Genomic DNA, 70,830 nt, shown 5'->3' with positions numbered 1-70,830 from the left:
TGGACGTTGTAGGTGGGTTCCAGCTGCCTCCTGCCTAGACAAAAGACTTCAGCCCACCTGTTGGTGTCCACCTACTTCCTCCAGAAGGCCGTTCCCGCCCAGCTCGGGGACAGTGCTGTCCCTTCAGGCCCCCCGGGCGCCCTCACCTCCACCAGCGGGTAGGCGATCTCGTTGTAGATCTGTTCGGTGAAGTGGTCCATGTAGTAGGCGCCGTCGAAGGTGAACTGCTTGGGCGGCTCGCTGGCGGCGCCCGGGTTCTGGATGAAGCACTGGCCGCGCGCGGAGTCCACCGTCACCACAGGCTGGCAGTTCAGCTCCCGCTCCCGCTGGTTCATGGGGCGGCAGCGCACCACCACCTTCACCGACTCCGAGGCCATGGCGCCGCGGCGGGGGTCCCCAGGGCGCGGCCCGACGTGGGCGACGCGGCCGGGACACGGGACGGCCGGGCTTAGGGGGCGGGGCCAGCGCCGGGCGCGGGGGGCGGGGCCTCGCGGCGGGGGCGGGGCCGCGGTCGCGGCGGGCGGCCGGGACTCCACGGGGGGCGCCCCGAGAGGAGGAGGGGCGCGGCGGGGTGGGGGGCCGCAGGACCGGAGCCGGGGCCGCCGCCTCCTCCCGCGCCCGGGCTTGCCCGTCCCTGAGGCCCGGCCCGGGGAGGAGGCAGTGGGGGGGATCCGCGCTGCAGGCGCCGCCGCAGGACCCGAGCCCCGGAGCCTCCCCAGCCGCCCGCGGGCACGCGCGCCGCCGCGACGTTCGCGGTTGCCGGGCAACGCCCGTGGCGTCACAGCCGGCGGCTCCCGGGGTGGGGGGGCAGGGGGGTCGGCGCGTTCTCTGCACCCCGCGGCTGGGAGAGTCGCGCAGGAGCGTCCCCTAGCTGTTGGCTGGCCGGGGCGGCCCGCTTCGCGGGCGCGTCAGCTCTCTCCTCTAATCCCCACTGCCCAGTTCAGAGAGGTTAAGCAATTTGCCCGAGGTTGCCCAGCTAGGACGGGGGGAGGTACAGAAGTCAGGGCCTTACCCGGTAGTTAGAGACCTACTGAGGCGACAGGGACGTTGCTGCCTTTTATCCACATCCCTCTACTGACTCAGGGGAGGGCTGCCTCCGACAGAGCACAGCGTCCTTCTAATGCCGCCGTCCTTTTTTCTAAGACGCAGGTTAAAAAACAAAACCAAACTATTTGTGAGAGCCAAAGTCTTTTGGCCGGAGATGTTGCCAGGCCAATATCCCCCCCCCCCCCCCCCCGGGCAGCCCAAGTCCCTCCAGCCAGAATAGCGGCTGTCATTTTCCTGCAGGAAATACCCACTGAAGGTTTTAACAGAAGAGATATGATTTGAATAAATCTACCTTCCCTGTTCCTTCAGGTCATCCTGAGCCCCTGAGAACAGGATCCCTCTGGTTCACCATTCAGCACCCGCTGAAGTTATGGTTGGCAGACCAAGATAGGCAAACTGGACAAAGACCTTGCCTTTCAAAGGAAAAGTCTGTACTAGACAATCCGAAGAAATGCATTTTATTTGTTTCAAGTCCACACAGTAAGGAGAGCTGGTTACCCAGGTGGAACAAAGAGAAAACTGATCTATGATTAAGACATTGAAGCATCTGCACACGTGGGTCAAAAACCTTGCCCTATGCATACCACATGATGAATACTGTGTGACAGAATGTTAAAGTGCTTTGAGAACATTCCTGATACCTCGTCCACATGGAGGATGTGCTCAACAAAACCCATCTCTCACAGAGGTAGGCTTTGGCCTCAGCCCAGGGCCAGTCACCAGGTCTTAAAGCTTCCAAAGTCACCCAGCAAGTGAATGTAATTCTGGACACAGGATCGGCAAACCCCTCTCCTTGCGAGGGAAATGCGAGACCAGGCCTCCCACGAGGGACCATGCGTCCTGGTGGAAATGGCTGTAAACTGAGTCCCAGTCCCCCCTCCAATTCAGTGTAAACTCAGCACTGTGGTTCTGGTGAGAACCCCCAAAGGACAGCCGCCTCCCACCCCTGCTATCCCGTGATGAGTGACATGGTCCCCAGCCCAGACCACTTCCTGGGCAGGCGGTTGTAAGCTGGGAAGCCCAGGCCTGACCTCCTGAGGAGCCTCCCTTCTTTCTCTTCCATCAGGGCTGCCCTCTCCCTCCCAGGAGTCAGAAATCCGTCATGCTCAAGGCACAGAACAGTCACATCCCACTCCCAGATGCGGGAGAGGGCAGCCCCCACATTCGTGACTCGCCTCTGCCTCAGGAATAGAAGTTCCTCCAAAGTGAACTTGTGCCCTAAATAATTCGGTATTCATGTCCATCTTTCGAGCTTACTTATTATAAAGGGGCGGGGTACCTGGACCTGTCAGACACTGCAGGGCCAGTGCCTTAGGCCAGAGTCATTTCCCTGTACCCCCCCTGCCCACTGAGGCCAAGGCCCCTCTGGCAGGGCCCACATCGGATCCACCTTTGGATGGTTCTGCTCTGACCCCATCCCCAGTGGGGCAGGCCTGGTGAAGCAGCCCCTGACAACCATGGCCAGCGCCACGTTATGGGAAGTGGACCAGAATCAGGTGGCTTCCCAGGCAGCCCCTAAACCCAGACGGGCCTGCAGGATGAATTGAATAGGACCCTGGCCACCCCTGTTCACCTGTGGCTCACTGCTGGCCCCTCCTAGTCAAATGGACAAAGGAAATGAACCTGCGTTGTGTGTGTATGTGTGTGTGTGTGCGTGCGCCTTGGTGGTCCTTGGGAGCATGGGGGCAGGAATCACAACCCTGTGGATTTGACTGCAGACAAACCAGCCTTTCTAAGCAGCACAGAGATTCTTTGCCCCGTGGGCTCACGTCCCTTCTATTCACAGATGTCCATCTGGGTGCGGACTTGGTGGGGGGCATGGCTCTTTGTCCATCCTGCCCTTCTGTGCCCTCCTAAGCCTCATTCCTATGAACAGAATTCATAGAATTCAATGGAAGACTCCCTTAACGTCAGATGCTTTGAGACACAGGCTGTGCTCTGTCAGCCTGGGTGCAGCTCAGCCCAGCCATTGTGCCCGTCAGCATCTCCAAGTTCTCTCTGTTTCTCTCCTGGACAGAGTGGCTCGCCCCCAGGTCCTCGCCCACGGTGAGAACTCACTCCTGCCTTTCCAGACACCTCCCCCTCATGTGCCTGGCTACCTCTGGGTACTCTTGGGAGACTCCTGGTCAGGGCCCCAAGGCCTGGCCTCCTTAGGAGAGGGCCACATCCCTCATGAACAAACCTTCCTGCCCCCCTCAGAAAGCTCCCTGCCTAGGAGTAAAGTGAAGCCCAGAGACAAGCTTCCAAAGTCACCCAGCAAGTGAATGGAAGCCTGGAGCTCCGCCTGCCCCTCCTCCAATCTCGGCAGGCCCCATGTCTCGTGAGAAGCCCCCAGTGATCCCCAATGTCAGGGCTCCCCCCTACCACAGTCAGTGAAGTGATGGAAGACTGGTCCAAGGGTCAGAGTGACTGGATGGAACTGGTGACCAGCAGGGTGGCAGAAGGGCAGGGCGGCCTGTTGAGGCCCAGGACCCAGGGTGAGGTAGGTCCAGGGGGTGAGCCTCCTAGCCCAGGCCCTGCAGCTCTGCCTCTGACTTGGCATGGCCAAGAGGCCGCAGTGTCCGGGGGGGTCTGCCCTCGGACCCGCAGTCCTGATCTTCGTAGCTGGGGTTCAGATGGCCCATGTCCAGGGAGCAGAAGAGGCTGCGCTCGGTCCCAGCGTGATGCTCCACCAGGGCCTCCAGGCTGGCAAACTCGGCAGGCAGGTGCTAGGGCGGAAAGAGCTGAAGCTCCAGCTTCCCCTCCCCCATGGCTCCACTCTGGGCACCCGCCACCCCCTCACAAGGGATCTTGCCCCACTTCAGAAGGGAGAAAATTCGAGCTCAGAGAGGTCACCGTCCTGCTCACGGCAGAGCCAGACACTGTCTCCTCTCTTTCTCTCTTGCCAGCCTGGACAGGACTGAGCCATTCAGCCTGTAATAAGGGCGCACATCCAGTCCCTGGAAACCTGTGGTCAGGCCAAGACTCCAGACCTGGAAGCCGGGAGGCTGGGTGAGCTTAGGCCCGCGCCTGCCCTCTCTCAGTTTCCAGCTCTGCTAGAAGATGGGCTAGGGTGTGGGAAAGCCACTTTTAAAAGCTGGGATTCCTATAGAAATGGGAGGCATGACCCGGGCCCAAGACTCTCGGGGTGTCTGGGTGGCTCCCATGGCTAAGTGGCTGCCTTCGGCTCGGGTCATAATCTCAGGGTCCTGGGATCGAGTCCCCGCCCGACTCCCTGCTCAGTGGGGAGTCTGCTTCTCCCTCTCCCTCTGCTGCTACCCCCCCCCACTTGTGCTCGCTCACTCTCTATCAAATAATTAAATAAAATCTTTAAAAAAAAAAGCCCCCTCTGGAGGCCTGAGGGCGGGGCCAGCAGGGCCAGTGACAAACTAGATGAAGAGTTAGTTAAATAAGGGGTGTGGCCAGAGAGAGCCAGTGGGGTTCCGTGATGAGGCGAGGGGGCTCCGGACCGCCGGCCAGAAAGGGCGGGGCTTGCGGGCCAGGGGCGGGGCCGGGGCGGGGCCGGGGCGGGGCCGGCTGCCCGCTGGCTCACCTCCACGCAGTAGCGGCCCAGGTGGTTCCGGAAGACCTGGTGGGGTACCACACCGCACTGTGTCCGCACCGACAGGCACCACTGGCCACTGGCGCCGGGCTCGGGCCACAGCAGGAAGGCCCCAAGCACGTCTCTCCGCAGCAGGGCGAGGGCGCTGGGCCTGGGAGGGCAGCGGGGAGAGGCTGAGGGCGGGACCCCGGCCTCACGTCGCTCCCCTGGGCGATGGCATAACCAGAAACGGTGCCTGACCCAGAGTAGGCCGTCCGCCAAGGGAAGCTTTGAGACTTCCTTCCTAAGGCGCGTCTGAGGGGTCCTTGGCAGCTGCTTTAAGACCCACCCCGGAGAGTTTTGAAGAGCTGGCGGTCAGGAAGCGGCTGCCCTGTGACAGGCGAGGTGCTGAGAGCTTTGCCTGAATGACCCCATCTGATCCTCTCCACAGGCCTGTGATTATCCCCATTTCACATTTGAGAAAACAGGCCCAGTGGGGGAAGCCCCTGGCCCGGGGCCACCAAGGTCCGGATGGCTCTGCCCTTGCACAGGAAGGTACACACGTCAGGACCCTGGGGGAGCCCAGAGTCCATTCCTCTGCCCACCCGAGGGGCTGCGCACCAGCCAGGCCAGGCCCCTCCTACCTGGAGATGCCAGCAAAGGCCCAGATGTTCTCCGTCAGGCTGCCCTCGCTCTCCACCAGGCACGAGGGGCCACCAGGCCCCCGGGGCCACGCCTCCCACGCGGCAGGAACTGTGCAGACCACCCAGGGGTCAGAGGGAGAGAGGCCGTCCCCTCCGGAGCCCAGGCCGCCCCACCGCTCCAGACCCCATCCCGGCCACGCTTGTCTCCTCACCAAGTCTCCCCGCCGCACAGATACGTCCGCGCACGGCACAGCCCACTCACACCTGCTCACCAGCTGGAGCTCATCCCCAGCTCTCCAATCACCTAGGCAAGCCCCCGGGCGTGCAGACCTTGGATGCACACTCATGTGGACACGGGCATATCCACACACAGGCCCAGCCCTCTGACTCACAAGGGCGCACCCAGGCCTGCACCCCTGCAACCACGCGGCGGGCGAGCCCCTGCGACTCACAGGCCTCCCGAGCGGACAGCTGCAGCTGAGTCTCGTAGGTGCAGCCTCGGTAAGCCCCAGAGCGGATCACCTTGCTGCGAATGGCCTTCTTGCGCACCAGCGTGGGCGAGCAGTAAGGATTCCCCAGGCAGGCATGGCGGGTGCCCCGTCGGCCTTCTGACTCTGGCAGCTCCTTCTAAGGCACCAAAAGGGGCCCCCAGGGGCAGGCAGACTCAGGTCCATGTCAGGTCAGGCAAAGCCCCTTCCCGCTGATGTGCCGCCTTCCCCTCCCACGACCCCCAAACCCTCGCCCAGTTCCCTTGTCCACTGCCCACTCCCTGGCTGGGGTGCAGCGTACCCCACCGCCTGCAGGCCCCTCTGCTGGCAGCCGCCGGAAGGAGACCAGTGCGTGCACATTCTGTGAGAGCTGATCACGGCTGAAGGGTTCTCGTACTAGGCCAGGGGGGCCCCCAGGGCTGGACAGTGGCTTCACGGGCATGTCCCCTGCAGACCCCAGGCAGGGCTCAGGCTGTGCCCGCTGCTCAGGGTGCTGCAAGAGGTAAGCGAGCTGGAAGGATCGGCAGAGCAGCAGGTGCAGGGTCTGGACCTAGCGGGGAGGAAGGGGCTGGCTCAGGTAGGACAGGTTTCCTGGGGGACTCCGTAGACATCAACCCACTCACCATTAGGGCACGCACCCCTTGGCTTGGGATCCTCTTCCCCATTCTTCCTGGGAAAACTCCCACTCATCCCTCAGAACACCACCACGCAGTCCTCCCTACCAGCTTCCTTTGTTCATTTAACAAATCCTGAGCATCTGCTTTGTTCCAGACAGCATGCTTAGAGCTGGGAATACATAGGCTACATGCACTCCTGCCCCTGGGTTGACTACCCAACCCTATGTCCACGCCCTTTTAGAGCAGTGGCTATGAGCCCAGACCCTCCAGTCCCGCAACCTGGGATCCAGTCCCAGCTCTGTCATTTAGGGGCTGCTGTGTGACTCTGGGCAGAGCACGGCACCTCCGGACCTCAGTTTCCCCATCCCCACTTCCCTGTGCTCTTTAGCGAAGTGGAGCACAGAGAGCCCCCAGCAAAGGCCCACTGCTCCGGGGCCAGTATGTTCTACCCCAAACACACATTATCCAGCCCCAACATGTTGGAACCGTGAGCTTTGGAAGATCAAGGGCAATGTCTCAGCCACCTGTCCTTCCACGAGCCCGCACAGAGCTTGAGATACAGGGTAACGGCAAATGTTGCTAGATGGCACCGAGCCCAGCCTCTGCCGGCCACACAGTTGGCTGCCAAGGCTCTGCTGTTCATGGTGGTCGTACTGGCTTTGACTTCTGGGATCTACCCACTCACCCACTAGCCCCATGGGGCCACACACCAGAGCAGTTCAAGACCTGGCCCCAGTTTCTGCTGTCAAAGAATTCCACTGTCTGTGATTAGGGACAGACCAATGATAGAGTGTGTTTCATGTCCCGGGACCTCAGAAGGAAGAGTGGTCCAGAGGACTCCAGGTACGTTTCAGAGACACATGCGCTGGCCTTGAAGGGCAAGCTGGAACTTGCCAGAAGCGGAAGGGAATTCCAGGCTAAGAGACAGCATGAGCAAAGGCCTGGCAGTGTGACCACCCAATTTCTAAGCACATGGCCTGATCCCCATTTCCAGGCCCCGGAGAATGCTGAGGCCACTAACCTGCTTTTGTGGAGTCCTCAGTGGGCAGAGCCACAGAAGGAGCCGGTGGGGCAAGGAGTGCCTGTCTGGAGGGGACTCCGGCCAGCTTAGCTGAGCCCTCCAAAGTCTTGGTCCCCGGAGCCCATGCTGACGCACGGCACACCCCCAACCCCAGCCCTGTGCCCCAGATACCTCTCCAGGCTGGCTGCCCACAAAGAGGTGGCAGAAGAGCTTGCTGGCCGGGCTCTGGGGGTTTCGGGCCATGAAGGCAAACTGGCAGTCAGCTGGGCACCAGGTAGAGTAGAGGATGCGCCTCAGAGCATGAGCCATCAGGAGCACCTGGGGCGGAGTGGGCAGGACGGCCTCCATCAGACCCGCCGCGTGGCCTGCAGCTGCTGGCCCAGTGGGTGCTAGCCCTGTGGGCCCCACACACCTGCTGGCTGGCCTCCGGGGCCTGCTCTCCAGCCTGGGTGCCCAGCTTAGGGCCCCCCCTCGCCCCATGGCTTCTGGGGGAAGGACTCTTCCCTCCTTCCATGCCTGCCTAAGCCCTACTTCAAATGGGAACCCTCATCCTTCACATGGCCTCCCAGCTCGGTCTCTTGCTCCCCACTGCTAACCTGCTGGCTGGGATTGCCGCCCCCCTCCCCCCATGCTATGGAACTGAGCAGCAAAGTGCTCACGGCCTGCAGGGTCACAGGGAAAGGCAGTGGCAGCGGGCCCTGGGGTGCATGCCTGGTCTCTGGAGGCAGATGACCAGGGTTTGAATCTGGCTCTCTGGGTGACTTGGGCAGATAAGCACAGTCCTCAGAGCCCTTGTGACACTTACTGAGTGGGGATGGTGCCCCGTCTGATGGGGTTGTGGGTGGGGGTCAGTGAGACCTTGTGCAAATGGCCCAGGACCGGACCCCGGGGCCCCCGCAATGCATACCTCTGGGACACAATTCGCACCAGTCTTAGGAGACTGGCCCCAGGGTTGTGGGGTACACAGTCTGGCACAAGGTTAGTGTTCAGCACACAGCCCCCCGGCCAACCCTGGGCAGGCCTACCCAGAGGCCCGGGGCCTGCAGAAACCTGGGGCTGATGGTCCTGACACTCAGGCCAGGAGGTAGCGCCTGGAGATTTTGGAGGGCCGGGGCTGGGGGTGAGAAACCGTTGCCAAGCTGAGGGTCGGGCCCTTGGAGAGAGGACATCCAAAGGCCCAGAGCAGGCTGGGGAGGCAGGGACTCTCGAGGGGTAGCGCAGGGTCGGGTGCATTCTGAGGGAGGAGGACACCGGTCCTCTCCAGTCCTCACCTGCACCCACACAGGCTCCTACCTCGCCTTCCCCGCTGTAGATCTTGAGGCCCTGAAGGCTGAATTTCAGGATGACGGCCCGGCGTCGGGGACAATCCTAGGTGGGAGAGAGTTGGTTGGGGGCAGGCATTACCTTCCAGGCCCTGCCCTGCCCTGCCATAGGACCGGTCACCACAGGCTGGTCAGCGAACTCCACCCTGGCTGCCAAGGGACTGGGCCCTGCAGAGTGGACTCCCCAGGAGCTGGGGAGGTGTGGATGGGGCCTGGCAGACCACCCCTCAGCCAGGGCCTTAGCTGGCCATATTATGACCATCCCCCACATCTCCCATCTGTGGCTTCCACCCATGGGGCAGGTCATGACTGCCCAAGGGAAGGGGTCCCAGGGCATAAGGGACATGGCTTCAGGTGCCTGGGTGTGGCCCTCGCTGGGCCCACTTCTCAGAATGGCTTTGGTTCCGCCCCTCCCTGGGCCTCACCCGCTCCATCTCTATGATGGCCTGACCTTCCCAGGCTGTGATCCCTGCCAGGGACAGGCACGTGCCACCCCGCTCCCCCAGCTCCCTACCTTCAGTGCCCACAGCTGTTGTTGCACGAGCCACACACTCTCCTGGGTGTCCAGGTCGTCCACCGGGAAGGAGCCCACATACTGCTTGGGGGTGTGGTGAGGGTGGGAGAGAGGCAGGGCAGTCAGGACCATGGCTCCTGATCCAGTCCTCCAGATTCCGCCCCCGCCCCCCTGACACACTCTGCTCTGTTGGGTAAGCTGTGGACAGTGACAGAGCACTGGACTTGGGGTATAGCAGGCTCTGCTGCCTTCCCAGCAGGTGGCCTTGGTCAAGCCTCTTTGCCCCTCCGAAGCCCCATCTCCTCATCTGTGCACACACACACATTCTCGAGTCTGGGGCCGGGAGGGAAGACAGGAAGAGCTCCTCTCCACCCCCCAGGACCTGCACTCAGTCCCGGCCCACCAGAGCACCCCCCACGGGGGCGGCCCCACCCACCTGGGCGAACTTGGTGATGCACCTGGGCCGGTGAGGGGCAGGGCCGCAGTCCGAGGCCCTCCGGCCCCCTGCCCCAGCCCTCTGCATGGCCCCCAGGGTGCCCGGCTTCGAGCTCCGCGGGAGAGGAGGCTGCAAAGGGCAGGGGAGAAAGGATGGCTCCCGGGCGCTCGAGCCGCACTGCTCCCCCTCAGAGGCCAGTGAGCTCCTTCATCCCGCAAATCCTTCCTGAGCCCTTGCTGTGTGCCAGGCAATGTCCAGGGCACTGCGGACACAGGGAATACGCAGCCCAGAACAAAACGACAGACTCCCTCTTGCCCTCGGGAAGCCAACAGGCTTGTGTGGAAGGACACTGAACGAATCAGTCAGTAAGACAGGGCATATGCTAGATGGTGACAAAGGAGAGAGGAGGCGGGGAGATGCAGGCTAGGGGTTGCTACAGCGAGGAAGGCCTCACTGAGGAGTGAGCTTTGGGGAAAGAGCTGAAGGGAGGGGTGTGGCAGGCCACCTCCGTGCTCTGGCCTGGGCCTGCCCTGGGGTGGAAGTAGGGGCGAGAGCCATGTAACCAGCCTGCACAAAGTGCCAGGGGAAGCAGGCAGCTGGGAAGGTACCACCTGAGAGGAGGGGTATGACACTGCCAGAACAGTCTGCAGAGGCACAGGGAGGAAAGCAGCGGAGCCCCTGGGTAGACCTTACCAGAAGAGCGGGCCAGAGCCAGGTTGGGACCAGCCTTAAATGTCACACCAAGGGAATTTAGGCTGTGCCCTGTGGGCAGTGGGGAGCCATAGCAGGTTCCAGGGCATGAGCTCTGTGCTCTATGGGAGTGGCCCATGAGCTGGATGCCCTGAGCTGCTGAGGCTAGGGACATGCTTCACAGGCCCTGGCCCATTCGGCCAGCCTGACTGAAGCCCCCAGGGGGGCTGAGGAGCCCTGCCCCCCAACCCAGCCCAGGTTTTGGTCTTTTGTGGGGCCCCTTTCCCAGATCCACTAGGGGAGGAGAGAAGGAAACCTCTCTTACTAGACTGTCCTCAAGGACAGGGACAGTGCTCACTCCCCATTAGAGCTCATGACCACAGCTGGTGCACAGCGAACGTGGAAGCAAGGCATCTTGAGAAAGAATGGCTGATTGCCTCTGCCTGGGTCCCCCATGACTCAGCTCCCTCAGTCCCTCCTGGGGCCAACTTAGACCCCACCTCCATCCCCCATCCTGCCTGGCTACTCACCAGACTACTGACAATCACTGCACTTTGGATCAGAGAGATCTGGGTCCAAATGCTGTGTGACTTTGGGCAAACAGCCCCACCTCTCTGAGCCTCCATGTCCTCATCCCCAAACCTGGGATCATGTGAGGGCTCTAGAATAGAATGGAGGAGCAGGAGGGACGCTTCACAGGCACACACGGAGGATGGGGGGACCCCAAAGCCTGCTGTTCAGGAGGGAGCTTGGGAGGACAGCGCGGTCAGACGACTTTCAGGGCCCTCCTTACACAGAAAGACAGGAAGACCTCCCAGTCAAGGAGAGCGAGGCAGAAGGAGAGGCCTGCCTGGGAGCCAGGATTCCTCCAGGAGAAAATAGTTATCAGGGCGCTGGGTAGGAAATGGGTGTGTCCTGGGGGTGCTCGCCCCACCTTCCTGCAGGTGCTCAGGACCTGACACTCCCAGCCCCAAGAGTCCAGGAACGGCCCCAAGAGCCCAGGAACGGCCCCTACCTCTGCCCGCCCAGAACTTCAGCCCCAGGTTCGGCCAGGGTGGGGGCGACAGACACCCACTACATTCTGGGAGCAACCCCCTATGTTCAGTGAGTGGCCAGAGCCAGAAGAGCCAGAAATAAGGGCTGCATGGTCCCCTGGATGCCCTCCTGGCTCCCCCCTCCTGTACCCTCTTCCCTCCTGCTTTTCTGGCCTCGCACCCTCCACTTTTTGATCCTGATCATTTCTCACATCATGTCCATTGCCTATTAAAAACCATAGTTTTTTGGGGTCCATTTTATGTTTAAATACAACAAGGTTAGACATGTAACTGGCACAAAAGCTATGTGGTCGCTGTTCCAGGCATGGAGATGGGGCTTCCAGGGAACTCACCTTTTGACTTCGTTATCACATTATGGGCTGGGATGCCCTGGACGGCGGAGGAAAAAAGACCAAACCACAAACGGGGCAAAAGGGAGCGAGGGAAAGAGGAGAGGCTGAAAAGCAGCCAGCAGACGTGGGAACAGAGAAGCGAAGACAAAATAATAGATAAAGGAGGGGTGGGAGGAGGGAGAGATGAGGAGCACATTTCCCATCCTGCCTGTGCTGCCACAGCCCCTCAGACACCTCGCGTATAAGACAGCAAAGAGCCGCGCGGGACCTCAGGCACACTCACGTTCTCTCTCACACATGCCGAGACAGCTGTGTCTCGCGCTGCGAACCGCCTCCTCCCTCCAGATCCAGAGTGGCAGCTTTCTTGGGGACACTCCACTGTCCAGAGAGTGGGGGTGGGGAGCACCCCCCCACCATCACCTGATCCTTCCCCCATCCCCCAAGAAGCTGGAAGTTTCTCTCTTCCTCTCCCTCCCTCCCAGTGCATGTCAGCCCCAGGCCGGGATCTGAGGGCTGCCCAAGGGACGAGTGATGGTACCAGGCTCACCCTAACCCCAGAAACAGACCTGGGAACTCGTTCTGGACACAAACACCCACTTATCTCTTTAGAGCACACTTGTTTTTCCAAGGTTTTACACGGGAACCTGGCTGGGCCAGCACCTTTCTAGGGGGACACCTTTGGAATGAGGCTGGGGCTCTTCTTTTGCTCCTCTGAGAATTTCCAGGTAGTCCTGCTTAGAGACAGGGTATTGGATGGGTTGACTTGCCTTCAGGGTCAAGGGTAAAAGCCCTCTACTGCCCTGCACCATAGCTGAATTGAATCATGGCGGCGGGGGGGCACCTTTATAGCATCCTGGGAGACCCCTCAGCCTGGACTCTGGGCTTAGCAAAGTGTAGCTCAGAGGGGTGAAGCCACTTGCCCAAAGTCACACAGCATAAGGGAGAGTTGGGAAGCAAACCTGGGTCTCTGGGGGCTCTTCCCCTAGGCCATGGCAGTGTCCTCCTGCCCAGACTCCTCTCCCAAGGAAGCAGGGTGTCCACCATGGGAGCCTGGCGAATCCCAGTCTATCCAGCTGCCGGGAACACCTCAGGTGCTGGGGGCTGATCTTATCAGCGAAACAGCTGCTTTCTCAGTCTGATGGCCTCCCTGCCCAGATTGTCTGGGGCTGCCAGAGCCGCTCTGGTTACCTGCCCCACCTCCACTACCTTCGGCTCAGCCACACAGAAGAGCCTGCTCCCCTGTCCGGACACACTCCTTCTGCCCTAGGCCACCAGGTGGGAGGGGATTGGACCAAGCAGCCAGAGGTCAAGATCAACATCATGGATTGTGAGGTCCACAAAACCTGTCAGCCTCCATTTCCTCACCTGTAAAATGGGGATAGTAATAGCAGCTGCCTCCTGGGGCTGCTCATTTATCCGCTCCTCTGACAATATTCCACGCGCCAACCATGTGCGCGGTGAACAAAACCAAGTCCCAGCCCTCGGGGAGCTCCCAAGCAGGGCTGGGGGAACGGTACTGGAAATCGACATTTCAGGGGGGCTTAAGTGATTTGGAGAAAGATATAGTAGAATGAGGAGGATCCGTGATGTGTGTGTGTGTGTGGGGGGGTGCTATTTAATACAGGCTGGTCGAGGATGGCCTCTCCGAGCAGACGACAGGGAGCGGAAAGTGCTGTTTTCAGAAGGCACGGCCAGGGCCAGCGCCCGGGCGGCACGGAGCGCTCCCCCGCGTGGGTCACTAGTCCTGCTATTATTGTCACTCCTGTGGAGCGCGGCCAGGGCTTTGGGCTGACGGTCCCCGGTCCGGGGCAGAGAAACTCCCCGGACCGATCGAGGGGATGAGCGAGGCAGGACGCTGGCGGAGGGACGGTGGAGGTGACGGCGGAGGTGATGGACGGCCACGGTGGCGGTGGCCCAGTTCGGCGTGAACGTTGGTCCCTGCACAGGGGCCGTGACCCTATCCTTCGGGTTTGCAGGGAAATCCACTTAGATGGAGGGAAGCGGCCGAGATGCTCCTCCCCAAGCGAGACCTCCTCCCACCTCCGCGCCCGGGGACCGAGCCCCGCTCCCGGCGATCCGCCGGCCCCGGCCCCTGCCCCTGCCCGGCTCCCCCGCGCGCACTCACCTTGGCCGCCGCTTCTCGAGTCCCGTCGCCGCAGCTCCGCGCTGCACCCCCGGCGCGCCCTGCGCGTCTCCACCGCCCGCCCCCCGGCGCCCCCCACGTGGCAGCGGGAACCAGCACCCTGTATCACCTGGCGGCAGCGCCCGGCCCTTGCCCGCCAATCGGCGCCCGCGGAGCCGCTCCGATCGGGTGCACCGCCCAATCAGCGGCCGCGAGGGGCCCTGGCACCGCCCCCGCCTGCTCGCGCCGCGGCGCTCCGCCTTAAAGGGTCTGAAGGGTCGTTCCTGCCCACCGCGGGCCTCTCTTCTCGGGCTCAGTGCCCAGGGCCTTGCTGACGGTTCCCTCTTTGAGGAGACCTTCCCCTCCTGCCCCCTAGTTAGCTCCTCCTCCTCCAATCGACAGCTCCAGCACCTCCTCCTCCGGGAAGCCTTCCTAGACCACCAGTGACTCCACCCCCTGCAGAGCCCTCGCGACTCTCGCCGGTCACCCCACTCCTCTTACTAGAGTGCGAGCGGCACTGATCAGGAGGGGCCTCCATCCCCAGTGCGCAGGACTGAGCCTACTTCGTTTACTGATTGTCGTCTCGACGAGTGAGTGAATGCGCTCAGGACCCGGCCTGCAGGGCAACCGGACCAGTCTCACCTTTCCTTCCCGCAGCCTCGGATGGTGGTGGGGGTCGCCCATCCTCTTCCTCAACCTCTTCCCTCCGGGCCGGTTTCCTAGGAGGATCCGAGTCTGCCCAGCTCGGCGTGAACGTTGGTCCCTTCACAGGGGCCGTGACCCTATCCTTCGGGTTTACAGGGAAATCCACTTAGATAGGGGAAAACTGGTGTGCAGATCCAGCCTGAGTGTCAGCTACAGCTGTGTGGAAAGCATTTTTGTTCCCATCAGGCCAGGCACCTTGTAGGTGCCAAAAAATACATTGCAAACCGGATTCAGCTCAGCCTTTGGTATGTATGGGGAAGCGTGAGTTGCGCAGAGAGGAAACACCAGAAACTGCGCACGCACCACTCCAGAGAAAAAGACATGGGGGCTCAGGTCCAGTGGAGAGGGGGGGCACGCTGATAGAGGTGGACAAGGCAGAGAAACAAGGTCTGGGGCTGAGGGCCTCAGGTGAGTTCCAGGAGGAGGCTGGTTTGAGCCACACCTGTGTCTCCCAGAGCATCTGCATGCCCTTCCGGAGGCAACACTGGGGTGTAATGGTTAGAGAGGCTTGGTCCCAAATTTGGGCATGTTGTCTTACTAGATGTGGGACCTTTGGGCAAACACCTTAATCACTTTGATCCTGAGTGCCTCATCTGTAAGTGTTACTAACAACTGACTCATGGCACCATCAGGATTCCAATGAGTTATGTAGGCAAAGTGCTTGGCACAGTGCCTGACCCACAGGAAGTGAGACAGTCAATAATTATTACTAGTTGGTGTTAGACTTTGCTTCTATCCTTGAGTCTCTTTTATATGTGACTGAATGGCAGGTGTTTAATGAGTTCCACATATCAAGTGCTCTAGGAAGCCCTTCACTGAAGCCATAGGATGGCCTTGAGTCCAGTGATGAGAAAGATCTAGATGGTTTACAAGTTGCTCCTGTTTTTTGAAAATCCCGATTTATGAAACTCAGGGTACACAAAAGATAAAGGGTTCTTACTAGCTTTCTTTAAAAAAAAAAAAAAAAAAAGCATGTGAATTTTGTTTTTTAAAGATTATTTATTTGAGGGGCACCTGGGTGGCTCAGTTGGTTAAGCGCCTGCCTTCAGCTCAGGCGTCCTGGGATCGAGTCCACATCCGGCTCCCTGCTCAGCGGAGAGCCTGCGTCTCCCTCTGAATGCAGCTCCCCCCTGCTGGTGTTCCCTCTCTGACAAATAAATAAAATCTTTTAAAAATAAATAAATAAAATAGGGACCGGAATTTGTTTCAGGTCCAAATGAAAAAAGACCAAGGAATTAAAATCAGATGGTGAAATAGGCAAATCAGAAAGAGAATTCTACTTTCTAAACCTTTCTCAGGATAAGGGGACAGGTCAAGGTCTCAGTGGCAGGCACTGGGCTAGGTCTCAGAGATACTGAGATTTACAACAAAACACCACAGATCTGGAAAGATAACATGCAATATATATTACATTGGCTCCTGACCACTAAAGATCTTTTAATTGGTCTTCATCCCTACCCAGGGATACAATATTTCAAAACCAAATGCATTTATACATTTGAAGTTCATGCCTTCATTTTTATTTATGTATCAAAGTGATGTAACTGCTCATCTGAGCAATTCCCCCAGGTTACCAAATTCAGTTGATCTAATTCCACTAAAAGCACAGAAACTCCCAAGCTTCTACTGTGCACTCAGCCTTACTAAAGTTACGTTAGATGTAAAAGCTGATGTTTGCATCAAAGGAAACCGACGTCGGCGGGTGTCAGCCACCTCCAGGGCAAGCCAACCTAGTTCCGCGCAGGATGGCAGCATAAGCTGGTCATTGCTGCATCCTTATCTGTCCTGTGTCTCTGATCCTACATTCATGACAACACAGCTCCCAGAGCCATCAGGGTGGACTTCAACCACTGGATTATGACTCACTTTTGCAGGAAGCCCAAAGGAATGATCTGTATTCAGCAGAGGAAGACATTACGATAAAGGCAAGCTAGGGTTCATGAGCCCCAAACATGTTGGGGCCTATGGCTGGGTCGTGGTTATTTCCTGATGAGTCAATGACATCGACTGAACTACAGGTGTGAGCTTGCTCTCGAAATCTCCCCTCTTCTCTAAAGCCCCAGAATCTCGTACTGGAGCTGCCAGCTGATGAATGTGAGTGGGGAGCAACATCACCTCATTTCAAATCTGATGGCCGAGGTGGTGAGCCTGCCACAGGCCTAGGCCCAGCAGCTCCTCCACGTCTGGGTTTCACAGCCCAAGCTTCTCTCTGTTTGCTCAGTAACACCTCCCCAAGCTGACAGTTACTTTCAACCTTGAGCACCATTATTCTGTTCTCCAAGGTGGGTCCTAATGACTGTCCCTGCAACTTACCCCCAATATTGCACCCTCCCAAAGCAAGTGACCTACAACACAAATTAAACAACAACAGAAAACAAAAACAAAAACCTAGAGACGTGTTACAGGTTGAACTCTATCCCCTCCCTTAACCCCCTATCATTTGAGTCCTAACCCCTAGTGCCTCAGAATGTGACTGTGACTCAATGAAGGGGTCCGTAAAGAGGTAAATTAAGATGAGGCCATTAGGGTGGGCACTCATCCAGTACCACGGGGGTGGGTCCCTTTAAGAGGAGGAAATTCAGACACAGACACATACAGAGGGCCAGGGGAGGACACAGGAAAACAGCCATCCACAGGCCAAAGAGAGAGGACAGGAACAATCTTCCCGTAGCTCTCAAAGAACTAGCCCTGTGGACACCTTCATCTTGGGACTTCTAGACGACAGAGCTGTGGGATGAGCTGCCATGGTTTAAGCAACCTGGACTGTGCTACTTTGTGACAGCCGTCCAAACCGACTTAATACCGTGATTAAAATAAGATTCCTTTTCACACGTTCAAAACGGGGAGGGGGGTGGGGACCACAACAAAACGTGGCCGGATTCCTCTTCCCACGTATTCTGGTTTGGCGAAGTGCGGAGGTTACAGGATCAGGGAAATGTGATCACTTTTCCAGTCGGGATCCAGAAGGTTAAGTGCCTTGCGTGAGGCTGCACCGTTAGTTCCAAAAGGGACCCAGACAGTAGGAACCCGTCAGGGGGTGCTTCTGCTTCTGCAGGAGAGAGAATGGGCACTCCCCCTGAGGGCCACCTGTGAGAGCCCAAAGTGCTGCTGCCTTATTTCTCGGAATCTTCTTTTCTCTTACTGTTGCGGATTTTGCACTTCCTTGTTTCACTATTACCGTTAACACAATGGCATCCCTCCCAGTACTGTGGAATAAAATGGGTGCCCTAGAAATAGGATCTTGCTACCGGTACCCTATTTAAGCAGGGGAACAAGGAATGGTTCCTAGTACTTTCCCAACTGAGAAGTATGGTCCGAAGAGGACCTTTCTCCAGAAACACTTGTTAGAGGCTTTGTTGCCAGAGACAGATAAAATAGAGGAGTCCAGGATACGTTTTGGAAAGTAAAGAAAGGCAGGTAGTATCAACTACTACCTAAAGTAATGACTATGTTGAAAAACGTAAGCTGGTAATAGTATTCAATGGAGCTTAAAAAAAATTGGGGCCCCGGAAGGCTCAGTTGGAGGAGCATGTGACTCCTGACTTCTGGTCGTCAGTTCGAGCCCTGTGTTGGGTGTAGAGATTACTTAAATAAAACAAAAAAAATTGCGCATGGAGCAAGCCTGTTTTCTTTGAGCCTCTCTTCACCCACAGCCAGCTAAGGTCCCAGGTTTGACCCAGATGGCAGCTGATGGCTGCCTAGGCCTCTGGTGACCGCAGCTTAGAGGGGACTCCTAGCTCTCGACCACCTGGCTGCTCTTCTCTTCTGCTCCCTGGCATTTGAAACTCAGTTATAACCGTTTCCTCTTTTCTTACTCATCTTTTAACAAGCTCCTAGCAGTTTAAAAACCTAATTTCAAAATCTGCTAACCACTGCCCATTAATCTTATAGCATGATCCTGTTGTAACTTGTGGCCAGAATTTTTGCTCCCGCATCTTATCAGGGTCTAAAACCGCTAGGGAGGGTGTGGGGAAATAATTGGGCATCAGGTCTACCAAGCCTGGGTTCATGTCTAACTCCATCACTTACTACACGTTTAATCTGGGGAAAATTAAATTTGTTTGCTTCTGCAAATTGGGGTTCATTTCACACATCTTTGAGAATATATTTGTGAGGACTTGAGATAGTGTGATTACAGTGCCTAGCAATAGGAAACTACAGTGAATGGTAATTTAAACAAGGCTGAACTCTTGTGAAATTAGATATTCTAGCTTATTAAAAAAAAAGTCTTTCCTAAAATTCTAAAATGCCTTAGTAACCTTAGTGTAGTGAACATGGTTCAGTTCTTTGACATGTGATTATCTCACATTGCTTTTGGGTGGTTATTCTAAAATAAACAAGAACTGTGGATTCGAACACCTATTTTTTATTTTTTAAAGATTTTATTTATTTGAGAAAGAGAGTGCGTGCACAGAGGGAGAGTGAGAGGGAGAAGCAGACTCTCTGCTGACCAGAGTCTGACCTTAGGCAAAGGTAGATGCTTAACCAACTGAGCCACCTAGGCGCCCCAAACACCTTTCTTTCACACACGGGGAAACGAAAGCTCAGGGAGATGAGGCATCTTGGCCAAGGCCCCACAGCTGGTAAGTGACACAGCCTGCAAGGACCACAGCTACGGATGTTAGGATACTGGCCTGAGTGATGCACTCTAGTCAGGAGTCTATTTCAGCTGGGAATTGATGAAAAATTTCTTATTTTATATATTGCACCAGCGAAGTTCAGTTACACAAACAAGCAGCATAAGGAATTTAGGTCTGACATGAGAGGAGTTTCATCAGAGCAAAAGTTCTTTTTTTTTTTTTTTTTTAGATTTTATTTATTTATTTGACAAAGAGAGACACAGCGAGAGAGGGAACACCAGCAGGAGGAGGGGGAGAGGGAGAAGCAGGCTCCCCGCAGAGCAGGGAGCCTGATGTGGGACTTGATCCCAGGACCCTGGGATCATGACCTGAGCCGAAGGCAGTCGCTTAACCAACTGAGCCACCCAGGCGCCCTCAGAGCAAAAGTTCTTAAACAGTAAAATGGATGAGCAAGGATGCTGTGTAACTCTCTGGGGTTTAGGAAAGAGTATCTGTTGTTACTGGGGGCAAACAAAGCAGAGAGAGCAGGGGAAACCAGGTGACTAAGGTTTCTCTCAGAATCATGAGTATTAAAAGCAAGGATTACTAATATCCCAGCAGATAACCTGTCCACAAGATTCAGTTGTCAGACAGTCTCCCTTCTGGCATTGCTCTTGGTAGGCCTCCTGAAGTACAAGTTTACAGTTTATAAAGAGGGGAAGAGCTGCTTACCGAGCAAAGTCAAAGTTCTGATAGAAGCTGCGGTTCCTGGAGGAAAAGCTCTCACAAGCATCAGGATCCTGTGAACTGAAAGAACTTGCCTGTAGAAAGTCAACTGGGAAACCAGAACATGTCCCAAGGCTAGGATTTGAGAATGTCCAAGTACTTATACAGTGTCCAAAACACAACTTAGGAAGGCCTAGACAACATTCCCCAGAAGTCCAAGACCTTATTATAATAGTTCTTAACAGACTTAAGCAAACTTCTAGAAGCAAACTTAATAGGTTTCATCTCATTTCCAAATCCTCTCTATTCTTAAGTCCTTTGTTTGCCACGAACAGAACACAGAGTCCCCTGGGCTGCAGGGCAGGAGGAGAATTCAGAAGCCTGAAGACAGGAGACACCAGAGCAGAGCAGCTAGACATGGCTCTGCAGAGAGCCTGGGTTTAATTCTGGCTTTGCCATTTACTATGACCTGGGGCAAGTTTCTGAACCACACTCTGTGCCTTAGTTTCCCCTTCTGTAAAGTGAGGTTAATATACAATCACCATCTCATAGGGTTGCAAGGATTAAATGAGATAATATATGTACAGAGCCTGACTTGTAGAAGAAATTCAACTAGTGTTCACTATTATTGTCACTATTCTTATGTTAACAAGTCATATTTATAAATACACTTCATCATTCAAGGCACCATAAGCAAAGATTTAATATCAAATAGTGTTAATTACACACTTATATACAGTATCAAGAGAAAGAGAATTGCAATTTTTGAGGAAAATGACTTGGGAAAGTACCTTTCGAAGCTTCGACATACCAGTCGTTGACAACACTGATTAGGAACAGTTCAGACTAAGTGAATAAATGTAAATCATCAAAGGTAGAAAATTTCTCCAGCGGAAAAACCAGTGAAGAATCTCTTGGAAAATGATAGAAGGAAATAATATAGAAAAAAGAATGTTAGAGATTAGTTTTGTAAGGAAGGCAAATTCAGTGCAGAGAAGGGATACCGGCTAGTGATCTCTCATGGCTTCTAGCCATATTTTTGTTATGCATTTCCTAAGCCAAGAGCTTCAACAGTTCTGGTTCTTTAGCTTCAGCTCTGCAGAACCGAGTGGCCATCTGTTCTACCACAAAAATGCAAAACAAACTCTGCATGCTGGGAAGTCATGTCAATCAGAACCTCTGGGGGAATAGCTTAATAATGATCTTTTTTCCAATTAAGAACAGAATTTCTTGTCATGGAAAAATTAGAATTTTTGCTTAACCCAAAGGGAAATAAATTAATTTTGTAGGTTTCAAAGATGAGAAATCTCAACAATAATCCTAAAATTTTAAAGTTTTTCTTAGTTGGCTCAATACAGCAGTTGATGAATATGGCTGGCTTCACCTCTTTCTCCTGATCCATCAGGATGGCAAGAGTTATCACAGCCTGAGCAAGAATTTCATAGGTTCTTTACAGTAGGTAAAAAATCGGTTAGCAAACCTAGACTAGGGCTGACAAATTTTTGTAAGATAGGAATGATGGAAAAAATGTTAAAGGTATTGGCATATTACCTACCTCTTGTTTTCATGTAATTTCCTGGTTAATTATACCCAAAAGACGTGATTAAAACATACATCCATTTACTAAGATTTACATTGGACCAGGCTTCCTTTAATTAAGTCCATGTGAATGTAGAATCTATATTGAATGCTTTTATCATATTACTAAGAAAAAGTCTCCACATTTTTTTTTTTTGCAATGGTAGCTCTTCCTTCTCATTCTGTAGGTTAAGAAGTTGACAGTCTCTCTCCCAGTACCTTCTGAGATTTACCAAAGCTAGTTTGTAGGTGGGCCTGGGTGGCTCAGTCGGTTAAACGACTGCCTTCGGCTCGGGTCATGGTCCCAGGGTCCTGGGATCGAGCCCCGCATCAGGATCCCTTCTCGGCGGGAAGCCTGCTTCTCCTTCTCCCACTCCCCCTGCTTGTGTTCCCTCTCTCGCTGTGTCTCTCTCTGTCAAATAAAGAAATAAAATCTTTAAAAAAAAAAAAAAAAAAGAATACATGAAACACTGTAAATGAACTCAGTAAGTCACTAACAGAACTGAAGCCACTGGTCCATGCCAGAAGTTGCTGGGATTACCTCTTGAGTTTCCTGTTTTCCTTTCTGTAACATGGAAGTAAAATTTAGGTGTTCTGCTCCTTCAGAATGCCTGGAAGGGAGAAAAACCCAAACATTCCTTTATATCAACATAAGTAAGGTACATGTCTTTGATGATGGGGATTTTCACTGAAGAGTTCAGTGACCCTTTTGTCTTTTCCTTTACATGATTCTGAAGCAAGGACAGTTTTGTCCTTACCTGAACTTTGTGAAGTTAACACAATGTCAGAGTTGGAAAGGATCTCAGATGATTTGGTCGAAACTTCTTACCTTATGCTGGAGCACCTGATGTACAATATAGCCACCAGGTGACTGTTCGGGTTATCTTTTTAAAAGTGGTATCGTAAAACAGAGAAACCAACCAAAATTCTCCAACTTTTGACCCCAGAAGAGTACGGAATTCTTAGCCCAGGTACCCAACACCCAAAATAAGAAATTATTACCTGCCAAATAGCTTAATAGAAAATAGAATTAGGTCTGTGGGGTTTATCAATCCTTTGGCAGTGCTGTATTTTTTTTCCTAACCCAAGGATATATGTGGACATTAAACATAAAAAACTGGAATCCATGATCTTAAAAACAAGGACCTTAGTAAAATGCAAAATGATTTTTTTTAAACCTCTTACTCATTAAATAACCAGGTTCAATAGGTCTAGAAACATCATTTGCCATCCATATAAAGAATTCAAAAGCAAATAAACTGGAGCTTGTGTTTAAAAGGAAGATGGGGGCATGCTGCTGGCTCAGTGAGCAGAGCATGCAACTCTTGATCTTGGGATTGTGAGATCAAGCCCCACACTGGGTGTAGAGATTACTCAAAATCTTAAAAAAAAAAAAATTTTTTTTTTTAAGATTTTATTTATTTATTTGACAGAGAGAGACACAGCGAGAGAGGGAACACAAGCAAGGGGGAGTGGGAGAGGGAGAAGCAGGCTTCCCGTGGAGCAGAGAGCCCGATATGGGACTCGATCCCAGGACCCTGGGACCATGACTTGAGCTGAAGGCAGTTGCTTAACAACTGAGCCACCCAGGCGCCCCCAAAATTTTTAAATTAAAGAAATAAAATAAAAAGGAAAATGGATGGCAGCATTGAAAGGAGTAGAAAAGACTCAAGTGAATGCAACTTCGCTACTTCTAAGGATATACTAGAAATTTTTAAATAGAAGCTACAGTTCAGCAGCTTTAAAATTTCATGTTTATTCATATTTTTCAAAATATATGTACATAAAAAAAGGAAGATTTACAACAGGAAAGATTGCCTTACATGCAACACAGATTCCAATGAGCTCATGACGGGATCACACATGATTATGGATCTACTTCAAGCCAATCTTCTCCAGTCCAGTTCGCAGCCACACACCGCGAGGCTGCAGATAAGATCCCAGGAGACAATCCAAGTGGAATGAATCAAACAAATGTCTTTTGCCTCTGGCAGCACTCAAAGGGGCCAGAAGGTGTACACCAAAAAGTTTAAGACAATTAAAATGTCAAGTGCCACAGGGAGGGTAAATGATAACCGGAAATCAGTTAATTCCCAAGTAGAAAGCTAGTACTATTGAACACAACTGCACGATACTAAAACAAATACAAATGAGGGTTGGGTAGTCGGGCTTCATTTGCTTTTTTTTTCTTTGCTTTTTTTTTTTTTTTTAAATATCCCAAAAAGGAAGCCACTTGTTTGATATCAAAAGTGCTGTGGAAAGAAAGGAGGGGGAAAAAAACCCACAGATGAATCTGGAATTTAGTTTATTTTAGCAAATTGTATGTTTTTCCACCTTAACATTTCTACATTAAGCAATGATGTAACTCTCCAACATTTCCTTATAAAAAAGGCAAACTGGAAATGACAACTCATGCTCCAAATATTAAAAAATATATTTAAACATTTGATCAAGAAGATTTTATGTTTTGGTTTTTGGTAACATGGGTGACACCAGAAATCACAAATTCAATATATTCCTGTATTTCCCCTTCAGTCAAAAATCAAGTATGTGGAGGGAATTTGTGCTTGCGGTTGAAGGAACACAATGCCCTGGGCCAGTGAAAAATACCTGGAAATTGACCAATGTGAAAGTAGCCCAAAGGAGTCACAGGTTTTCAGAACTTCATGAAATCATAATGTTTTTTGGCTTATTCCCAAAGCTGTCTCTGTATTTATATAATTGGAGAGAGAAGGTTAGTGGAGTAGTTTCATAAATAAGATTAATTATTATAGCTTTAACTGGAGTCTCCAGGCAGAAAGCTTTACAATTCAGTCAGTGCTATATACTGCCTCTTTTTTATTTCCAGCACCTGACCAGCATCCTATTCTTGATGCTTTCTACAAATATAAAAATCTTTGCAACTGTTTAGATAAAGCTGGAAGGGAAAAAAAAAAAAAAAGCCAAAGCTGACCATAAAAGAGGGTTGGGGTGGAGGGAGAAAAAATGACAAGTGTAGATTATACAGTTCAGGAAAATCCAGAGTTATAGCAGAAATTAAAATGACTGAGGGAAGGGGCAGGCACCAAGAACAGCACCTAAAGCTAACAAATGCCTAAATTGGTTTATTTATATTCCCTCCCCACAATGTTCATAGGGGAGGGAAAAAAATGTAATTTTAAAAGCATCAAAACTAAAACAAATGCACACTGACCTTAGAAAATAAGATTCTGAATTTTATCATGATACCCTTTTTTTTTCCTATAAAATTTACTTTTTTGCTTTGAAAGATTTCTTCATGTTGGATTTGCCCTTGCCGGGCAATTTCACTTCCTTTCTCACACTGGCTGCAGGCTTCTTTGAAGAGCCACTACTAGGTTTCTTGATGACTGAGGATGAGGGTCTGGCTTTCTTGGCAGGAGTTTTGGCCTTGGGAGGGGCTTTCTTGGGCAGGGGCCTCGCTTTCCCCCGCTGGGCAGCTGGGACTTTAGGTGCAGGCTTGGACCCTCTCTGCTTCACGGATGCAGCCTTCACAGATGACTTCGCTGGGGTTTTCTTCTGCAACCTGTGAGAACCAAAGAACAAAGGCCATCACTTAGTACTTGAGAGATTCACTTTGACAGGATGACCAGATATTTTGCCACAAAAGATCTAGCACAGATAAAAAGTCACCTATGTGGGGCGCCTGGGTGGCTCAGTTGGTTGAGCGACTGCCTTCGGCTCAGGTCATGATCCTGGAGTCCCAGGATCGAGTCCCGCATTGGGCTCCCTGCTCGGCAGGGAGTCTGCTTCTCCCTCTGACCCTCCTCCCTCTCATGCTCTCTGTCTCTCATTCTCTCTCTCTCTCAAATAGATAAATAAAATCTTTAAAAAAAAAAAAAAGTCACCTATGTAAAGGATAGGAATGTGATTATTTTTAACTAGAGCCTTTACTAAAATTGTATAAAAATTCAACCGATTCAATGAAGTCTATACATAATTCATGTTGTTTTTACTAAGAAAAAGTGGGATTATTTTTCTTTGAATAACCAACAAACTATGGATATACATACAGTATTTACCAAACAGTAAATTACATATTCACAGGGCTTCCTAAGTTCAAAGTCCCTGAATTTTCAAGAAGACAAGTTCAAATGCTACACAAAGAACTTTCTGAGAGGGATCTTGAATTAAGTCGCTATTATTATTACTGCCATTTTTAGCTCTAAGGTAGAAAGGCCTCCCACAAATCCATACCTCCTTTTAGGTGGAGGCTCTTCATCGTCAGAGTCTTCTTCTGAGGAGTCATCCTCCTCTTCATCCTCATCTCTTGAATCATCTAGCTCTTTCTTTGGAAATAGAACTCCTGGGCTATGAAAGAAAGAAGGAAAGAAAAATTAGGTAAAATCACGTCAAAGAGAAGTTCCACACAGGACAAGGGAGAAATGTGAACCTAGGTGCTCTTCCCTGGACATTCCACTTCTTCCTGCCCTTCCAAATGCTATGTTACAAGTATCAGGTTACAGTTTAACTTATTCTGAACACACAAAGTTATAACAAATCTATAAAAGTCCTAGGCCATACCTCATTCCCTTCCTGCTACCATTTAATAAAACTGATTCTTAATCATTGACTTACTGAACAATTATTTAAGCTCCTGATGTGTGTCCAGCACTGTATTTGCCACTGAATATATATATAGCACTGAATTGTCTATAAGGCAGCAAACAGATTGCATAGCAGTATACATTTTTTGCCCTAATAATATTGGCAAAAGACCTCGAAATAATATAAAGGGGCGAATCTCTTCAAAGTTTTAGAGAAATTCAGCAAGGATTTTCTAATTTTCTTTGCCCTTACTGATAGAAATATTGATCACATTGATTAATAATTGCTTAAATTATAACATTTTATTTTTATTTATTTATTTAAGATTTTATTTATTTATTTGACAGAGAGAGAGACACAGCAAGAGAGGGAACACAAGCAGGGGGAATGGGAGAGGGAGAAGCAGGCTTCCCGCCGAGCAGAGAGCCTGATGTGGGGCTCGATCCCAGGACCCCGGGATCATGACCTGAGCCGAAGGCAGACATTTAACGACTGAGCCACCCAGGTGCCCCAAATTATAACATTTTATATGCTTGACTTTAAGATTTTAATGTTTGAAAAATTCAAATAATATGCAACCAAGCAACACCTACCTAGACTTGTGCACAAGGTACAATATAAGAAACTACACTATACTCTTGCTAAAACAGGGTTTTAGTGGTACATGTCATGGCACTTTACTAGAAATGAAAGTATAAGGCCATTGCATGGGTACACAGGACAATGCTGGGCCCATAGGAGGTGCTCAATGTATTTTTTAGTGCAATAATAAATATAGATAAAAAAAAGTTTTCAAGGAAATGGCCCTGTCTCTATAGTATGGAGAAGGCAAATTAGGATTCTTGGAAGCAGCCAATGCAATGCTCTCCTTCCTTGAATGATGGCCAATTTTTTTAAAAAGATTATTTATTTGAGAGAGAGAGAGAGAGTGAGAGTAAGAGAGAGCATGAGCAGGGGGAGAGGCAGATGGAGAGGGAGAAGCAGACTCCCCGCTGCGCAGGGAGCCTGACACATGACTCAATCCCAGGACCCTGAGATCATGACCTGAGCCGAAGGCAGATGCTCAACCAACTGAGCCATCCAGGTACCCCGAATGATGGACAATTAAAACATACCTAACTCTCTAATAGTCTTCTTGTCATTATCATTTACTTAATAAAGAAGGAATGAACATAAAAATAGCCAAGGATCTCAAAGAATTCAATGCTTGATTTTAGGATTGGATGGCTAACAGTAAGCTCTGGCAGGATAGCCAAAATCCCCCCATTCTTACATGAAAAGCTTTTACTCTAACACAATACTGCCTTAGTAGGGGCACCTGGGTGGCTCAGTCAGTTAAGTATCCAACTCTTGGCTTTGGCTCAGGTCATGATCTTGGGGGTCATGAGACCGGGCCCTGAGTCGGGGTCCATGCTCAGTGTGGGAGTCTGCTTGAGATTCTCTCTCCCTCTCCCCCTCCTGCTCATGCTCTCTAAAATAAATAAATAAACCTTAAAAAAAAAAAAACCACCCCAAAAAACCAATATTGCCTTAAGTAGTCTTTATTTTCAAGTAGAACAGTAATAAGTTAATAAATTAAGCCCAAGCCTGTAACCTAGAATCAGATTTTAAATTTACAATGACCAACACTTCACATTATGGGCTAGGTGCTTACCTGGGATAATAGGGAAAACAGAGCTGGAAGGTGCCACTAAATCCTTTGCCAGAGATCTGTTCCATCCACCCATTCTTTTCACATTTCTGCAGAGTTTTCTTCAGCAAATGCACTGAACAAAAAATTCAGAAATGAAGAAAGTTGTTTATTCAATTTGATAATTCCCTCAACTACAATCAGTTATACATCAATTTACTGTCCTGTCAAAATACTAGTTGACGGGCGCCTGGGTGGCTCAGTTGGTTGGGCGACTGCCTTCGGCTCAGGTCATGATCCTGGAGTCCCGGGATCGAGTCCCGCATCGGGCTCCCTGCTCAGCAGGGAGTCTGCTTCTCCCTCTGACCCTCACCCCTCTCATGCTCTCTCTCTCATTCTCTCTCTCAAATAAATAAATAAAATCTTTAAAAAAAAAAAATACTAGTTGACATGTGCTAAGGGAATTCTCTGTGGTCAAAAGGATTAATAATTCACTTAATTAAGTGCCCATAAATTTGAAAATGTTAAATTGTCACAGCAAGAGACTTTAGAGACCACTAAGTCAAGTTCCTCATTTCACAGAAAGGAAAACAGGAGCCCAGAGTGGTGACTTGCCTTACAGTGGCACAAAAATGATTAACAGCCAACTTAAAACTAAATCTTTCATCTCCATTCAAACATCCACTGAATACCCATTTGTACTAGGAAAATCATCTAGGAGAATATTGATAAAGATCAACAAATAACAGAACAATACCGTGGACTCTAAGGGCCTCACTGATTCTCACCTTTCATACAAAGACACATCGAAACTACATTTTATGGTGATTCAGTGTCCAAAAAATAGCTGCAATATCAGTGAAACAGAAAAGGTTAATAACCAACTTCATCTTCTCTTGTAATACTCAACCAAAAGGGAAAATCATGAAATGGTCTACAAGGGTCAGTATACACAGTAAACACAATATGTATCTTAAGGAAGGAAGGAAAGATAAAAAAAAGTCACACACAGCAGTTTTCAAAGTAACGTATGAAAAAAATGACCAGAGAGCATTCTTCCTTAACATTAAAAAAATGCATCCTACATATATGCTAAAGGTCACTATTAAGATGTCAAAATTACTTTTAATTAAAATGATACGGTCTAGTTTGCACTTTGTTACTTACTTATTTTCCACATTCCTTGCCCTACACCACTATGCCTAAGCTAGTAGCTCACGGAGAAAATACCCAGCCTCCCTCAGTCGTATGTGACAGTGCTGCAAGGGTGAGGCTTTTCATCTCCAATCACGACCTGACAGAGTAAATACACTTTACTGAAAAAAAGTAAATACACTTTACTGTTTCAGGGCTTAAGGCAATGAGAAATAACATAAGTCGTATTTAAAAACACCAGCTTGGTTTCAAGGTGGAATCAGATGTTTTAGTAAACATTCAGAAAGGCAAAAAGATACTATATTTGAGAGGTGTTCTGAATCAAGGATTTATCTAAATTACAACAAAAACAAATATGAGAAAAACCTTTACAGCAAAGTAAAATCAAATCCTGATCTTCAATAAACATTGTAAATTAAGGAGAAGACTTGATCATTTGTTTTTCTTTTTGTAAATAATAAATTTGTAAAGTTGTTGTTCCCTCTTGGTTTTCACAGTCGATACTTAATGCTTTGTCATTAACAGCATAAGCTCTAAAATTTTTCACAAGATAATTCCCCTGATCCTAGTTAATGCACACAACTCTGAGTCTTACTTTGATAGTTAGAATTGGTCCCTGGGTGGTTCTCGAGGACATACTTCTTCAGAGCAGTGGTGGAGCAGGTCTTCGGCTCATTCATGGCAGCAATGGCAGACAAGATTGCATATTCCATCAGGCTTCCACCAAGCAGGGGTTTCTCCCCTGATTTCTTCAGCTGTTTTCCAAGGAGGAAGAGAAAAGCATCAAGACAACACTCTCCCAAAGCAGGTCAAGACAAGACTCCTCTGCACCAGGTGGGTCGGAGTTCCTGCATTAGCACAGATATGTTTTACAATAAATTGTCAGGTTAGGGACTTTCTCTTCCCACTCATCAGGTATTCAATCTGACTGAGGAGTCCCAACCCTCCTCTGGATATTTCCTCCTTCCATTTACCCCTCCATCCAACCTAAAACAGCAACAGCTACCCTAACTCAAACAGAGTAACAGCTCTACCCCAATAAGCAAGTTAACTTGTTAAGCAAGTTATGCCCCAATAAATAAGATACTTTTGAGAATACTTCCTTTCTCTCAATCTGAAAAATGCAGTAGTTAAAAAAATAATAAAAAACCTTTTTGATCCTGTAAGGAAAATAGTAAAGGAGAAGTTTAATAAATACTTAGGGTATCATACAACAGAAAATTACATAGCATATTCCGAGGACAAAAGGATGGGGAACAAAGATCAGCACCAATAAGCAAAAAGGGCAAAAGAACAAACTCAGGTATGGTCTACAACAGAGATTCTCAAAGAGTGGTCTACAAACCCTATGGGGTTCCTGAGACTCTTTCAGAGGATCTGCAAGGTCAAAACTATTTTCATAATAATACTAAGACGTGATGTGCCTTTTTCACTGTGGTGACATTTGCACTGATGGTATAAAAGCAACAGTGGGTAAAACTGTTGCCACCTTACCATAAATCAGAGGAGACACAAAAATGTACCAACAATTACTGTATTCTTTATTGCTATGCACTTCTGGTTTAAAAAAAAAAAAGTCAATTTCACTTAGGAATGCCCTTGATGAAGTAGCAAAAATTATTTTATTAAATCTCAACCCCAGTGCATGTCTTTTTGTTATTTTATGGGATGAGATGGGAAGAACACATAAAGCATGTCAGCTGCATAAGGAAGTATGATGGTGGTCTCAAGGAAAAGCACCCCCAGTGATTGAGTTGTGAGCTGAACTAGCTGCATTATTCATGGAACACCCTTTTTTATTTGATGGAATAACTAAGAGATAAACTACAGTTATTTAGGACTTGGGCATCTGGTAGACATTTTCTTGAAAATGTATTAAATAATCCTCTCCCTTCAAGGAAAACTAACAGTATTTGCTACCAAGCATAAAAAGCAATTTTTTAAGAAAAATTTTAAATCACAACACTTGTATTTACACCATGGTGAGCCTGGTAATTTCCTAGTACTTAAATATTGTTCTGATGAGGTCAGCGGGTAATATGTTACTTTTGTTATTGTTTGATGAAATGTGATAATATTTTAATAACCTGCATAATTCAGTGAACCACTATTTTCCAAATGATCATGTAATGAAATTATGCATGGTTAGAAGATCCACTCAAAGTTCAAGACTAGAAGATTTTAAGGCAAGAATACAAAAAGTTCACTGATACAGTCTCAGATTCTACATGGCAACTAACCTTTAAAGAATTACCACACAATCAGTTAATGTAATACACTGTTATTAACAGAATAAAGGACAAAAACCACATGATCATCTCAAAAGACAGAAAAATCATCTGACAAACCCAACAGCTGTTCATAATAAGAACTCTCAAGAAACAATAGGGGAAAATATTTTCTCAATCTGATAAGAGGCATCTATGAAAAACCTACAGCTAACTTAATGGTGTAAGACTTGATGTTTTCCCTTTAAGATGGGGAACAAGATAAGGATGTCTGCTCTCATCACTGTACTGGAGGCTCTAACCAGTGCAATTAGGCAAGAAAAAAGCAAAACACCTAGATTGGAAAGGTAGAAGTAAAATAGTCTTTATCTGCAAACAATATGACTCTTTATGCAGAAAATCCTAGGGAATCCACAAAAAATCCTAAGGAGCCTACAAGAAAACTACCAGAACTAGTAAATGAGTTCAGCAAAGTTGAATCAATATAAAATCAATAGACAAATAAATTACCAACAGACAAATCAATTATTTTTCTATACGCTAGCAATATCTAAAAATGAAAGTATTTCCATTCACAATAACATGGAAAAAGAGTAAAATACTTAGGAATAAACTTAAAAGAAATGTAAGACCTTTATACTGAAAACTACAAAATGCTGCTGAGAAAAGTTACTAAATAAACAAGATAGTCAGTGTTCATGAACTGGAAAAGTCAGTATTATAAAAATAATGATTCTTCCCAAATTGATATATAGGTTCAATGCAATCTCTACCAAAATCCTGGCTGGCTTTTTTGTGAAAATTGACAAATGGATCCTAAAATTCATGTAGAAATGCACAAGACCTAGAATAATCAAAACATTTTTTAAAAAAACTACATTTTAGTATCTCCTAGTTTCAAAACTTACTGCAAAGTTTTCAAAGTTGTAGTCATCAAGAGAGTGTGATCCTGGCTTAAGAATTCACATATAGGGGCGCCTGGGTGGCTCAGTCGGTTAAGCGACTGCCTTCAGCTCAGGTCATGGTCCCAGGGTCCTGGGATCACCTCCCTGCACAACAGGGGAGTCTGGTTTTTGCCTCCCCCTGCTCTCTCTCTTGCTCACTCTCTTTCAAATAAATAAATAAAATCTTAAAAAAAAAAAAAAGAATTCGTATATAGATCAGTTGAGAGTCCAGAAATAAACCCTTAACATTTATAGTCAATTGTTTTTTAATAAAGATGCCAAGGCAATTCAGTGGGCAAAGGACAGTCTTTTCAATAAACAGTGTTAGGACAATTGGATATCCACATGTAAGAACATGAATATTTATATCCTTACCTCGTATCACAAACAAAACTCAAAATGGATAGACCTAAATGTAAGAGCTAAAAGTTTAAAAAACTCTTAAAAAAAACCATAGGAGTAAATCTTGTGATCTTAAGTTAGGTGATGATTTATTAGCTACAACACCAACAGCAGAAGCAATTTTAAAAAATTATAAACTGGCTTCCATCAAAATTAAATACTTTTGCACTTCAAAAGATACCCTTAAGAAAGTGAAAGCATAGACCAAAAATTAAGAGAAAATATTTGCAAATGATGTATCTAGTGAGGAACTTGTATCTAGTTACATAACTTTTATATCTCAATAGCAAGACAAATAACCCAACTTTAAAAACAGGAAAAGGAATTAAAGAGACATCTTACTAGAAAAGATAAACAAATGTCCATTAAGCACATGAAAAGATGGTCAAGATCAGCAATCATTAGGGAAATGCCAACCCAAACCACAATGAAATAGCACTCTATATCCACCAGTATGGCTAGAATTTTAAAAAGACAGTAACAAGTGTTTGCAAAGACATGGAGAAACTAGAACCCTTACAACTTTGTTGGTAGGAATGTAAAATGATGCAGCCACTCTGGTAGTTTCTTACAACATAAATTTACCATATAGTCCAGCAAGTCCACACTCCTAGTTATATATCCATGTGAAATAAAAACATGTGTCTGCACAAAGATTTGGATGTAAATGTTCATAGGCAACATTACTCATAAGAATAAAAAAAGTGGAAATAACCCCAATTTTCATCAACTTGTGAATAAACAGAAAGTGTTAGATTCATACAGTGTGATACCATGTGGCAATACAAAGGAACGAAAGCACTGATTCACGCTGCAACACGGACAAGGCTCAAACAAGAGTATGCTAAGTGAAAGAAGACAGACACAAAAGACCACATATTGTATGACTCTTTCTATATGAAATGTGTAAAAAGGCAAATCTATATAAAGAGAAGGTCAATTAGTAGGTTGGCTGAGGATGAGAATGGGGAGAGACCACAAATGGGCACAAGAGATCTTTTTGGGTGATGAACATGTTCTAAAACTGCATTGTGGTGATCGCTGTACAACTCTGCAAATTTACTAAAAATCATTGAATTATAAATTGTAACTTAAAATGAATGAATTTTATGATATATAAACCATACTTCAGTAAAGCTATTTAAAAAATTATCATTTGTTCCAACTCTTGGTTTCGGCTCAGGTCATGATCTCAGGGTGGTGGTCGGGCTCCGCACTCAAGTGCGAGGTCTGCTTGTCCCTCTCCCTCCCTGTCAGTCCCTCCCACCCCCTACATGCTCAACAGCTCTCTCTAATAAATAAATAAAATCTTATTTTTTTTAAAAAAATTATCATCTGTTGAGTTTTGGTATAGTATCAAAGAATAATATCCACAACTTTTTGAAAATTATCTTAAAATATTCCACACTTTTCTAACTGTATTACTATGTGTGGTGAAATTTTTTTTTTTAAGATTTTATTTATTTGACAGAGAGACAGCCAGAGAGGGAACACAAGCAGGGGGATCAGGAGAGGGAGAAGCAGGCTTCCCACAGAGCAGGGAGCCCGACGCGGAGCTCAGTCCCAGGACCCTGGGATCATGACCTGAGCCAAAGGCAGACGCTTAATGACTGAGCCACCCAGGCGCCCCGTGTGGTGAATTTTCTTCATAGATATAACCCAAAATGTGTTGAAGAGATATCAGCTGTCTTCTCTTAAGCAAAATATTAAAGACTTTTGCAAATTTTTAATAAACAGTACCCCTCTTCTCATTCAATTTTTTTGTTTTGGCAAATATAGCTATTTTTCACACAAAAATTATTTATGCTAATGTGAAATTAAAAAAAATTAATATTTAAAATTTCCCTCAGTTTTAATTTCTAATACAGTAAATATTGATAGGTATAACCCACATTAAAAAAAACCTCCTGGGGTCCTCAAAAAATTTTAAGAGTATAAGGAGGTCCTGAAATCAAAACTTTTAAGAACCACTTTTCTATAATCCTTTTCAGCCTCTAACCTGGAATGTCCCAGAAGCACCTTTGCCAGTTATTTGTTCTAACTGGCCTCTCTCTACTGCTCTCTGCAGAGCATTCTTCAACAGCTGAGGCCTGCAGAGAAAACAGAAGAACAGCGATCAATATATCAATGAAGGAGACATTTGAAGAAACAAATCCAGGGTGATTTCCTGAACTATATTCTGATTCTTATTATATGTGGTACTTTGTTAAAATGGACAATAAAATAAAGTACTGGTACCCTTAACACAAGTGGCATTCTTTTTTCTTTGAGCAAAGAAGTTAAGTCATTATCCAGATACATAGAACCATATACCACACACAACCAATTTCCGAACTTCAGGGCACTCCAAACACCCTCTGTTTATTTCCATCAACCACAATGGCAACCAAACTATGTAATCAAACAAAGCATGGGTATGTTTAAAGTCCCATTCAACACTGGAATTCTCTGAGGCAAAATTCATAGATTTTTTAAAAAGTATGTAACACATTAACAAAAAACAGAGTCATTTTTTACAAACCAGTATGAGGTTAGCTTAATAAAATATAATTCCGTGGGAAAGAAAATTGGTTGTTACTAACATAGTGTCTCTGTCTTAAGAGGGTTACAGTTTAAAATAAACACCACTAGGTCATCAAAACCAAATGGGAGGAAAGAAGAAACTGAATATCATTAAAAACATAAAAGGGGTGCCTGGCTGGCTCAGTCCAAAGAGCATGAAACTCTTAATCTCGGGGTTGTGAGTCTGAGCCCCTAGTTGAGTGGAGATTACTTAAAAAATAAAATCTTTAAGACAAACAAACAAAGAACAAGTGCAAGACAGTCCTGTGAAGGAGCAGTCGTCTGAGAGGTGGGTGGGGAATCTTAGGTGCAGGGACAAACCAATCAAGTTGACTTAGGGCTCAAAGGGGACTACGGTATGGCACAAGACAGTCAAGGAAAGCTATACATTCAGGCCAACAATAGGACATCTGAAGAAAGGGTGAATCATATTCTGAAAGTCTGGAGCGGTGTTATGTCATAACTCTCAAGAATTACTAAAATGCACCCAAAGAGCAGAATGTCATGAGAGTCATTTGAAACTGGTTAGTTGCTACACAGACAGAAAAAGATCAGTGGGGCAGCCCACTGAGGGGCAGAATAATGAGGGCCAAATTATCATAGGATAATTGCTATTGGATGCTTCCCTGAGATTTGAGATCTTTTTCTGGAGAAGAAATTTTCAGTTTGTATCTAACCACTGAGCACTACAGGCTGAGCTGACATGAGAGTTTTTAATGACATCATCTGTAGGTTCAGGGAAGAAGAACAGAGGGGATCCCATGTTCTAACAGGATGCTAAAGAGTGGAAACTATCCTATCAAATCTTGTACATCCCTGACACTCCAGATGAAGAAACTCCCAATTAAAAAAAATCACAGTGAAAATATTTCTAAGCCAGTGCTATTCCCTTTGGGATGAATGTGATTTATGCCATGACCCAAAACACATACACACCTACACAGAGACACAAAGTCCTTCATCCCACAAACATTTACTGAGTATTTATTATAGTCATACAGGAATAAACAGATAGACCTGGTCACTGAACTCCAGGAATTTAACAGATGATCAATATACAATAATCAGCATGGTAAAGCATGGTAAGGATCAAGGTTGAAGTATGCGCATAGAGCTTTGGGAACACAGCTGAGGGAGTGATTTAACTGCCAAACACTTTTTCTATTAGTTGCCCTATAAGGCAGACTGCTTAAAGACTGGTTTCCAATGGGGGAATGATCACACAGCTTCAGTAAAATACTGACACCCCAGTGAGAAGAATCTTCTTTACCGAGGTTCAGGTGCTCCCAGAATGAGATCAGTTAAATCAGTTCCCTTTTTAACATTTTTGTTTTCTCAGCAATCTTTATGCCAGCATAAACTTTTGTCCTGGGCTTTTAGGAATCCGAGTTCTATCACTCACTCCTCTATCTTCCAATAAAACCGTATTTTACCAACTGCTTCAAAAATTCTCAGAATGGACCATTCTTTCACCCCTGCCATAACCTTAGTATCAGCTACCATACCCTCCCTTCTGGGCACTGTGCTGCTTTGTTTTCATAATGCATACCACTATTAGGTCAATATATCTACAAAGGCCACCTTTATGGTGTTACTCAACTGATCAGGTGGCAGGTCCTAATGCCTCAACCCAGCTTCAAAGCCTTCCATGACGTAATCTCACTCCTTGTTAGTCTAGATGCAGTCAGACCTAAGCTCCTTTTAGCTCTCAAAAAAGAATGCCAACTCCTGCCCTTTGAAATTTTCTCATGAGGCTCCTTTGGGAATGCCTACCCCACTCTACCATCCATCTAAATTCTATATTCTTGGGACGCCTGGGTGGCTCCGTCGATTAAGCGTCTTTGACTGAGGTCATGATACCAGGGTGCTGGGATCGAGTCCCAAATCGGCCTCCTTGCTCAGCGGGGAGCCTGCTTCTCCCTCTGAATGCAGCTCCCCCTACTTGTGCACTCCCTTTCTCCCCTCCTGACAAATAAATAAAATCTTAAATAAAAAAAAATTCTACATTTTTCTAGACCTAATCAAGCCCCATCTCTTTTAACTTACTGCTAATTCCCAGGCACAGTTCCCTGTTCTGAAAAATTCTATAGTCTGTATCACACCATTTTGCACTTACTAAGGTACCAAGTGCTGTTTGAAATGCTTTATATGTGTGGAATAAACCAGAAAATACAACAAATCCAAAAAATAGGTACTATTATTGCCCATACTTTACTGATGGCGAAAAGTTGAGTGACACAGAAAAGTCATTTCTCCAAGGTCACACAGCTAGGCAGTGGAAGAACCAGTTACAAACTTAGGCAGTTTGATTCCAGGTTCTACATTCTTTTTTTTTTTTTTTAAAGATTTTTTATTTATTTGACAGAGGGGGGGGGGGGGAACACAAACAAGGGGAGTGGGAGAGGGAGAAGCAGGCTTCCCGCCAAGCAGGGAGCCTGATGTGGGGCTCGATCCCAGGACCCTGGGATCATGACCTGAGCAGAAGGCAGACACTTAACGACTGAGCCACCCAGGCGCCCCCAGGTTCTACATTCTTACTCACTATGCTATGCTTGCACTTTCCAATATAAGACACCCAAGAACAGTGGAAAAAGCAAGAAGTGTGAAACTGAAAAACAAAATAAAGTTCTGGCTTTACCAGTGAACAGTCAGGTAACCCTGGGTAAGCAAAACTGAGGTAGAAATGTTTATTTTTAAGTCTATTTTAAGAATCATGGAAAACAGTATAAACAAAAGTGTTTTATAAAGCCCTATATATAAGATTCAAGGGACTTTTTATTATTATAACAATTTTTGTTTTTAATTAGATAATTATACCAGTTTAATTAGAAGCAGGGAATAATGGGTGATTGCTGAGCGCTGTGTTTCTCAACTGTGAGAAAATCAGTCTGCATTGAGAGAGATAAAAATGAAAGCCATGCACAGGGAGAAATCAAAGGTAAGTGATGGAAGACAAAAATGCAGCTGACAATAGCAAGGATTCTGAGTTGCAAGTATCTAAATAAGAAAGTTACATCAGTCTGTTAGAAATGCATAAATGGGGTGCCTGGGTGGCTCAGTCCCTGCTCAACAGGGAGCCTGTTTTTCCCTCTCCCTCTGCCCTTCCTCCCTGCTCGTGCTCACTCTCTCGTGCTCGCTCTCTGTCCCTCTCTCTCAAATAAATAAAATCTTAAAAAAATAAGAAATGCATAAATGGAATTAAGAAGATCAAAAAACTCTTGAAACTACTTAGTGTTGAAAATATTAAGAATCTAAGGGTCACCAAGGAGATTAAAAAGTTTAGAGAAAGGTATAGGGCATACAACGGAATCTTCGGCTATGTTCTTATTTTGGTGGAGGCAGAAAGAACAAATCAAAAAGTATGATGAAGTTATACCAGACACAATGATTCCTAATTCATGTAGAATTGCCCTTGAACGTTTATTTTTAAGATTTATTTATTTGACAGAGAGAGCGAGCTCGCGTGAGTGCTTGCACATACAAGCAGGGGGAGCAGCAGAGGGAGAGGGAGAAGCAGGCTCTCCACTGAGCAGGGAGCCTAAAGTAGGGCTCAATCCCAGGACCCTGGGATCATGACCTGAGCTGAAGAGACCATGACGCTTAACCAACTGAGCCACCCGGGCGCCTCTACCCTTCAAAGTTTCTAAAGGTACCTTCTTAGAATGAACCCAAAGTCTCTACGTAAATCCAACATGCCCAGTTTTTAATTTAGGATTGCAAAAAATCATTGCTACCAAATTAAGGTGACTTGCATATTATATAAAAAAACACTATCTTTTTAAAGTTTAATTTTTTTATATATAGAGAGAGCGGGGAATGGAAGAGAGGCAAAGAGAGAGGAGAGAGAGACTCTTAAGCAGGCTCCACACCCAGCACGGAGCCCCACATGGGGCTCAATCTCACAACCCTGAGATCATGACCTGAGCAGCAATTAAGAGTGGGATGCTTAACTGACTGAGCCACCCAGGCGCCCCTAAAAAATACTCTTTAAACATTAGAATCATTATTTAGCACAGTGTAATGGTCATACAATGAGAATGATGTTGGAACTGAGACTGATAATATTAACATGAGTTGAGCACTTACTATGTGCCAGGCACTGTTCTAAGTGCTTAACGTGTACTAAGAGATTTGAGCCTCCTAACAACCTTATTTTGATACACTGCTTATCAATGAGAAAACTGAGACACAAAGGGATAACTTATTTAGTGATACAAAGCTAGAAAATGACAGAATCAGGATTTAAACCTAAGGGTTCCAAAGTCTGTGCTCTTAACCACAATGATCTACAGCCTCTAGTATATGGGAGGAGAAATTCACGTCTCATTTCACATGTTCCAGGACACAGGCTCTTTGTGGAATGGCCAGGTGAAATGCCCACATTCATTCATTCACTCATTCAACTAATATTTATTGAGCATCTACTATGTGTTAGGCTTGGAGGAAAACAGAAGTGAACAATTTAAATAAAAATCCTGGCCTTCAGGATTCTGACATTTTAATGGGGTAGACAGGTAATTTTAAAAAGGCCAGGCAGATGTAGTGTATGTTAAAATGTGATGCGTGGTATGGAGAAAAATAAGGCAGAGAAGTAGAATTCTGAATGCTGGGAGAGGAGGGAAAGGTTGCAGGTGTATTTTGGGTGGTTCCATCAATCAAATCCAGTGTATGGGCCATGTCTGGACATCAACTGGAACAAACCAACTATAAAAAGTCATTTTGGAGACAACTGGGGACAGTGAATATGGCCTGCATATTGGATATTAAGAACTTAAATAATATTAGTATGATGGTTATGTTCTCTCTATATTTGTATGTTCTAAAGTTTCCAAAATAAAATGATTAAAAAAAAAGGAAGGCCATCAAGGAAGAGTCAAAGCATTCTAATGATGACATTAGAGTAAAAACCTGAGGGTAGTGAAGGAGTGAGCAAGTGGATCACGGGGGAAACCATCCAGGCAAAGGGAAGAGCAAGCATGCAAACTCTGAGGCCAGTTAAGGGTAGTGGGGGTTTGGTCAGAGACGCAATGAAGTGTAGTGTCTTGTATACTGTTTTAGAGACTCTGGCTTTAACTCTGTGGGGGTTGGGAAGCCACTGGAAGGTTTGAGTGGCAAGGTGATATGATCTAACTTACATTTTTGAAAGTCCCACTATCGCTGCTATGTTAAGAACACACTGAAGGGGAGGGTGCATGAGAGGTACAGTTAGGAAGTTATTACTCTAATACAACAGAAATGATGATGGCTTGGAAGAGACTGTAACAGTGGAGATAATGAAAAGAGGTCTGTTTATAGTAATATATGAATGCCAAAGTAATTGCTTACAAATTAGATGGAGGTGTGGGATAAATAGAAGAGACCAGCACAAAACCAATGTTTCTGGCTTCAGCAGCTAGAAAGATGATGTTGCCATTAACAGAAGTGGAGAAGATATGGAAGACACAAGTTTTTTGGGGAGGGGGTCAAGAGCTCAGTTTTGAACATGTCAAGTTAGAAACACAAGTAGTGACAGCAAATAAGTATCTATCTATGTGAATATGCAGCCAGGAGGGAGGTATGGGCTAGATTTATGTATCTGTAAAATTAGGAGTGTATAGATTTGACAGTGAAAAGAATTACCAAGAGAATGTGGATAGAAAAGACAAGAAGGGAGCCTGGCTAGCTCAGTCAGAAGAGCATGAGACTCTTGATCTCAGCATCATGAGTTTGAGCTCCACATTGGGTGCAGAGATTACTAAAAAACAAAAACAAAACAAAACAAAACAAACAACTTAAAAAAAAAAGACAAGAGGCCTAAGGTCTAATCCTTAGGAGACCGAGAAAGAATGGCTAGTGAAGTTGGAAGAAAATCAGAAAGATAGGCTGTCCTAGAAGGCAAGTGAAGAAAGTAAGGAAAGGAAGTAGAGGAATCCTTGACTGTGTTAAATGCCCGTGAAACACTAGCAAGTAAGTTAAGGACTATGAATGGACTACTAAAATTTACAACATGGAGGTCATCAGCAACACTGACAGGAAAAAGTAATCCAGGTAAGGTGGTTGAGAGTAAAGTGTGACAAGGTGGGTTTAAAAAAGTAGGAGGGGAGAGGAGTGCCTGGCAGGCTCAGTTAGTAGAGCATACAGCTCTCAGGAGCATGATCTCAGGGTTGTTGAGTTCAAGCCCCACATTGGGTGTAGTTTATTCAGGAAGAATAAATAAAATTTAAAAAAAAAAAAAAGGGCAGGAGGCGCAAGATTGTAGACTGCAAGTACAAATAACTCATACTTTAATACTGCATTTTTCTTGTTCTTTTGTTTGACCAAGTTTAAGTATGGCTAAATTGTCATGTTAACTGTATGTCCCACAGGACTCCACTACAGTCAGAGGTAAAGAAAATCATTATGGTTTCACAAAAGTAAAAGGAAAAAGGGTTTCAAAAGAAAAAGTTACCATTATTAAGGTCATAGGAAAAGGTCTTCAGGTTTGTTACCATTTATGGGTTGGTAACCCGTCTACTGGACAAATTTTGTTTCAACATAAGATGATGACAGGAATGTTCCTAAAGATGAGACATGGAGTGAAGTTACGCTGCTAGCAATCACCTGTCTCCTGTGAGTAGAATAGTATGGTAAGGAAAGAAAAAAGCTGGGAGAAGATAATGTCTTCAGTCACCAGAAAGTAAAGCGATAAACCTGAAATGTGTTTCCATCTTTAAATGCATCATACATACGCATTTCCAGCTCACAGCTCTGTCTGCGGTCATACTCAGGGTAGAAAAAGCACAAAAAAATCAGGATATTAATTTCAAACTTTGTGCTTCTATGATTCCTTTTGTACCATTTCACTGACTCTTTAATTGAGCACTCTGAAGATCACTAAGTGCTTTTCTGAAAATGTGGTGTCTGGGCTGAAACTTCAGCAATTCTAATTGCAGTGCCTCAGTAATGCAAGTAAATACTGGTACTAAACAGTATCAGGACAATGTGCCTGCAAATAAAATCACTCCGGATTGAAGACAATTCTCCAAAAGTCATATAACAAAGACCTCACATAAACACACTCAAAACACAAACTCTGTGAATTACAAATTTAAACAAATTAATATATCTGCACAAATCCACAAATTAGCACATGTGACAGTCTAAATGATCAGTCTAGATATTTTTAAGTAGCAACATTTTTGGAAATGAATTACTACCAAAATTCTCCCACAATTCTACCTTAAATGTTTAAATGATAAAGATACTGTGCTATATCTCTGTAGAGGTTTATAGAAACCTGAATTCTCTTACGTTTCAAACTCTAAATAAAAAATAATGCAGGGGCGCCTGGGTGGCTCAGTCATTAGGCATCTGCCTTCAGCTCAGGTCTTGATCCCAGGGTCCTGGGATTGAGCCCCACATCGGGCTCCCTGCTTGGCGGGAAGCCTGCTTCTCCCTCTCCCACTCCCCTTGCTTGTGTTCCCTCTCTCGCTGTCTCTCTGTCAAATAAATAAATAAAATCTTAAAAAAAAAAAAAATAATGCATACCAATCACCTCATACCAATTGAGAATAACTAATATCAAAAAATCAGAAAAACAGGGGCACCTGGGTGGCTCAGTCGGTTATGCGTCTGCCTTCAGCTCAGGTCATGATCCCAGGGTCCTGGGATCGAGCCGCACATCGCGCTCCCTGCTCAGCGGAGAGCCTGCTTCTCCCTCTCCCTCTGCCTGCCGCTCTGCCTACTTGTGCTCTCTCTCTGTCAAATAAGTAAATAAAATCTTAAAAAAAAAAAATCAGAAAAACGGGTTGGCGAGGATATGGAAAAATTAGAACCCTTGTGCACTGCTGGTTGGAATGTAAAAAGCTGCTGTGGAAAACAGTATGGCAGTTCCTCAAAAAAATAAAAACTAGAATTATCATATCATCTAGCAATTTCACTTCTGGATATATATCCCAAAGAACTGAAAGCAAGGTTTTAAAGAGATGTTAGTATATCACTACTCATAAGCAGTATTATTCACAATGGTCAAAATGTGTAAGTCAACCCAAGTGTTCATTTTTTTAAAAAGATAGATTGATTTATCAGAGAGATAGAGAGAGAGAGAGGGAGAGAGCATGCACACACACTAACAAGCAGGGGGAGCAGCACGCAGAGAGAGAAGCTTTCAGGCTCCCTACCAAGCAAGGAGCCTGATGTGGATTTCGATCCCAGGACCCTGAGATCATGACATGAGCTGAAGGCAGATGCTTAACCGACTGAGCCACCCACAGTGTCCCCAAATGTTTTCCTTCTTGAATATCTACTCTTTCTCCTTTCTCATGAGAAAAGGGCTAAGGCAGTAACACAGATATCTGTACTTTAAAGTCTACATCAACGGCTCATACCTGATGTCCACTCTAAGTTTAGGGTAATACTGAGACACATATTTCCTGATGAGACTGTAAGAAGCTTCTTTAGGTTCACAAAGGCGAGTAAAGGCCAATGGGAGGATATCCTCCAACTTCACTTGTGGTTCTGGATCCACTGCAGAGCTTCTGTTCTGAAATATAATATCAAAAATTATCATCAGTATAGAATACAGAGTTTTCTGTTCAAATGCTTCTCTATTCAACTCAAGGGCTTTCCTAAATTGACTGCCAAATCAACTAACTTGTAGAAAACTATCACTTTTTTCCACATTCAAATAAATATACCACAGGGGTATAATGGCATTTGTGTGGCAACTTATTTGAGATAAGAACTTCAGATTGAGTTAAAATATGTATAAAAATGACAAGAGGAGCACCTGGGTGCCTCAGTCAGTTTAGCATCCGACTCTTCATTTCGGCTCAGGTCACGATCTCAGGGTTGTGAGATCAAGCCCCAAATCGGGCTCTGCACTGGGTGTGGAGCTTGCTTAAGATTTCTCTCTCTCCCTCTGCCTCTGCCCCTCCCACTCAAAAAAAAAAAAAAGGATAAGAAATGGTAGACTTTAATTAAAGGTCCTAGTTTATTCTTAGCCTTCAATAACAAAGAATGAAAAGGATCATGCAGTGCCAAAAAGCACTGTAAAAGTTCATTTCATTCAAAGTTTTAGGAAAAAAGTACAAAAATCTTTGGAGTTGCAAAAACACAGATGTAGAGGAATAGTCATGATTTCACTTACTGACATAGAGGAAATACTACACATTTCACTTTATTATTGTACAAATACTTTCCATAAATGAAATTATGTATCTCAAGGAGGAAAAGTATCAGTATGTACAAAAAAGAAAAGAAAAAAGAAGAGAAAAAAAGGAAAGAAAAGAAAAAGGCTCTGGTATAGTTTTGGGGTCTAATAATGGGTGAAGAGGTACTCATATGCCCCTTTTCAGACATTTCATTAAAAGCAGTATAATTCATACAGCTGTCCCTAATTCAACTTATGGCAGTTAAGTGCATGGGCTCTGGGGCTGGAGTGCTTGGTTCACACACTGCCTGTTTTCTACTCATTAGCCGGCCGGTAGTGAGCGAAGGCCTGAGCAGCAAGGCTGCACTCTGCACACTGCTGGCACACAGTGAACACTCAACCAGTGCTGCTATTTTTAGTGGAAGAAGTAGTTTTACAGTGCTCAAACTGTGGTACAGACGTCTTACCTTTCTGTTTCTGGATTTCTGAGGTGTTTTTCTTGGTTTTTGGACCACAATAAAACTCCCAGAAGCACCTTTTCCTTTTACCTAAGGTAAATTAATGATAGTTACAATAAACCAATATTTTAAAATTATTTTGGTATTAACATTTATAACTTTATACTAGTCCAAGCAAAGTACAAGGCATGGTGATACAAGAACTAATGTAAAGTGCTGTTCAACCCTTCAGAGAAAAAAACAATGGATAGACTGAAAGACTTGGGACCGAATCCTATTTATCGTATCATCCAGCCATTCAATATTGGACAACCCCGTAAAGTCTCTGAGCTTTTGTTTCCCCATCTATGGAACTGGGATGGATGCTATTGTGATACCAGGTTAAATAATCTACAAGCTTTCCACCCCCAAAAAAAGTACCATGAAAGAAGGGACAATCTCTTGGGGAAAATGAGAAAACCTCTATCTTGAAAGGAAGATCATTCCTTGGCAAAAGTATACAGCCTGCTGATCTCAAACTACAGTGCTTCCCAGATCGCCCATTAGTGATTATTACTGCACATGGGAATAGTTATCTAATTAATTCTTAGCCACCCCATATGGTATGTGTAAGTCTTACCACATATTTCCACAGTTTACAAAGCACTTTCATAGAACTTTAAAGCTGATTGGCACTAACCTGAGTCCTCCACACCTTAGCTTTATTTGTGCTACTATGAATGTAGCAATCAAGCTGAAATGCTTTCAGCCTATAAACTGTTGTTTAAGCATCAAACTGAGGTCAGCCTACGAGGCAAGAATAGGTCATAAACTATATTTCACAAAAAAAAAAAAAAAAAAACCAACCAAACAAAAAAAAACCCCATGAAGCCAGCTCATAAACTGTGCTGACATACACTATGATAGAGGACAAGTCTTTGGTTCTAATTACATTGGTTAGATAATACCTTTAAATCAGTGACTATTTTAAAGGCCATATAAATATCAGTTATACAACATTTTGAGAAAGCTGTAATGTTAGCTCCACAGCAGGAATCTGCTTTACTCACTGATGGGTCCCCAAGCACCTGGCACACAGGAACAATATATATTTGTGGAATGAAGTACTTGTTGAAAGTTCCTAATCAGAATTTAAATGCCTTAGTGGCACAGAATTCTGTATTAATCAAATTGTGCAGAAAGGTATGAAAGAAAAGGCAACAGGACTCTGGGAATACAGTTAACTATGTCCTTTGAACCATTTTTGCCAGTACCATGGGATCGTGGTAATTACTGGACCTCTGAAGAGGATTTAAGATAAAGTCCATTCCAACTTTAAATTTTTATGATTCTAAACAATATTTTGATGTACTATGCAAAATAACATGTGTTTATGCCTGAAATCATTACTGGTGTTAGTACTAGTCTCAATTTACTCAGGCTTCTCTGATGCTCCTAACAAGCTTTAATACTATTAGGTTAAAGTGAACCTATTTACAAATACGTAACAGTAACAAATCCAGTCACATAACAGGCTTTAAAACTAACAAACACAAGACAAGAATAATTCTTTTTTGCTGCTGCAATAAATTGATTCCTTGACCCCACATCTTATTTTCAGAACTACATGATCTCAAGCATTAAGTGGCCCCCAAAGAAAATCCAATTATGGGGCACCTGGGTGGCTCAGTCGGTTAAGCATCTGACCCTTGATTTCAGCTCAGGTCATGGTCTCAAGCCTTGTGTAGGGCTCAGCGCGCAATCTGCTTAAGATTTTCTCCCTCTCTCTCTCTGCCCCTCCTGCCTCCCACCCCCAGCTCATGCACTCACGCTCTCTAAAAAAATAGATAAAGAAATAAAATTTATAAAAGTACAAGGAGCACCAGAAACAAATTACACTATCATAATGCTTCTGCTCTCCAGAACAGTTAACTTATCAAAGATAACTGGCACACCTGTGATTCTGAAACCTAGTCTCAAATAATAAAACTAGGTTAAGCTTAAACATTTCATCATCATGTTAATTTACAAAAGAAGACACAGAATGTTGAAATGATCTTATCCCCAATAATTGTTTAATACCTGTTTGATGACACCTCTATTTAATTCTCTTTTCAGTGCTTGTTTAAGGAGGTAGCCCCTTCTCTCCAGCTCCAGAGAAGGGTACTTATGAATAATATATTTTCGAATAGCAACCACTGATGCACCACTCTTCTGGAAGCATGCCTAGAAAACAGATTTACCAAACCATACACATTACTTTATACCAGCTGCTTTTCATTAGACAGAGAATCTGACACACATGTTTTCAAAATCAATTCTTTTGGAGGTGAACTTGACAAAAGATGATAAAAATGGCAGGAAGAATGAACTGTCTTTCAGGTAACTTCAGTTCATCATGGCTGTTGAGAAATACAGAAATAATCTTTTTGCAACAATAATTTTAACTTAGTTGAAGACATGCAAAGAGAAGATAAAACGTGAACATTCTGTGTGTCAAGGAAGAACTTCCTTCCATTTTAATTCTATTCTATATTTAAAAGACAGATCTCCAGCATTAAAATGAAGAAAACAGAACATTTCTATTACTACAGGATTATAGATCTGATTCATTTTCTGGAATGAGCTTTAAGCATACCAGGACCAATGTTCTCTGTAGGCTTTGTGTGAATGTCAGCAGAGAACATTAGCAAAGATAATCTGAATAAATGGCATGAAACTGGTTTACAGATGGCAAAATCTTAAGCAAAGTTCTGGGTAACAATGAGGGCATTCGATTGTGACTTAAAATGCCCTCTTCTGTTTCCATCCAATTTATCTATATGCCATTTGATTGATGACCATGGAAGACTTAAGTAGGTCATTAAGTCATGAAGGTGGCAAAGTTTTTTCAAATGCTTTACATTTTGAAGCACAGGTAAGGAGCATCTGTTATCTACCTAATGGGCTAGTCCACCAATTTTGTGTTGCCATTGTCTATAAACTGAACGTGGCACTTACTTATTCTCACTGGATAAAAACTTGATTGAATGTTATTTTACATACTTCGACAATAAAGAAAAACTGTACAACATAAAACAAAGTTGTATTAATATGGTTGACTTACTTCAAGTATCTCTGATCTATTACAACCTATTAAAGTTTACTCCTGATTTTTTAAGAAAATACAAAGAAAATCGAGCAGAAAAGAACAAATGCTAAAGCAATTCTATGCTCCACCAAACTGACACTGAGATGGAAGTAGACATAAGGACTTCTGTTTATTCACAAAATGGTATCAATGGTCTATAATCATGATTTCTTACACTGCATGGAACACACACACACACACACACACACACACACCCTCCCTTGTACAAATATGCACAATCAGATTCAAACTATTCTTTAGGCCTAATTATACTAATTTTCTGTTTCACTATTTTAAAATTTTAGTCCCTTCTCCAACCTCACTGTAACCCTGCTCCTCGAAATCTAGGCTGAGAGGTCATGAAGTGAAATCCTGGAAGAAAGGCTATAGAAAGAAAAGAGATCTCATTACAGTCAAGCTATCCAAACCAAGAAAGTTTTAAGGAGTTGAGAGCACTCTTGAAAGGAGTGCAGGGAGAGGTCTGAAGGCAAACCCTTTTCCAGTTTATGTGTCATTCTCAAACTCTGAAAATGACCACTAGGCTGCTCTCTCCTCTGTACACCACCCTTGATTACATTGGTCTTTATTCCTCTTTCCCCAATTCTGACTGAGATCCTAGCAACAAGATCCCTAAAATGAGGGTGTCTTGTTAATTTGCATGATGAGATAAGAGGAGCTAGTGAGATTATCATATTATGCAAATTAACAAGGTAAAAGTAACCAGGAAAACTTAAAAAAGGCAAGGTCAGATGATAAGATAACCTTAAAAATTAAAATAAGAAAGCTACGTGAGGACCCTTAAGCTAATGGGAGTCAGTGGATTACAGCAAAGTCAGAAAGCTGTGCAAGGAGAATTTTTGGTGATGAAGCAAAATAGTAAGGTTTCTAAGAGGGTTTCTTAGAGTTTAGGTGAGAAAGCTAGCTATTACCAGTATTAGACACTCAGCTCTGAAAATGGACCTAAAGACAGTGTATCTTTTTTAAAATAAAAATCCTCTATGCTATTCAGTTACTCTCAGTCACAATCAGACTTCATAAGGGCAGAGACGACCCTGTTTTATTCTCTGCTATATCCTTAGCAGGGTTACAGATACAGAGAAGTTAGTCCTTAAAATGTTTGTTGAATGAATTAACAGGTTCAGCCTTCAAATAAATACTATATTTAACCAATAAACTGAGCAAAACAAAAAAAATCGTGGAGTTAAAAATACTTGCTATAATAAATTTGAATTAAAAAATTAACAGTGCTCACCAAATGTGATTTTCTTAAAACAAAAACAAAAAACATGAACTTCACAATGGCTTTCTTCTATTTAAGTATTTTTTAGGAAACAGAGCAAGATTTCTCATGTCTGGACAGGAATATGCCATTTTCAAATAACCCAAAGACGAACAAAATAGATCTAAGATGAACTGTTTGTAATAAAAACTTGCCTTAATGGCCTCAGTTAGGATTGCATCCATCTTGGGACGTGGGGAGGAAGCCATCGGTGTTTGTTTCTGGGCTCTGGCTAGCTGGCTGGCAGAAAGAGTAGCCCAGGAAGGTATTGTTTTTTTCACTTTCTTCTCCTTTTCTTTAGACTGATCTTTCTCACTTTAAAACAAATAATTGTTATTATGCAAAGTAAACTCTGCAGAAAGAGGTATAAAGTCAGAAAGAAGAATAGACAAGGAAAGGATAAAAATTAATGTTTTATTGCCACACTGAAGTGATACATAAAATGAGCAAATTTTCAAAAAATAAAACCTTTTTAAAAAATTGGATACTATAAATGAACCAGAAAGGTGTCTTCTCTTAGGTGCAGGAGAGAGGAGTCAGATAAATTACCACTGGTATGAATGGCCAGCACACTAAAGAAATGAGAATTTTAAAACATATTCTAACAGCTACAACAGCTGTCATTTAGCACAGTGAAAAGAACTCAAGCTCTGAAGTTGGAAGACCTGGGTTTGGGTTTTTGCTCTAACATTTACTAGCTACATGACCTTGGCAGGTAACCTGAGTCTCAGTCTCCTCAGCTGTAAAATAGTAATCTAAGGCCAAATATTTTACAAGTTTGTTGCAAGAATTATGAGATTGTTTGTAAAAACAATTTTGTGAGCTATAAGGCATTACACAGATTGTATTCTAAATAATAATAATAGCACTCCATGCACCTAAAATACAGGGTAGCTGCTAAAAATTCCAGAGAACTTAAACCTACAAAGGATCCCCTGAGGACTACACCCAGAAAGTATAGTTATTACTAAGTTATTCTTTCATTTAAAAAATAATTCCTAACAATTTTGACCAACTATGAAAAGAACAGAATGCGACTAGCTGTCCTGCAAAAAAAACAAAACTTTAATTAAGAATTGCTGGGGCGCCTGGGTGGCTCAGTCGGTAAGTGTCTGCCTTTGGCTCAGGTCATGATCCCAGGGTCCTGGGATGGAGCCCCACAGAGGGCTCCCTGCTCGGCGAGGAGCCTGCTTGTTCTTCTCCCTCCGCTCCTTCCCCACCCCTTGTGTGCTCTCTCTCTCAAATAATAAAATCTTTAAAAAAAAGAAAAAAGAAAAAAGAATTGCCACCACATTGTACAGATTACCAGTAGCAAATTTTCCTTTCAGATTCATAAAGTCACCCTCCAAGTGATGAATACTTCATCAAACATACACAGAGTTTTAGGTGATGCTGGCAATAGCTGTTATAGATTAATGTTTTCTAACGTAAGCATATAAAAACAACTCACAGAGGCAGGAATAAAATGGTGAAGTATTTCCCAGGTCAGATTTTTAGAGTCATGTTTCATTTTTTTTTTTAAGATTTTATTTATTTATTCATGAGACAGAGGGAGAGAGAGAGAGAGACAGAGGGAGAAGGAGAAGCAGACTCCCTGCTGAGCAGGGAGCCCCATGCAGGACTTGATCCCAGGACCCCGGGATCATGACCTGAGCCGAAGGCAGACGCTTAGCCGACTGAGCCACCCAGGCGCCCCATGTTTCATTTCTTATTGAAATTATGGCAATGATTAAAATATCAGACACTCCCACAATGAATTCTAGCACAAAAAAAATTCCAAATGCAAGAGCAATGAATTTTGAGTTATTCAAACCACTATTATAATAACTACTACAAACTCTAATAGGCCTTACAACTACATAACAAACCTATTTCAAACAATAATTCTAAAAAGTAAATCCCAGTACACAGCAAGTATCTAGCATAAACCAATGTTAAAAAGCCGTAAAACAATCTGATCTACAGTCCTTTTACATAGTCTTCAGTTATAAATAGCAAGAAGGCATAACTCCTTACTCCTTTTTGGTTTCCTCTGAGGACTTGTTCTCTTCCTTCTCTTCATTCTCAGCTTCTCCCTTTGGCTGCTCTGTCTCACTAGATGTAGCAGGTGGAGTTTCATTCTCTTGTTCTTCTACAGTAGAGACAGATTCCTCTGAACTTATGTCTGGTTCTAAAAAATCAGGTGAGCAGAATCGCATTAAGTAGATATATTAGAGACTGAGTCAATAAAAGGGTAAAAGTCTAATTTATTAAACAGAAAAGCCAAATGCTCCAATTGACAGATGTATTTTAAAATGAACAAATGACAATCAGTTGCAGTTTTCTTTCTTTTAGTCCACTCAAATTGCCTATTCAATGGGTTGCTTATCCAGACCATTAGGTGATAAAAGGAGATGGACAAGACAATTACACAGAAAGAGAAACTCATTTTACCTCAAATCAAATTTCTTGCCCACTCTCTGCAATATTAATGATAAAATTCATAATTAAGAAATTAGCTATTTCAGGGGCGCCTGGGTGGCTCAGTCGTTAAGCATCTGCCTTCAGCTCAGGTCATGATCCCAGGGTCCTGGGATCGAGCCCCGCATTGGGCTCCCTGCTCTGCGGGAAGCCTGCTTCTCCCTCTCCCACTCCCCCTGCTTGTGTTCCCCTCTCTCGCTGTGTCTCTGTCAAATAAATAAAATCTTAAAGAAAAAAAAATTAGCTATTTCATAATTTAACAGACAAATCTTAGGAAAGGAATAAGTAACAGAAAATGAACACCTATTTTCCACGTTAAAGGACTGGGGCAAGAGCAGAAATCTGAGAGGGGGAATAGTGAGGTCTGCAGTTGCTAATCTGTGTCTTTTCTCAGCATGTCTCTTTGAGCAGTTACTACAAAACACAGTACCCTAGATTTGGTTAAGTAGGGACTTCAAAGAAAAAAAGACTCTCCAGTGGCAAAACTTAGGCAAAAAAATAAAAGTATAGGCTTGAAGAGTTTGGTCATTTAAATTATGTGAACAGGGTCCCTGGGTGGCTCAGTTGTTAAGCGTCTGCCTTCGGCTCGGATCATGATCCCAGGGTCCTGGGATCGAGCCCCACATCGCGCTCCCTGCTCCGTGGGAAGCCTGCTTCTCCCTCCCACTCCCCCTGCTTATGTTCCCTGTCTCTCTCTGTCAAATAAGCAAAATCTTTTTAAAAAAATAAATGTGAACAAATTACTATCATGATGAAAACTTCTAAGAGAACAAAAAAATGCCACTTCCTTCTTATAACCAAAACACATATATACGGTTCTAAAGGAATTTCTAATTTTCAACAAATTAAAATTCTAAACCATGAACTTCAGGACAGTCAACTATCATTTGTTGATCTCATCCTAGATTATGCTCTTCAACCATATAAGTTGAAAATCCTCACATACAGGTTTAGCCAAAATTGAAGAGTCAGACACACCTGGATTCAAGTTCAGTCCTTATAACTTTCTAGCTTGCTATCTTAGGGCAAGTTCTTGGATATCTCCAAGTTTCAGTAATCTTACCTCACAGATTTATCATGGGTATTGTATAAAATGCTTTATAGGTACACTTGCAATCTTTGGCCTCTCCTGCTGCTTCTAGAACTATTTCACAAAGTATTAAACCTAGAACTTCATTATAACAATGGTATCTGGTGACTCAGATAATTACTGTTAGATGTATTTTTTTAATCACATAAGTATCTTTTACTGCCCCTCACCCCACCAACTTGATTTAAGTCCTGCGTGGGTAAGAACTTACTAGTAGTCATTATGTTTACTTCTACTTTGCCTTATTCTAAAACGGATGAAAAAAACCGTTTACTGGGTTTTACTCTTAGAGCTATAAATTCAATTTCATATTATTTTCTCAAGAATAACTGCTTAGGGGCGCTTGGGTGGCTCAGTCATTAAGCGTCTGCCTTTGGCTCAGGTCATGATCCCAGGGTCCTGGGATCGAGCCCCGCATTGGTCTCCCTGCTCAGCGGGAAGCCTGCTTCTCCCTCTCCCACTCCCCCTGCTTGTGTTCCCTCTCTTGCTGTCTCTCTCTCTGTCAAATAAATAAAATCTTTAAAAAAAAAAAAAAAGAGTAACTGCTTAATAGTTGATGGATTAATAAAGGTGCAGTTAATTCAACAGACTGAGTATACAGTATGTGTAAGACACTGTTTCCAACTCATTAAACTATCGCGTCTGTCCTGTGAAATGCAGGATTTATAAAATCTAAAGTATGAGTGAAGTCTAATTATTTTTATATACAAAATACTATAATGGGAGATTATACACAGAACTTGTGAAGTGACTTACTGACCCTTTCTAAATTCCTGGCTGACTTTTCCAATACCTGAACTCTCTGCATGTATTCTGAAAACTGATGTGATTAGTGATTTAGTGGCTTTAGCTGATTGTAAAGCAAATGGCGGCTTAAGATGGGCCATAAAGTGGCTTATCACAGTGCTGGACAAGATAACCAACGTCACCTCGCCAGTACCTCTCATTTTTTCATATGCTGATTCCCATGTCTCCTAAGTACCTCAGGCTAGTGTACCGAAGTTGTTTGTGCTATTCATCTGAGTATTTTGAAACAAAACCCAGGTTCAGCTGGAAAAAGAGTATATTCCTGCTGCACCAAGGGATAAAGGCAACAGGGTGCACATATTTTTTATTCCTAATCTGTGCTGGTCAGCAAATACTTAGTACTAATAGCCACAACAGGGACAGCACCATGTGCTCATCCCTGGCAAACTGAAGATGAAAGGCAAGGGAGAAAGGGGAAAAGGATAAGGAAAGAAAGAAAAGGGTCACAAGAAGAAAAAGAAAAACAAGGAAAAGGAGATGCCATAAAGGAGCACTATTACCCAGGTTGATGGTTCTACATTTTTCTTGATTCATTATGTTCCCAACTCTGTATGGCCGATCTTCTCTCCAACAACACCAAATACAAACCAATACTTTGATTGCCCATTTGTTCCCTTAAGGCCTCATGATGATTTCTGGGTGACCCTGCACTGTCTGTCTTGAAGGCTCAAGACCCCCATTCCTCCACAGTCTTCATCCCCACGACACAGTATGCCCAGAAGTTACTCTTTGACGGTTCCTGTTCTCGCCAACTATTTTCTTTTTAATTCCAAGAACATGAAATTTTCACCTTCTAAAAATCTTTAGAGACAAGATGAAATTCTTACTTTGCTCATTTTGATCTGGAAATGACATATCCATAGGTACCACTTCTTTCAATGTCCCCCCAAAACAGCCATAAAAAAAGAACAATTAATTAAGTTCAAAGGAATTAATGGGATACTCCAAACTGGAACAGAAACTTTTGCCATTTTAAGTTGTCTACTGCTTTACTTTACCTGGCTTTTCTTCCTCCCCTTCAGCAAGCTTGCTTTTGGGAGGAGCTTCCCGCGTAGAATTCACAGTTCGACGAATCGGCATGGTGCTATCTTCTACCTTCTAAGAAAAAAGACAGCCATAATCACACATGCATAAGAAAAATTCTCTTTTTTCTTTCTCAAGGGGCCTAACTGGGTGTTAGAAGATGTAGGAGAATTCTTCAAGTCGACTCCAGGATCTGATGCAAATTACTTTTAACAAGTTTTGTTGAAGTAATAAATATGATTTTTAAGAAATACTTTTCAAAATATTTTATTTTAGCTAGAATTTCAAATGGAAACAGGTAATTATACTTGATTTGGAATAAATTTAGAAGGTTGGAGGTTTTCTCAGGAATTTGAGGGGAAAGGGAAGATGAAAAGAATTTTGTATGTTTGATTTTTTCAGATTCACAACCCAGAACTCCCCAAAGTAAGGAAAGGAACATGTACCAAGAAGGACCCAGCAGGGCCTGAAGTCAGGGACTGATCCAAGAGTGAGCTTCAAGAATGTGTCAGCCCCTACCTCACCTAACTTGTCCGCGTGGATCAGCTGAGCTCCTACTATAAGTGGGAGTGCCTTAGGATGGACGAGTTCACCTTGAGACGTATCAGTCGCCATTTAAAATAATTTCTAGGCCCGAGTACAGGTTACACTCTGAAGCCTCTGCTGTTAACCACAAGGATTTTTCCTAATGGTTTCAGTGTGGTGAAGAGTCAACCTAAAGCACAGAAAAGACCTGGTGTGAAGATTAACAGAAACAAAACTAAACTAAATGTCTAAATTCAACACACATCCAAAGGGGAAAAAATTAACTATAAAACTTATAGTTAAGTGACAGATGACTTGATCAGTTATCATTCAGAAAGATAAAATCAACTATCAAAATACAGACTACGTAAAGCAGCCACTAAGACAAACGCACAAGCCACAGCAGCTGTTGCACCTGCCACGTGAACAAAGGCAACAAGGACAAGAAAGCTCCTAAGGAACCTAACCCCATTCCCCTCCGGCTACCATCAGGAACTTAGAAAGGACAGAATAAGGAGACTAAGGAGCAGTTTAGTCAAATGTTTACTCAATTACTGAAGAGAGAAGGTTTTTGTTGTTATTGTTCTCAAACGGGTCAGGAAAATTATCGGCAACCTTGACTTCATCTCCATTAGATAAGTAATCCAAGGGCAAAAATCCTGCTGAAGAACGTGATACTCTAAGAGCCTCCAGACCTAGAGAAGCAAATTTAGACCGTCACCTAGGAGAAGAGAAGTATGCTTCCAAGACCTTATTTGTTATTTTTAAAGTAGGCAAAACTAGCACAGAAGAAAGAACATAATTAAATATTCAAAGATAAAACCCATGTAGTCACTCAAATTTACCTGATCATTAATACTCTCTGCCCTCAAAAAAAAAAATCTCATCTGGGACTCAATGACATTTTATAATAAAAATCTCTCCAAAATATAAGAAAATGATCATTTGAGTGTTTAGATCTTTGTGCTAATGAACATTAACAAAGAGCTGGGGAATAGCAGACTAGTCATTCAACCTCTACTTTAAGCTCTGACCCTGTCTAGGAATTCAAGAGCTTTCAATTTGTCAGGTAATAGTCCCAAGCTACAACTAGGATAAATCCAAAAAACCCAAACATAGAGAATGCTTTCACATTTACAGGGAAAATCTTTTTTTTTTTTTTTAAAGATTTTATTTATTTATTTGACAGAGAGAGATAGCGAGAGCAGGAACAGAAGCAGGGGGAGTGGGAGAGGGAGAAGCAGGGTTCCCGTGGAGCAGGGAGCCCGATGCGGGACTCGATCCCAGGACCCTGGGACCATGACCTGAGCCGAAGGCAGACGCTTAACGACTGAGCCACCCAGGCGGCCCCAGGGAAAATCTTTTTATGGGAACCCCAAGAGCAATGCCAGACTTGTGAACTGTCAATCAGCTGCAAGCAAAGGCAGTTGATAGAATTCAAGATGCACTAAAACTTACTATCAAGAGTAAATTAGTAAAATTCATGAATATTTTAAAAATTATGTTATAAAAACTACTTAAAATGTTCACATAGCAATTCACTACAAAGAATTACAAAATACAGAAGTAAAAATAATTGGTTTTTGATCTGTGAAAAGAGGGCCACGATGGGCTTAAGAACACTATTTAGGCTTGTGAAACCTAAAAGTCTATCTTGGAATAATTTGAATACAAAAAAACCTGCTCATTCATGCAACCAGCACTTACATAGTAATATATTTTCTTGAACAATTAAAAAAAAAAAACTAAGCAAATCTGCTGCTCTTTTCACATGTGAACCCTGTAGAGAAGTAAACCACCACAATCAGGTTATTCTTGGTAAAGTGATACGGCTAATGAATTCATCTTTCTTAACCCACAGTAACACTAGCTACGTTGAAAATGCTACTGTGAAGTCAACAAAAACCTTCAGGAGTCTCTGTTCATAGGATATCTTGAAAAAATATTTTCCCTGTAAACACAATACTGAAAAAAGTATCAAAACCTTTCCAGTCTACTATATTCATTAATTACTCAAAACTAAAACAAATGAGTTAAAAGGGGAGGGGGCACGCAAAGGAAGCTACTACTAATGCCAATGTGATGAAACTAAAATTAGGGCAGCAAGTACATGGTCCATAAAGACATTAGACATCATTAACCCAAGGACAAGAATGACAGTTTAAATTAGGCCGGGTAAGAAGCATGCCCAGGTTGGAATTTAAAAAAAAAAAAAAAAAAAAAAAGGTGGTTTGCCCATCTTCCTGGCTGCATCCACCAAAAATATAAATCCTGACACTCTGCTGCTTAAAACCTCCCAATTACCATCCCCCTATTTTACTAATCTCACCTCCTACTACTTTACCCATCACTCTACTCTCTCGACTCCAAACACAAAGACCTTTTGGCCCTGGCACTGTGCTCTCCTCATCCCTGCCTCAGGGTGTTTGTACTTGCTGTTCTCTTAAACTAAAACACTCTTTTCCTAGACACTTCAATCAGGTTTCTGCTCAATGTCACGCCCCTCAGAAAGGCCTCCCGTCCTTCTCATTCTTCGGGTTTCTTTAGCATTTAATACCAACTGAAAGTCAAAATGTGTGTTTACTTGTTTATTATGTATCTCTCTCAAATGCACTGAGAGCACTAAAAGGGCTAGGATCTTTATTTCACACTGTACTCGTAGCACTTAGAACTGTGTCCAACACATAATGTGTTGGGACAAATTTGGGGGAAAAAAAGTTGAACAGTGCCATCTAATTACTTATTACTATATTTAGTGTACGTGAAGAACACTTAAAAAAAGGAACCCAAAGTTATTTGGGATAAATATTAAGAAATGTTTGCCTCAGAGGCACCAGGCTGGCTCAGTTCATAAAATACAACTCTTGATCTTGGGGTCATGGGTTTGAGCCCCACATTGGGCACAGAGTTTACTTTAAAATAAAAATGTTTGCCTCAGCTCTGAATTTCCTTGGTTAAGGGTCATGGAACTTAAAGCTTCAGTCTGGGGGCGCCTGGGTGGCTGTCATTAAGCGTCTGCCTTCGGCTCCAGTCATGATCCCAGGGTCCTGGGATCGAGCCCTGCATCGGGCTCCCCGCTCAGCGGGAAGCCTGCTTCTCCCTCTCCCACTCCCCCTGCTTGCGTTCCCTCTCTTGCTGTGTCTCTCTCTGTCAAATATATAAATAAAATCTTAAAAAATAAAAAAAAAAGCTTCAGTCTGTAATTCTTTTTAACAGGTTGGCTAATGAGTTACTTAACATGTTCAATGTTCATTACAGAGCTAACAAAACCATATGGATGGTTAACTCACACTGCCTTATCATCACCATGTACCTATTAATTTAACTTTTTGCGGCTGCACTTTTGAATCAGACTTTTAGGCTACCATGCTTATTCCCCAGCAGAGAGATTATCTAGCTGGTTCATTGATGCATACTTGGTGCCTAAGAACACCCAAGGCATAGAATAGGTGCTCAACAAATATTTGTTAAATGAAAGGATGATGAATAGGTGGAAGAAGTTTTCAAGCTAGGTTCTTTTATGTGCCAAAACCAATCTGAGTTTACCTGTGGTTTATGTGGTCCTCCTGTGGTCTCCAATCTGGGTTTGTTTGTTTTTTTTAACGTTAGATTAACTATACAAAGAGTTGCCTTTGTAAAAGGAAATTCTAAATTGTTTTTAATTTAATGCAAGCAATAAAAAAAGGTGATAAAGTCTAGAATTTCAGAGTTTTTATTTTTCTCTACATTATGAGAAAGCAATAGAAAAATTAGTAGGAGATTAACAATGTTAGTAGTAGTAGTAATTTTTTGATATCCTTGAAGATATGCATTTTAGGGAAAATACTATTATTTCATATTTTACCATAAAATGTGTGCAGTGTTATAAATTACAAAATCATCAGCTACATGCACAAAATATATCAAAATGTTCGCAACCTCAAGTCTTTCACTATATTCAGACTTAACATTAATGTCACAAAAAGCATGCCGGTAATTTGCTGGCAACTTTCCCCCACCCACTTTTACACTTAAATAAATCAGTATGTACCTAATTACCTTGGGAATAGATGGTATGTATGGACACTACCCGGCCCCCCCCTGAAAAACACAATCACAACCTAACTGCCTAAACAGTTATGATTTTCATCTATCTGTAACAGTTCAGGATACTTCCTCCAACTTTCTGCCCTCAGTCGTCCAAGTCAGTTTAAAAACGCAGCCAAACCAAAAACAAAACAAAAAACAAAATAGATCTTTAAAATGTTACTTCTACTTTGAAACATAGTAAACTGAACTTTTCAGAAGAGCAATAAAAACTTAAAAGAGCTCAGAGTAGTTTTATTCCCATGCCAGATAAAACAAAATCGAAGTATCTTCCAAAATAAAACCAGTCACGTCGAATTTCACTCTAAGACACGAGAGCTGCCTAACAAGTCCCAGGCGAATTCCTAGACGTATTTCTAACTGGATTCTCACTTTGCGGTGTAATGAAAAGTCAGGAAGCATAATAAACAACAGAGAGAATTTAGAATTTGTACGCTGAAGGGGCAATCTAGTTCACCTTGTCCAGTCCTCCGTGCAGGAGAGAATACTGCCCCCAAAAGGTTAAGTGACCCGTCCTCGGGCACAGACAGTGGCCAATTCGGTATCAAAACTCAGATCTGAGGCTCTCACTTCAGCACTCCTGCCACCTCTTGACAAACGCTCATTTCACGAGTTCGACTTTTTAAATTAGAACCACACCTTCTAAGGTGCGGTGAGTTACAAGCTCTGGGCATGCCAGACGGGAAAACGAAAAGCTCAGGCCCGCATCGCAGGAGCAGCAGGAGCAGCAGCAGCTCGGAAACGCCCGCCCAGACCGCTGAGAGGCACACGGGGAACAGCGCAGCCGAGACAAAGAGGCAGGGAGCGGCCGGTGCGGGGCGCGAGCAGAGGCGGGGCAGCGCGGGGCCAAGAGGAAGGCAGCGCGGCAGATGACAGGAGGGCTCAGGGGCGGCGGACACCGAGGAGCTGCGGCGCGGGCTCCGCGCGGCCGGCAGCTCGGGACGCGGGGCTCGCGCTCGGGGACGCACGCGGCCGAGGCCGACACCACGACCCCGGCAGCGGTCGCCCGCGCGACACAAGAAGCGGCGGACCGCGAGCACAAGCGCTCCGCGCACTCACCACTGGGAGCTCCGTAATGGCGGCGGCGGGGGCGGAGAAGCCGGGGGGCGGGCCCGCCGCAGCCAGTCACCGCCGCCGGCATCTTTCGAACCCGCTCCAAAAACCGCTGAGGGAGTGGGGCGGCGGGGGGAGGGGAGGGCGGGGGCGGCGGCGGGGTCCGCCTCGGGCCTCGGGGTCCGCCTCGGGCCTCGGGAGCATGCGCAAGGCCTCAGCCAATCGGAGCGCAGCGGGAGGACGCTGGCGCAGGCGCGCTGGGACGCAGGGCCCTGGACCAGGGAAGAGCTACCCCCTCCTCCCACCTCAGTCCAAACAAAACAAGGGCGGGAGCGCGCGCGCCAGAGGGCCCCGGAGGAGGCGTCACCGAGAGGGGCAGGGGGCTAGGTCGCAGGGGAGAGGGGAGGGAGGGCGGAGCGGCCGGGAGAGGCAGACAAAAGGCACCACCTCCGGGGACCCGAGCGCCCCGCCCCCTCCACTCTGGGAGCGGCGTCGGCGCCCCGGGCGAGCGGCCTCGACCACTCGCCTTCGGAGTCCAGCGAGCCCGCGCCCACTCCCCGCCCGCCCGTTCCGTCCTGCGTTACCTCTGCGCTCCCCCCTTCCTGGCGCCCGCGTTCCGCACGGCCTCTCGGCGCCGTTCCCTCTGCCGCTCGTCGTCTCCGCCGCCGCTGTCCTCCAGGCCCAGCCGCCCAGCTCTGCCGCCCCGCCCCCCTGCCCGCGGCCCCGCGCGCGCGCGCGCACTCCCGCGCCGGCCCCGCCCCCGCGCGCGACTGCGATCGCGCCCCCAGCCCGCGGGAGCCGAGGGAACGCGCGCGACTTGCCTCCCCGGCCGGGTGCGCGACAACGTGAGAGGGCGCTCGGGGGCGGGAGGACGCCCGGGAGGGGGCCGTGCGTCCGCCCACGCTTCCCCCGGGTACTGCCCGGTGGTGCCCGTTAGCTTGGGTGCGGTTTCGTTTTCCTCGGAGGAGCACGCTTTTCGCTCCCTTCCCTTTCGCTGCTCTCTAGTTCGGTCCCCGGTCTTAAGCGGGTCTCCGCTTTGGAGCTGCGTCTGTCTTTAAAGGGGCTGGCGTCTCCCGCTTCTCAATTTAGCCACAGCACAAGAGCAAACTGCCTTTCTTTGATGACCGTGGAAGAACTGAACAACCAGATAGCGGTAAATTCGGTACCTCACATTCGTTCCTATTAGGTATCCAGACAGTACAGAGCAGAGTAGTGACTCAGGATAAGAACTGGAAAAGTTGCTTTTCTAATCTATGAAAGGGTCTTCCGTGGCCTCCTATCTGCATACGCAAGAAGGATTCTCAAAAAGTAAACCCTGGCATCAGGAAAGAGGGAATTCCCTTTGAATTGTCATACTACTTTGGTATCAGCGGACTTAGGCAATGTACATACTGTTGAAAAATGTAACTTTTCAGAGCCAATGTGTATAGGTGTTTTGTGGGGTAGAGGTAGTGCCAGGAATGAATATAGGGAAATAATAAACACTAGAATTACCCCAAGTTCACAGCAATGTGGCCGATACTCAAATGCGTGTACTAATAATTCTAAAGATTTATTATGAAACCATTTAAGTATTTGCTAGCCCAGTCCTCAGGCTGTATAATTAGCATTTTAACTATCTCACCAGCTTTCCCAGTCATAGCCATCCACTCACTCCATCAGTTGCAAAATGAGCTGTATAAAATGTAACCACCACCAAAAACTGCTTACTAATGGCATTACCAATGCTCTGGCACTCTGTTTTCATATTCAACCTGTTTATAAGGGGTTCAGTCATTTTGCGCCATTTCTTTGTCCTGCTCAATTCCTTTGTTATCAACCTTTCTATCCTTTGTATCCCTTTTTACTGACTCAATTCCATTTTTATGTATTCGTATACTTAAAACATCTTACCTTTGTTCTTTTTCTCTAAAACGTCTTTAGCTCCATCTTATTCAAGAAACTGACCCAGTTAAGAGCAAACTAGAGTTCTCTTCCAGTCTTTTGCTTAACACACACACACACACACACACACACACACACACACACACCCCCTTTATTCTATTGTTTACAACATGTATACCCAAGAAGGGAAAACCTTAAAATTCTTCCTCAAGGGTGTGACACACAAACCATGTGCTAAGGCTACACTTGCTGAAGTCCGAAGTTTTAAGTTTTCTACTTACAAAGGGATTTTAAATTTTTTACTGTACGTATATATTGGTTGAAGCATTATACATCTGTTAAATGTAACATCTGGCTAGTTTTGATTTTTACACTTAGCGGCCTCTGAGTTAAGACTCCATTGGGGTATGGTTTTATAGCTTATCTCACTTGGCTTTGAGCTGTACTGTAAAAATATTATTCAGTTGTGTTTGTTAAACAGAGTTACACAATGAATTTTGTACTATTAAGCTTTTAAGGCTGTTTGACTTGAACTGGAAGGAACACACACCTTGGCAAGTTTAGGAGCAGGTGAGCTCTTACGGAGTGTGTGGAGATTACCCTCAGAGCCTCGGAAGACCCCTGTCCTCACAGAGATCTCTTACACTGATTAGAGCCCTTGAAGTTCCAACATTCAGAGATTCATTCCTTTGGTTTAAGCTTCACTCTCTTCTATAGCACTTTTAAAGTGCTAATGCCAATGAGAGCTAACATACAAGTCTCACTGATCATTGAGAATTCATTGTTTTTCCCTTCCACAGTCAGGAATCAGAAGAGTAAGAATTCTGGGTATCTGATTAGAAGTGGAACTTCTAGCAGACAGAAGTAGTAAACGTGCTGTTGTCTGTGATGACTTAATTCTGCCCAGGAACACCTGGGATACAGGAATGACTTGACAGTCCCAGGAACACGAGGAAATGTAGGGTTTTGTGAACTAGAAAAGCAAGTGTTAAGAATTCCCCACAATGCAACTGTATCATCTCTAGTTTTCAACAAACACCCACTTTTTCAGAAGCCAGTTCCCTGTTGAAACTTTTAGCATACAGCAAGATTTGCAGATGGCCTATTGTCAGTGCAATAGTTTTTCACAGTCCCTCAATTTTTAAATTTTTATTTATTTTTAAGATGTTATTTGATAGAGACACAGCGAGAGAAGGAACACAAGTAGAGGGAGTGGGAGAGGGAGAAGCAGGCTCCCCACCAAGCAAGGAGCCTGATGTGGGGCTCGATCCCAGCACCCTGGGATCATGACCTGAGCCAAAGGCAGACACTTAACGACTGAGCCACCCAGGCGCCCCTGTCCCTTGAATTTAAAGCTAAGTGATACTTAAGTCTGTTAGGCTAAAACGTTTTGTTTTGTATAGAAAAGCAAAAATGTATGGCTTTGGAGATTTGGGCATAAGCATAGCGGAAGTTGAAACAATTGCAGATTTCCAGGAGTGTTCCAGAGCTAAAGCCATGCTATTGCAGTCAAGGGGCTGAACGCTGAAAGTTACGTCTACCTATTTTACTCATTTTCCACTCGTTAATAAGGAGAGATTTGAGGAATAATTCTTTATTGACTGGTGGGGAGAGGTTTCTGTTCCTAGCAAGGCTGATCTTTATTATCCCCACAAATCAAGGCTGAGAGACTCCGATTTCATGCAGATAACCAAAAGCTAGGCCAGGGCTTGGATCCCTTAAGAATGTATGGTCCTGGCAGGGCTGGGAGTCACTTGACATTTCTGGTTTCCAGCCAGAAAGACTGGAAATGACTCTCAATTTAGTGCAGCTTGGAAAGAGATGGCAAGAGAATTAACAATTTGCACTATTGGGCAAAAAAAGGAGATGAAAAGATATTATTCCTCCAACTCCCCCGCTATGGTGTTCTTACTATTTCTGGTTATCCAAGGCCACTACCCTGGTGTAGAGACAATCACCCTGGGTCCTCCTCTACCAATGTTGCACTTTCTTCCACTCTGGTGGCAACAATTTTATTCAGCCCAGCAGTCATCGAACTGTAAAACTTTTTTCTAAACTATACAAAATTCTGGATCTGAAAGATATCTGGTCCCAATGGTTTTGGATAAAAGATCGTGAACCAGTTATATAAAAACCGCATAGGTTTACAAAATAACACACATGTTCTATTTTTTTTTTTTTTTAATGCTGGTTGTCAGTGATTAACTTAGTCATTCAGTTTGAGAACCTCTATCCTAGATGTCATTTGCCCTTTGGTGTTCAACTGGAGTCCATTTCTAGGTACTTCAGGGGGTCTGAAAAACGTTAGTGTCAAGAGTTTACTATTATTTTGAGGATAGGGGTTTTAAGTAACAGTTGTCCTTTAGTTTGAAGTATCTGACATATTGGATGGACTTACAGTTCAGTCCTCAAGGCAACAAATAACATTTGGGTATGTTATTACAGGTATCCTTCAGTGGGGAATAGAATCTAGAACTAGGGTAAGTAAGGTATTTAGTCCTACCATCTTTAATGAAAACAGGATTTACTTTCAAGCTTGTTTTCGTGTCAGGTTGTGGAAACTCTATGTGTTGAACTGTCTTTTCCCCTTTCAAACACCAGAGGCAAGACAACTGCACTTTAACAGACTAAAGACACTCTGTTTGTCAGGTTTACTAAAAAGCAAAGCATACCCAGTTTTGTTTTGACTGTATAATCTGAAGTCAACAGTACTACTCTTCTCCCTCCACTCCTCCTTTGTTGCTTTAACTGATTTGGAGTAAGATGCCTGCAAGGGAACCAGGCCTGTTATAGTGGCCAGAGATAGCTATGGGTCAGATCAAATCAGTGACACCCAGGGTGACCAACTATTCTGGTTCACTTGATAGGGGGAGGTTGACCGTTAGTGGGAGGTAGGACTTTGTTTTTAAACCAGGGAAGTCACAGCAAAATGGTTATCGTAAGACATCCTTTCTTTGTGGTTATGGGGTAGTCTGAGAAACTTTCGTTAAATGAGAAGATTTTTTATTCAGTAAAACCCAGTAATTCATGTTTTTTAAGATTTATTTTTGGGGGGGAGGGGCAGAGGGCGAGAGAAACCCAAGCAGACTCTGCAATGAGTGCAAGCCCAACACAAAATTCTGTCTCACGACCCTAAGATCAAGACTTGAGCTGAAACCAAGATTCAGATGCCCAACCAACTGTGCCACCCAGGCACCCCTGAAGCCCAGTAATTTAAAGGAAAACATGAGTCAAAACAGAAATTAAAAAATTTCAGAATTATGAAATTGGATCCATTTGTTTAAAAACAAAGTTCTAAAAAGATGGTGATGGAAAGGATCCTTTCCTTTTATAAAAAAGTGAAACTGCATGGTGATAAGGGAATGGAATCTTCTCAAAAAAAGGAAAACCAAAAAATACTGGATTTGAGTATTATTTATTTTTTAAAGATTTTATTTGAGAGAGAGAAAGGCAGAGGGGAAGGGACAGAGACAAGCAGATTCCGTGCTGGGCATGGAGCCTGAAAAGGGGCTTGATGCCGTGACCCTGAGACCATGACCTGAGCCAAAACCAAGAATCAGATGCTTAACCAACTGAGCCATCCAGGCACCCCTGGCTTTGAGTATTCTTAAAATACTTGCAGCAAGGCTGTAAAAGTTTCAACCCAAAGTTCAGAAAGAGTGGCATTAATTCTTGAGAACCACACATACCAAGACTCAAAATTGTTATTTCAAGTTTTAAAACTCATATTTTGATTTATCAGTGATGCCCCTGGCTCTTTCCAAGAGATAAAATATTTTGACCAAAAAGACCCTACATGATGATGTTCAAATTTAACATAACTTTTGTATTTCTGCTTTATAGTCTACTTGGTTGAGTCTATGATACTTAAACAAAACAAAACAAAATTAGAATACATGTCTAATGAACTGGCAAGCTTATTTGGTATAGTTGTCTCTGTATCCAAAGTAGGTGGCATCTCCTACAGTAGGAACAAGGCCAGAGTTGGATGTTGCAGGATAAGCATTTTTAAGAGTTCATTATGGTTTTGTAGTAAAAACTAGTCAAATTCTTCTTTCATTCTAGATAGGGGAATGTGTAACTTGCAAAGGACACTAACCATTAGTCCTTGTTGCAATGCCTTATGAAATCCTAGGAAAAGAGGAAGCTAAAAGCTTCTACCCCTCAGGTTTTTAGCAAGGGCTAAGCCTGAGACTTCATAGTGTATGCTAAGGAAAACAAAACAATGAAAAAAATCTGAACTGTACAGGGAGTATTAAAGAAATGTGGATAGGCAAACCATGATCTATGGTTCTGAAGATAGTATAGTTTAATTGTATGTGACTGAATACAACTAAGGTTGTAGAATGTGGTAGAAAAGGAATATTGGACACAGGTAGGCTGTGCCCTAGGTATTCCATGCAGAATGCTAAGTGCCTGATCTGATCTCTTCTTGTTAATATACTCAACAATGCTATGAGGTAGACAGTGTTATCCTTATTTTACAGATGAATAAACCGAAGGTTTAAACAACTCAAGTAAAGTTATAGTAAAGCCCCTATTCTTCCAATTATAATTCTTCAAAGTATATCCACACTTTCCCCCAGTGTGGATTAAGACTTCTGGTGGAGAGCAACATATTTTTGGAAATAAGTGCCTCCTAGAAAACCAAGTGCAAATCTCAGCTCTGACACTTCCTAGGTACCTGACTTCTGTGACAGTTCAGTTCCCTACCTATGGAAAGGAAGCAGTACCACCTCATAGAGGTCATAGGGCTGGTGAGCTGAATTAGAGGAAACCCTGGAATGCGTAACAAACTACAGCTTACAAAGTGTTTTAACATATATTGGCTCATTGATACTGTGATGTAAGAAGGGCTTATTGTTTTTGTAATATAGATGAGCAAACAAAAGCCTAAATGAGTGCTTGTTTTTAGTTAGCTTTTGGTGAAGAGCTTTATAAACCATGGCAGGGATGTGCAGTACTCCTAGGCAGTGGTTTTCAAACTTCAGTGTTCCTAAGAATCAGCTGAAGAGTTTTAAGTTTCTTGGGCTCTTTTCACTCATTCAGTTTTGGTTTAGTAGGGTGGGATCCATGAATCTGTATTTCTTTAAGTTTATTTATTTAAGCAATCGCAACAACTGAGGTAGAGCTTTAACTCCTAACCATGAGATCAAGAATCACATGTTCTGACTGAGCCAGCCAAGTGACCCTAAATCTGCATTTCTGATGAGCTCCCAAGTGATATTGATGCTGCTGGTCTATGGCCCATAATTTGCATGACTCTCATCTTAGATATAAATGTAACTGCTCACTCCAAAGAGCCTGAAATTATTCCAGTCCACTGTGTGGCTCAATTTGGGGATTGGAAATTATTAAAAGTACTGCCATTCCTTTTGCTGAGAACTTTTAATACCAACTAAGTTTGGTCTCTAGGGAATTCTACTAAATTGAGAGTATAAGGCAAGTTTCAGAAAGTTCTTTCACCCATTTGTCCAGAAGGGATTTGTCTGGATTAATTTGTGATGGGCATGTTTAAATTCCACTTTTGCATGTGAAAGTGAACTCTCACCATAAATCTGCCCTTTCTTCATTTCTCAAATATACCACGCATCCTCCTACCGCAGAGCCTTTGCACTCAAGATCCCTTCTACTTGACCACCCCAACTATTTCTCAGTTTAAAATTCTCTTCCTGCAGGAAGCATTCTTGAATCTGTTTACAGAAGGTCCTCATTATATGCACTCATAGCACTGTTTTCAAAACATGTGCCATTTATTTGTGTGCCCCAACACCCTGCAGTTAAAAATATCTTTTAAATATTTGAAAATATATATTGATCTCTAAGTCGCTAGATAAACCAGGTAAATCATTCCACAGTGGTCTCAATCCTGCCTCATATTAGGATCACCTGGGGGAACTTAAAACATGATGCCCAGGTCTTATCCTTGGAGATTCTGAAATAACTGGTGTGGGGTGGGGGTGGGGGGTCCCAGGATTTGTATTTTTAAAAACTTTTTTTAAAATGTTTTTTTTTTGGGCGCCTGGGTGGCTCAGTTGGTTAAGCGACTGCCTTCAGCTCAGGTCATGATCCCAGGGTCCTGGGATCGAGTCCCGCATCGGGCTCCCTGCTCTGAGGGGAGCCTGCTTCTCCCTCTCCCACTCCCCCTGCTTGTGTTCCCTCTCTCGCTGTCTCTCTCTCTGTCAAATAAATAAATAAAATCTTCAAAAAAAGAGTAAAATGTTTTTTTTTTTAATTTTTTAATTTTTGTTTATTTGACAGAGAGAGAGACAGCGAGAGAGGGAACACAAGCAGGAGGAGTGGGAGAGGGAGAAGCAGGCTTCCCGCCGAGCAGGGAGCCCAATGCGGGGCTCGATCCTAGGACCCTGGGATCATGACCTGAGCCGAAGGCAGACACTTAACAACTGAGCCACCCAGGCGCCCCTAAAAACTTTTTAAAAAAAGATTTTCAGAAAGACAGCACGCACAAGCGGGAGGAGAGGGGGAAGCAGGCTCCCCACAAGCAGGGAGCCCGATGTGGGGCTCAATCCCAGGAACCTGGGATCATGATCTGAGCTGAAGGCAGATGCTTAATGGATTGAGCCACCCAGGCACCCCTGTATTTTAAAAAACTCTTCAGATGAATCTAACATGCAGCAATGCTGAGTACCATTATTCTATGTTCTAGGAAGCAGTTAAGGCAGGAGAGCTATTTGAGCTTGGGCAGTTTCCTAGGACCTCAGGCCAGAAGACTGTATTTATCAACAAGAGGTAAATAAGAAGAGTCAGAAAGGAAATCACTGGTAGTACAAATTCAACTGCTAGATGATAATTTGTTTAGAGAAGCTTGATATTCTTAACCTCTTTGAAAAGTTTAATATCCTGTTATCATCAAGACTTTTTTTTTTTTTAAGATTTTATTTATTTATTTGAGAGAGAGAATGAGAGAGACAGAGAGCACATGAGAGGGGGGAGGGTCAGAGGGAGAAGCAGGCTCCCTGCTGAGCAGGGAGCCCGATGCGGGACTCGATCCCGGGACTCCAGGATCATGACCCGAGCCGAAGGCAGTCGCTTAACCAACTGAGCCACCCAGGCGCCCCAAGACTTCTTTTATTAAGCTTGGTCAACAGTGATTCTGGATGTCCTCATATGGTTGGTGTGAGTGAACCCTTTCTAGGGAGGACAGGGAAGCCCACATGAGTGGTCAAGTGACTAGAAAAGAGCACCAGCATTAGAGCACAGATCCCCCAACCGCAGTCAGAACCTCTTCTCCACTACAGCATACAATTTCTTCCCATAGGGACGCCTGATATCCACCTGATAACATTTCTTTTCCCCAGGTGGTTCTTCTGATGGCCCAATTTAATTCTTTCATGTCTCCTAATAAATGCATTTAAGATTTACATTTACTTCAAAATACTATTTTAGGGGTGCCTGGCAGGCTCAGTCAATTAAGCATCTGACTTGATTTCAGCTCAGGTCATGATCTCAGGGTCGTGAGATCCAGCTGCCCGCTGTGTGTGGAGTCTGCTCGAGATTCTCAGTCTCCCTCCCCAACCCCCAACGCGCTCTCTCTCTCAAATAAAATCTTTTTTTTGGGGGTTTTATTTATTTTTTTAAAGATTTTATTTATTTATTTGAGAGAAAGAATGAGAGAGAGAGCATGAGAGGGGAGAGAGTCAGAGGGAGAAGCAGACCCCCGCTGAGCAGGGAGCCTGATGTGGGACTCGATCCCGGGACTCCAGGATCATGACCTGAGCTGAAGGCAGTTACCTAACCAACTGAGCCACCCAGGCGCCCCTCAAATAAAATCTTTTTTTTTTTTTTTTAAGATTTTATTTATTTGACAGAGAGACACAGCGAGAGTAGGAACACAAGCAGGGGGAGTGCGAGAGGGAGAAGCAGACTCCCCGCCGAGCAGGGAGCCCGATGCGGGGCTCGATCCCAGGACCCTGGGATCATGACCTGAGCCGAAGGCAGTCGCTTAATGACTGAGCCACCGAGGCGCCCCAAATAAATAAAATCTTAAAAAAAAAAAAAACCCAAAACTTTTAGTTGCAGCATCACACAAGTTTTGATATGCAGTAGTTACATTGTTAGTTAACTTCTGGTAATCTAACAATTTCCATTATTATTTAACTAGTCACCCCAGTGACATTTTAATATTGCATTGTATGGTCCCTTGGTAAACCGAATATTGCTAGCTAGCTAATGGGGAAAGAAAATAAAGGGATAGTTCCAATCTTTTTTCTTGTTATGTAGAATGAGGAAAAGAATGATTGGAATATCTATACAGTTGAGTCTTTTGGCAACCAGAGTTATATAAAAAATGAAGCAATATTTTCTATAAGTCATAGTGTTCCTTTGAAAGTGGCTTACTCACCTGGCAAGATCTTATCCTCAGTAAAAAATGGAATTTAAAATGCTGGTAGACCTAGATGCAGACACACCCCAGGAGTAATGAGCTCACCCAGTGGTCAGATTTTGGTGTCTAAATAACATTTTTCTAAAGGAAAGCAAGGCTCCGTGAAGAAATGGCTGATCCTAAGGCAAGGTCAGGGAAAATACAAGATATGTCTGTAGCATCTTATAATGTCACAAAATAAGTTAAGTGCTCTAAAAGCAGAAGTTTGAGGGAATGTCAAAAGGAAACATGAACAAACTTGAAAGAGCTCCCAAGGCCAAAGCTGGAAATCTGGGCAACAAAATCATGTTCTACTGGGTTGTCACTCAAAGTATAAAATAAACATATATGAGTCTGTAGTGGCATATTTATTTACACACATACACGACCAAATAAACGATAGAGGAGACAAATCTTCCTTGCAGGAGGATTCCAAATTTTAGATACTCCTCACTCAAGGAAAGAAGTAGAGCTTAATTCTCTCCTCCCTTCTCCAATGTAGGTTGGACTCACTATCTTCCAAATAGACTAGAAAAAGAAAGGGAGAAAAGGAAAGTAACTTTAGAGTGGAGACTCTAACCACCACCTCAAGCATGTAGTCAAGGTTAAACATCATCAATGATGTCATGGGTATCATGTACCCCCTGATATGGTAAGGGCACTTCACTTACATGGTATTTTGACCCCAAACCCATAATTAC

The 70,830-nt window shown here is 44.8% G+C and overlaps 3 protein-coding genes across 13 annotated transcripts in view; all 3 read right to left on the bottom strand.

The window, feature by feature from the left end:
• Nucleotides 1-377, bottom strand: part of KIF17 (kinesin family member 17) — a 42,917-nt gene extending 42,540 nt beyond the window's left edge. Inside the window, exon 1 of the mRNA XM_035019014.1 lies at nucleotides 147-377. Coding sequence (XP_034874905.1) covers nucleotides 147-377 — 231 coding nt within the window. The remainder of the gene's footprint in view (nucleotides 1-146) is intronic.
• A 1,251-nt stretch (nucleotides 378-1,628) lies between these two features.
• Nucleotides 1,629-9,696, bottom strand: SH2D5 (SH2 domain containing 5). Its single transcript, XM_035020224.1, has 9 exons — nucleotides 9,610-9,696; nucleotides 9,174-9,254; nucleotides 8,631-8,705; nucleotides 7,509-7,655; nucleotides 6,001-6,249; nucleotides 5,664-5,838; nucleotides 5,212-5,320; nucleotides 4,580-4,739; nucleotides 1,629-3,755 (listed from the first exon to the last, which is right to left on the bottom strand). Exons 1-9 carry the CDS (start codon nucleotides 9,694-9,696, stop codon nucleotides 3,552-3,554), a joined length of 1,287 nt encoding a protein of 428 aa, XP_034876115.1. The 3' UTR covers nucleotides 1,629-3,551.
• Nucleotides 9,697-23,111: 13,415 nt separating this feature from the next.
• Nucleotides 23,112-60,580, bottom strand: HP1BP3 (heterochromatin protein 1 binding protein 3). 11 transcript variants are annotated; one of them, XM_035019592.1, is made up of 13 exons: nucleotides 60,447-60,580; nucleotides 54,718-54,913; nucleotides 54,174-54,273; nucleotides 50,835-50,988; nucleotides 48,974-49,133; nucleotides 46,492-46,635; nucleotides 44,440-44,520; nucleotides 43,209-43,363; nucleotides 34,301-34,391; nucleotides 29,323-29,482; nucleotides 27,597-27,708; nucleotides 25,592-25,705; nucleotides 23,112-24,920 (listed from the first exon to the last, which is right to left on the bottom strand). In XM_035019592.1, the coding sequence occupies exons 2-13, from the start codon at nucleotides 54,811-54,813 to the stop codon at nucleotides 24,626-24,628; spliced, it is 1,662 nt and encodes a 553-aa protein (XP_034875483.1). In that variant the 5' UTR covers nucleotides 54,814-54,913; nucleotides 60,447-60,580; the 3' UTR covers nucleotides 23,112-24,625. The 11 variants fall into 11 exon arrangements, with proteins under 11 accessions (XP_034875483.1, XP_034875489.1, XP_034875486.1 ...); XM_035019598.1 differs by having other exon boundaries at nucleotides 54,174-54,270; XM_035019595.1 differs by lacking the exon at nucleotides 60,447-60,580 and adding an exon at nucleotides 59,869-59,963.
• Between the last annotated feature and the right edge of the window lie 10,250 nt (nucleotides 60,581-70,830).

Source organism: Mirounga leonina, unplaced genomic scaffold (assembly GCF_011800145.1).
Source record: "Mirounga leonina isolate KUSES-001 unplaced genomic scaffold, KU_Mleo_1.0 Mir_173, whole genome shotgun sequence".
Lineage (NCBI taxonomy): Eukaryota > Metazoa > Chordata > Mammalia > Carnivora > Phocidae > Mirounga > Mirounga leonina.
Note: the sequence above shows the minus strand (reverse complement) of the source record. Positions and strands in the feature narration are given on the sequence as shown.

Bases quoted from the DNA above. Each gene is read 5' to 3' on its own strand.
- SH2D5 (XM_035020224.1), bottom strand. From the start codon at position 9,696: ATGCAGAGGGCTGGGGCAGGGGGCCGGAGGGCCTCGGACTGCGGCCCT. The intron at 6,250-7,508 runs GTATCTGGGGCA...CCTCCCCGCTAG, and splicing joins TGGGCAGCCAGCCTGGAGAG to GTCCAGACCCTGCACCTGCT. The intron at 5,321-5,663 runs GTGAGTCGCAGG...TGGTCTGCACAG, and splicing joins GCTGTCCGCTCGGGAGGCCT to TTCCTGCCGCGTGGGAGGCG.
- HP1BP3 (XM_035019592.1), bottom strand. From the start codon at position 54,813: ATGGCGACTGATACGTCTCAAGGTGAACTCGTCCATCCTAAGGCACTC. The intron at 54,274-54,717 runs GTAGGGGCTGAC...CTTTTTTCTTAG, and splicing joins ACGCGGACAAGTTAGGTGAG to AAGGTAGAAGATAGCACCAT. The intron at 46,636-48,973 runs GCAAGTTTTTAT...TCTGTTTTCTAG, and splicing joins TCCTAACTGAGGCCATTAAG to GCATGCTTCCAGAAGAGTGG.